Raw genomic sequence first — 72,089 nt, forward strand, 5'->3', positions numbered from 1 at the left:
AATTACCTTTTGCGCATGTTCTATTGGACGACAGCACTTAGCACGAACTTCTCTATAGACACACAACGTTTGGTACCGATCTGACTGCCTGACATCTGGAGTTTTGGGTGTTAGCATACAGATACATACAAACAGCGCACGCCGCTATGTTTGTCGTGTTAAGGTTTGAAACCAACATACAAGTGACACGATGAAAGGCAAAAAGTTCAATTCTTGCCGTTTGGCGCTATGCAAAGTGGAGTCGACAGTAATATGTTTTTCATTTACAGCTGATTTTAACAGTTGTGCAGCTTCTTGTACTATTATAACACATGCGGTAGAAATTCTTGATATTATTGCTGCAGTTACCGATTTTACATTTTATCTATTGAATTAGTAACTGTCTCAAGCATTTATTTACAGTCCTTTCTTTGCACAAGCGACAACTCTTCGGATAATTGCTGTATTTGTTGCACTGAGACTCACAAGAGCAGAAGACAAAATATATGTCCGACAAGAAACATTTACTTTTTTGATAATTTCTCAATTGTACGTGAAAAATTTTTCAGTATGCTTCTATAAATGAATTACAATCGCTTATACCAAGAGCCCGGTTATTGGACAGAATAAGTGTTCATTTTTTGTAAGAGTTGCTTAATCCAGCACTGAAAGCGAAACAATACAGCATAAGAAGGGTAAAATATTACAAAACATTGATCATAGAGATATCTCTTGTAGCATTTAGATAGTAACATCCTGTAGTCTCTAAATCTTCGTCATTCGTTGAGTGCTAAATCTGAGCGTATTTTTACGAGATACGTGTACGATGACCCATAAACATCGCAATGAATACTCGCAAGATGGAAGACCATTCGCATCTGATTGGTAATGATTCACTCCTCAACTTTGGCTTAAAAGACACTGAACTACTCTCCTAAGAGGTGCAGGCAAATTTGTGGCGAGTCTAAAATAGATTTTACCGTGAAATGATGTACTTCTTCCTTTCAGATGTCTTTCGGTGCAACCAAACACCGGAAAAGATTTCACCATTGTAATGAAGAAATATTAAAAGAAAATATTGTAACTAAGATTAACTGAACAGTATTTCAGAAGTGACCTTCAAATGGTTGCCAACTCTAGTCAGCTGACTGAGTTGTTGATTTCAGAATAATGACGTCAGATAGGATCTATCATCTGTGGTCTGTTGTCTGTTGATAGTGATGCGTAGCTGTCTTTGCAACTAGTCTGGTGGGTATGTGTCACGTAACGCAGTAATGGTCGGCTGCGAGGATGTAGTGATACAGCTACAGGTGAAGGACTGGAAGTGTCTTGCGTCTTTCGGAGACTTCTGTATAACAGCAACTTTTCAGGTACCAGAAACCAAATTACCCTATTTGTCGTGTTGTGTAATAAGAGCACTGTAGTTTTCAGTCTGTTACGATTGCAGTGTGGAAAGCTTTGAATCTGTCCATAAAAACTCAGCGTTATACGCACATTGTGGAGGCTTGTAAAATGTAGCGGAGATACAGGTATATAGTATGGCGTTTCATCGTAATTAATAACTGGTGTGTAGCCGAGAAATTTATTTTGTATTACTTATCTGACATCAGTCAACCGGTTCATTATCACTGAAGTGAAAACAGTTCCATGAAAATCATCTTAAAAAGAACGCCACATTGCGAAGATGGTGGCAGAAGTGAAAAGGAGAGTTTATATATGCTATTGCACTTACCTTCCCTTTTGTTTCTATCTGGATTTGGTTTCTTAACTGACGTATGTGTCCTTCAGTTTACCTGAAGACCTCAGCTCATTCAGAGATGTTAACTGAAGAAACCAGTTCTGTGGACAGTATTAACTGATTTAGCTTAGGGATGTATTTTTAACTTCAATCAGGTTTCTCATTTTACCTTCATTCGTGAACAGCCAAATGTTGCATGCTTTAATTTATTTTGTATTAGAAACTGTGTGGATATAACGAGTGCATTGTGATGTGAAAGAAATTACCTACTTCCTTATTTCTCCGAGCCTCTCTCTTGATTGTCGGCTAAGATACATGGGATATAAATTCTTACGGTTGTAGTTTGGGCATTTCGAGCTCCTTAACAAGTGCAATATTTCCCTTCGCTACTCAATAATCAACTCCAAATATCGTTTAATATCGCATTAAAGTATTAAATGTACTAATGACACCACTAAAAAGTTTCTGTATTATATATACTGTGTCAGACAGGTATGCGCCATCAAATATCTGCAGAGAATTGAACTGAAAGTTTATAGAGAGAAGTTGTCAATCAAAATTATATTCTGTTATTGCTATAAAATGTCGTTGACGCAGAATGGTAGTTGTTGATTTTTTTCTGTGTGTGTAACGGAAGTATTCACATTGGTTAATTTAGTGTCCATCCTGCGATTTACTTAAAATCGTATGCTACATTTCAAGACTGCACATAACACGGAAATAAATGTGTGATCAGGGATAAGTTTGCGGTTTAGCTAGAATGACGCATAAATACCAGCAGATGAATTAAGATTTCTATGGTAAGTGAATATTCAAAAGTATTTTACTCAGTGATTTAGAAATAAACATTACGAACTCTGAGCACTATCGTGTCCCCCCAGCAACGTTAAACCATTCACTTCTCAGAAAATCATATAGTGATAATGTTTCAAACAGGCCTTGATTTTCTTGTTTCGTTGCTCCAGAGAGTTTACATTAAAATGTTCTTTGTACGTTTAAACTATGGACTGATCGTTCTAGTGAAATAAGATAAGAAATTATAATCGCTGGAACGCCGCACTTTTTAATGAAAGAAAGAAGTAGCACGGAGATTCATACGCCACGGAAAAGGAAATGTAGACTACATGAAATAAATCTAAAAAAAACACCCTATGTAAACGAATACTTAAAACATGAATTTTGCTTCCCACATCATTGCTGAACGTATGGCTTAGTGGCATATCGTAAAACTACATACATGCTGTTAATTTGAGAGTTAGCTCCGCTTCTCTAAATCCTAGACAACGTGGCAATATTAGCTACCTGTTATTCTGAGAAATTGTAAATGAAAAGAATAGTGAGAACTAAATTCAGATTCTAATTTATACATGGAAACATAAATAAACTTCACCTCTGTTTCTGTCTGGCAGTTTATAGTAAATCGATTGAAATAATTCAGCTACAGTATGGTTTTAAGATAAAACGTTAAATTGGAATGCACATGTTTAACCAACACAGAGGACAAGAACAGAATGAATGTTCTACAAATATGTTCCTGAGGATAACAGAAGTAAAGGGAAAAAAGCGGAAGATCAGAATTTTTTTTTTTCTTTTGAGAGTGTTTAGAGTCTACAAGCAAATGTATCAAACACAAGAAGAAGCGAAGGTGTTTGAAAAGCATTCGATGTGGTCTAGTTACAAAGGCCATTAAGAGCAGCAACACCGAAAAGAATTTGACACTTATGGAATACTTACGACAGACAAAATAATTGAAATAGCTCACTATTTAACATCGTTCGATTACGTTTCTTCTTACATTTGGAATTGGTATCATTCATCACTCTCTTCCTCTCTCTCTCGCTGTCTCTGTCTCCTTCACCATTTCTTTGGCGTCCTACCCCTGTCTGTATCCTACTACGGTTATTAATTCTACGTTTATTAATTCTGGAGTAAGATATCTGGGATGATCGAAGAACATAAAAGATAATCTAACGACGAACACTTGCTTTCTACATCATTTCAGAAAAAATCTAAGAGGAACTCGATTGAAAATGTGTGTATTCTGAGGATTATCAAATCTTAATACCCTACAAAAATCTTACGATATAAGAGGATTTGCTATTCCAACCATCGTCTTCGGCCAGTGACGTAGTGAACATGTGTTAGATGACGTGAACAATATGCCGACTCTAACGTTATATTCCTTGTCGATATTTAGAAACTTATACAAAAATGTTTCGATCAGGTGAATTTATTGAAATTTTTTGCTCTACAGACTATGATGCTATCAAGTCGAGCATCGCTAAATAGCTCTACGGCTTGTAATACATCTCCTCCCTCACTCTTTCTCTCCGACAGAAAGTCATTGCCTCTTTTTTTTCTTAAAATGTCTTCTTGTTGACTAGTTGGAACCACGGATCACATGTCATCTTCAGTTCCTCTTTTTTGTTTGCTGTTTCCAATATTTGCAGTAGTTCTTAATATTCTCTTCATATTGTCTTTTCCTTTCGTCTCTCCATGTTGTTCCGATTTTTTATTTCTTCTGCCCCGAATGTTGTCCTCGAAAAGGTATCCTTCTGTTATTTTCCATTCTTTCATGTCTTTTTTTTCTTTCTATTTCTTTTACTGTTTCTGAAATGCATGTTACTGTCAATTCCTTTTCCCTGAAATGCAGGCATATTTGTTTCATTGGTTTTGGGAACACTACCCGCACTAAAAGACCGTATGCAACCTATACAACTGAATAAAAAGCTATTTATTTTGCACTTCTGCAAGAAAATACAAGACGAATAGTCATTTGATACCGGCATTTTGGAAAGAAACAAGGAGAACAGAACGAAGGTGAGCAGACATAAAGATATCTCTCACTATTCTAACGCAGCGATTGTCTTTCGTTCTGATTTCTGTGTCACTACGGAGACCCAGCTCCCTGCCCTTCCCGCCCCATTTTAGTTAGAGCAGATCTTACAGTATAAAGGCGGGTCTGTTTACCACTCTGCTAGCCCTGAAACGAGATGGCAACTTTTTCCGTGAAACCGGTGCAGCATCCGCTTGCGGCGAAAGCTGCTCAGCTGATGGCACCATTACTGCTTTGCTCATGGGTTCCGGCGAATGCGAAGGGCCAGCTTTGATCCAAATGGCTCTGAGCACTATGGGACTTAACATCTGTGGTCATCAGTCCCCTAGAACGTAGAACTACTTAAACCTAACTAACCTACGGACATCACACACATCCATGCCCGAGGCAGGATTCGAACCTGCGACCGTAGCAGTCGCGAGGTTCCGGACTGAGCGCCTAAAACCGCTAGACCACCGCGGCCGGCCCAGCTTTGATCCCTATCAGTTCCATGGTAACAGACAGAAAGGCTTAGCCTGCTCTACAGAAACAGTTGCGGCTTTACCATTTCGTAGGATCTTCAATGCGTGTTGACCGCTCCTCAAGACTGAATGTGAACCAGTGTTGGGGGTTTCTAAAGTGCCAAAGTCAAAACAACATTCGGTGATATTAAAAGTAAAGGTGGTCACGTTGAGAATGCAATGGGAATTTCGCTATGAAACGCAGAAGAGAGAGTCTCTATGGGTGGTAAGATTTGTCTGTTGGAGTATTAGAAGAAGAAATTGGAATCGATAGAGATGACTTAGTTCATCCAGTATAGAGTTAGAAATTCAAAGGGCTCTAGAGAATTTGCAGTCAGAAAGTCAGAAATCCAAACAGTTCTGAAGATAACAAGAGCAGATACGTGCGAAAGCTACTGCATAATCAGCTTAACAACTCATGCACCTAAGCTGCTGACAAAACCAAAGAAGACGTTTGGGAAGGATTACTGAGGATCAGTTACATGACTGTAAGTTTAGCTTTATGAAGCGTAAAGCCACCAGACTGCCCTCGATCTCGTGATCGAGAATGTTGTTGTGGTACAATGTATCTACGAACAATTTTATGTAACTGTCGTATCACTAACTATGAAAATGTCGTGAAGTCGAAAGGCGTAAGGTTGTTGGAAAAATAAAAATGTGGTCAAGAAAAAAGAAAAGTTATTAAAAGTGCATCCAAATGGCCGCGTCCTCTCATAGCATTTTAAGCTGATCCGGTTGAGACGGTTGGCGATCCGTGACCATAATACTTGGGACATTCTGAATTGGGGAAGATTCGGAGACCATACTACAAACAAAGGGTTTGACAAGCACGAAGACAAGGAGGAGAAACTCTCATTTTGTGCGGACGGGCATTATCTTGCTGAAAGGTAAAACCGGGATTTCTTACAATGAAGGGCAACAAAACGGGGCGCACAACGTCGTTGACGTACCGCTGCTCTGCGTGTTGCAGATGGCAACCAAAGATGTCCTGTTATGAAGAGAAGTGGCACCCCCAGTCCGTCACTCCTGGTGACGGGCCATATGGCGGGCGGCAGTCAGGTTGTTATCTCCAGATGTCCGTGGCTTCGCCAGTCATCGGGGCTCATTCCGAAGTGGAACTCATGACTGATGATAGTTATACTTCAGTCAATGACATTCCAGGCCGGAAAAGTGACTGGAGACGCCCTGGCTGACCACCATTCGACCGGGCTACCACGAGTGATTGTCTGGGGTGCCACTTCTTTTCGTAACGGGTCCCCTTTGGATGCAATCGGCGGCACCCTTACAGCTCAGCAGTACGTCGACGATATCCAACACTCTGGTTTGTTGCCCTTCATTGTGAGCAATCCTGGAGTAACATTTCAGGAAGGTAATGCCGACTAGCTCATGCCGAGAGTCTTTGCTGCCTACCTTCCTGCTTACCAAACCCTATCTTGAACAGCGAGTTTGCTGGATCTCTGCCCAACTGAGAACGTTTGGAGTATTATGGAGAGGGCTCTCTAACCATCGCGGGATATCGACGATTCGATCCATCAGTTGGACAGAATTATACACGACGGCCCTCAGGACGACATCCAACAACTCTGTCAATCCATGCAAAACCAGAGGTGGACCAATGCGTTATTGGATATCTCAATTCGTGTAGCTCCTTCTCTTCAGTAAATCCAACAGTTGTTATGAAGCTGTAATCATTTGTTTGTCTGTGCATGGACAGCACTCAAACCGATTTCTATACCCTTTGGATAATTCCTTCGTAGTTTCCTTTGTTTTCCTTCGTGTTACTGGTATTTGAATTCCAGAATAAAATTTTCAAATGCTCTGATGATGAAGCAGTGCATTATTGCATTGCAGCCAGAATTGCAGATTATTTATTAATACAGATTATGGGAAATTTTTTACTTCGAATTGGGCAATTTCTAACAAAATTGTTTACCACCGTTGATATTCTAGTGCACCGACGATATTTGGTCTTAAACGTCGGAAGCTGGAAGTGAACTGCAGTAGCGCATGCCACAGGCAAGTGCACATGTTGTGCTTTACGAAACATAACACGACCTTGGCGATGTTGCGAGGTATGGCAACGTATGGACACGCTTGGCACAGCAGTACCCGACCAGTGGATGGCGTAAGGCTTTCCACACAGCGGCTGCCAAAGTAATTAGCATACGTGCCACAAGGTATATCAGAGGCCAAAACAGCACAGCTTGGAAGCCCATAAATACCTAGACATACTCCACGGCTCGTGGTCTTGCGGTAGCGTTCTCGCTTTTCGTGCAGGGGGTCCCGGGTTCGATTCCCGGCGGGGTCATGGATTTTCTCTGCCTCGAGATGACTGGATGTTGTGGGTCTTTCATCGTCATTTCATCCTTATTCACTCTCAAGTCGCCGTATTGGCGTCAAAGAACATGTGGAGCGGCGGCCGAACCGCCTCGCGAGGGTTCCTGGCCACCAATTCCATACGCTCATCATTATTACCTAGAAATATATACTGAAGTTTTTTTTTCTAGAATCGCAGCTCCGTCACCATGGGGCTGTGTCACTTTCTCGTCATATGGAATGCTGTTCGTGGTCCGCTGTTCGATTTTGCGTCAAGCCAGTGTGCCCTGAGACCGCATGTCCTGGAGATGCCTCCACAGTGGGCCAGCACCAGGCCTGGGAAGTAGATCACCGGCCATTGACTCAGGGGAAGTGTCTGGAGAGTACGAGGTTTGTCGCAGCTAGCCAAGGTCCCATGGACTTGGAGTCACCACTGACAGGAGCTGTTGCATCACGGTCTGCTGTCCGGCGGCTAACGCTCCACTGCATTGCGTAGCGACGCGCACTAGGCCACTGAATGGAGAAGCCAAGGTACCACTTCCTGTATAGTGAGCTACGCCCTAGTGCCGTAATATGGCATTTGAAATTACAAGCTGTTTAATTGTTGCCTTGCGGTGCCCACTCCCTCTCCCCCCCCCCCCCCCCAACCAATCTCCACCAGCCATATAGTAATATAATACTCAGATGACACTCTCCTACTGATAGACGGTAATGGCAATGACACACTAATGATCCATCAACAACTTAACAGCCTAAACCCTAAAAATGAAGTTCACAATGGACGTAGAACACAATCAAGCACTTCTGACAGCGTCAGCGTGTGAGCGATCTGTAGTATTACGAAAATTGAATAAATCTTCAACTGCCAAGGCCGAGAAAATCATTTATTCATACGGATGACCGCTTTCGGCAATGCTCTCTTGTCATTTAGGACCCTTGTTTACATCATTACATAACCTCTTCCTTCAATGTGGTCAGTGGTGCTATACAATTTATATTCACGTTGGTATCGTGAGCTATACTAAAAGTCCGAGCAATAACATGTGTGTACATAGCGGTTATTTTAAAATTTACATACTGACTTCTAATGAAGATCATGCTACCAGAAGGGACATACATTGCATGGCATCACTTACTGTACTGAAGGAGGACGTCATGCAGTTATGTAAACATAGATTGGAAGGTTGCGACAGAGAATTCCCGAAACTGGTTATCTTACGAATAAATTATTTTACAGTCCTTGGCAGTTGAAAATTTATTCAGTGTTCAGAACATAACAAGTCAATGAACTTTGTAGATTGAACAATAAATAACAGTACCACCGATTTCAAATATATAGTAAACCCACTGCAACAGGCCAAGAAAATGCACTCCTGTCACCCAAATTCGAATAAATGTGCCTTCTTCATATCAATGAATAATAGAATCACAAATCTATTACTTGTCACTGAAGCACTACAAAAGCACATTCGAATATTAGAATACATAGTGCAGAAGAAAGCTTGCAAACCCCACAGTAGTACACACAGCCAAATCACATGGCTACATAGAGAAATAAGGTCCCACAAAAAAGTGTCCTTACAGTATGTCGCAGCACCATATATGGCCAAATTTCAAGAAATCTAAACTACCTTCTTAAAAGACGAAAGTGAAACTAGCATTTGTCAACAATAACAATTTGAAATGAAAATTCTGTCGAAATTCTGTCACCTATTTTCTTAAATTAAGGAATTTGTAAAATCTCCGGCAACGAATGCAGAAAATTCTACATCGAATAAAGATTTAGAAATTTGAGAATAAATTTCAAGAAACACACCTATCACTGTGAGAGTAATCAATCTACATTTTATATGATACAGAGCAGAAAAATCGAAAATGCAGTAAAAATTCCACTTAAGGTACGAAAAGAAATACAACGAGTATCCTGGAGGAGCTGGAAACTTACACCCACACAGATGCACACCGAAATGAAATTTTTAATGCACAAACAAGATTAAAACTTAATATCACCTAGAAATCTTTACTGACATTCTAAAGGAAAAAGAATAAATTCCCAACACTTCACGAGATAGAGAACAAAGAATATTCAACACAAATATCTTTGTACGATAAATAAAAATCATAGTTCTACAACTTTCGTAATGTACTTATTATCGCTGGTTTTCTGTGAATAAAATTCATTGTAAACATGTAGCATCACTGGAGAAGGCTGTCAAACAAAGCAGTTAATAAAACTGATCACAACCAATAATTATCAACAGCACAAAACTGAGAGAAAAGCAAAAATGCGCTCCAGTGTCCAATGCTGTAACATACGTGGTAACGCCTGAGATATAAAGCAAACAACTACTAACCTATATGTAATCCGTATGCTTCTATATTGCATTATATTGAAACATAAACTAGCCAACCATTAACGAAGGCTTTTGCCATATACTTTTGTAGCATAACATATTGTGGCATATATTGTAAAACAAACAAGTTTAAACATATACGTAGACAGTACATTTCTATCGAATCATATCAAAAAAACTTCTAGCATTACTGCTGAATCACTTGAAAATGCCAAAACCGCCAAAAAAATTCCTACCGATTTAAGTATAACAAGTTAATATAGCGTCAGTTGCAGCAAAATATTTTAAGAACAGATGCAATTTGTCATCCACAAGTCTCATTGGATTCTAGTGGCATGCTTTTCTGAAACCAACTACAGTGAACACTGGAAGTATAATTAAAAAACGTCTTCAGTCACAAATTTTCGTTTTTTATTAACTACACGATGCATTTCATGTTTTAATTCATACTCGCAGGGTACTGAATACAGTCACGTTTGCAGCTGCAAAATGAGGATAAAATTAAATACAATGATCACCTTCCCTCTAACTAACGCACTAGTGAATCCCAGTGAAAGAGTATGCGTTGCAACTGGCAGGCGTAGCTTTACATTTTATGCATTACTCGTTGTTCATTGTTCATTGTTATTGTGAGATCACGGCTTGTGGGAAAAAGCATCCGCAATAGATACAGTATGTAACTCATTCAAGGAGAATAAAATCAACTTATTTTGCACACCTACTACAACATAAACTTGAGAACAATCCAGTTGCTACAGACACATGGACGTAAACAAGAAGAACCGAACAAAAACGAACAGATACAAAAACATTCGTCATTATTTTCATTTACTTATTGTCTGTACTCTTCTGATAGGTGTCGTCACAAACGTCTTCTCATTCATTCTGTAGAGGTGTCCAAAGAAAAGTCATCTTAGCCTTGCCGTTACTTCAGACATTTCCGGTATACGTTCGCGGCTCTCCTCATTACTTCTCATTTTCCAAACATCTGTAGTTTGTATTTCATCTATTACTTTTTTCTGATAAGCCGTCAAGCGTCTCTTAATCTGTCCAGCTTATAGTTCATCATTAAACGTCCACATGCTCACAAACATTCTGACCTCATCGCTGTCCTACAGTGTTCCAGTTTTATTTTTTCTAAATATGCACTTAATCTTGTAGATATTTTTTCTCAAATTATTTCTGTTTATTTAATTGCCAGCCATTTTTTTCTATTCGCCCTGCTGCATCATTTCTCGAAGATATTCAAATTTACTAACCCTCTTGGCTAACTTACTTATAATTAACCGATGAGTTTTACATCCAAAAGTGAGTTGCCTAACTCGCCTAGTACTGACGATATAATATATACAGGACGAAGGCAGGGATATTTCAATAAAATATGATGTAAGCCGTAACGGATACCACGAAACAGAGCACGAGAAGATAATTTCGCAAACATATTATGTAGTTTAAGTGTCGACTACGATACGCAGTTAGGAATTCATTAATATGTCAGTAATAAAGCAAAACTTTCATAGTAAGAAGAAATTTCACTACTAATACAAAAAGAAATGAGTCAAGTAAATTACAAAAGACCAGCTCTAGTGGATATTCTTAGTAATGATAAAACACTGAAAAAGAGATGCATTATTACAATACTCCTCGAAACAGAAGAGACAGTGTCTCTTTCCAATACGCATCAGAAATTTAAAAGTATAATTATTTCTAATGGTAACCAGCAAGGCTACAAAGAAAGTGATTCCCAAAACCGCACCAAGACTTGACGTCATAGCAGCTACTACCATTACACCGAGACCGTTTTTAGTGTTCTTCATATTTCACTATTTCTCTCGGTATCATCTGTTTGCTTGTCCTAGTAACAGGCGAAAACAGTGTGAACTTGGAATTATGAATACATTGTTCTTTCGAATATACACTCCTGGAAATAGAAAAAATAACACATTGACACCGGTGTGTCAGACCCACCATACTTGCTCCGGACACTGCGAGAGGGCTGTACAAGCAATGATCACACGCACGGCACAGCGGACACACCAGGAACCGCGGTGTTGGCCGTCGAATGGCGCTCGCTGCGCAGCATTTGTGCACCGCCGCCGCAGTGTCAGCCAGTTTGCCGTGGCATACGGAGCTCCATCGCAGTCTTTAACACTGGTAGCATGCCGTGACAGCGTGGACGTGAACCGTATGTGCAGTTGACGGACTTTGAGCGAGGGCGTATAGTGGGCATGCGGTAGGCCGGGTGGACGTACCGCCGAATTGCTCAACACGTGGGGCGTGAGGTCTCCACAGTACATCGATGTTGTCGCCAGTGGTCGGCGGAAGGTGCACGTGCCCGTCGACCTGGGACCGGACCGCAGCGACGCACGGATGCACGCCAAGACCGTAGGATCCTACGCAGTGCCGTAGGGGACCGCACCGCCACTTCCCAGCAAATTAGGGACACTGTTGCACCTGGGGTATCGGCGAGGACCATTCGCAACCGTCTCCATGAAGCTGGGCTACGGTCCCGCACACCGTTAGGCCGTCTTCCGCTCACGCCCCAACATCGTGCAGCCCGCCTCCAGTGGTGTCGCGACAGGCGTGAATGGAGGGACGAATGGAGACGTGTCGTCTTCAGCGATGAGAGTCGCTTCTGTCTTGGTGCCAATGATGGTCGTATGCGTGTTTGGCGCCGTGCAGGTGAGCGCCACAATCAGGACTGAATACGACCGAGGTACACAGGGCCAACACCCGGCATCATGGTGTGAGGAGCGATCTCCTACACTGGCCGTACACCTCTGGTGATCGTCGAGGGGACACTGAATAGTGCACGGTACATCCAAACCGTCATCGAACCCATCGTTCTACCATTCCTAGACCGGCAAGGGAACTTGCTGTTCCAACAGGACAATGCACGTCCGCATGTATCCCGTGCCACCCAACGTGCTCTAGAAGGTGTAAGTCAACTACTCTGGCTAGCAAGATCTCCGGATCTGTCCCCCATTGAGCATGTTTGGGACTGCATGAAGCGTCGTCTCACGCGGTCTGCACGTCCGGCACGAACGTTGGTCCATCTGAGGCGCCAGGTGGAAATGGTATGGCAATCCGTTCCACAGGGCTACATCCAGCATCTCTACGATCGTCTCCATGGGAGAATAGCAGCCTGCATTGCTGCGAAAGGTGGATATACACTGTACTAGTGCGACATTGTGCATGCTCTGTTGCCTGTGTCTATGTGCCTGTGGTTCTGTCAGTGTGATCATGTGATGTATCTGACCCCAGGAATGTGTCAATAAAGTTTCCCCTTCCTGGGACAATGAATTCACGGTGTTCTTATTTCAGTTTCCAGGAGTGTATTTGTGTATTACAGTGATGTTTAACCATTAATCCTTTGATTTATTTCGATACCTTACTTTGTAGGGTATCGGTTTTTGCAGATTTAGACGCTATCGCTTTATGGCTGTTTTTATGTATATCGGCGTTTAATGTTCGGTTAAATACGTCAAGCGCTTTTTACGGTTCAGCGTTTCATTTGTGTCACTGTTTCTGGCTATGTACAGCCTTTTGGCTTCTTTTTGTTGCTATTGGTTTCTAGTTTATTGCATTTTATAGGCTTTTTCGTTCAGCAACATAGGAATAGTAATATTTTTAGTGCCACATTTTGATAGTTCTCTTTATTTTTGTCTGAGTGTACTGGTAGAGCCTTTTGGCTGTCCGTATTGGTATCGGTTTTTTAGTTTTCTGTATTGCTGTAATTTTTTTCAGTTGGGCTCCACGCGTCAAGAGATAAACCCGATACCGTTTTTAGTGTTCTTGATTTTTCACTATTTCTCTCGGTGTCATCTGTTTGCTTTTTCCACTTGAGTTACACCTCGCTTGCCCATGGCTTCTGCTAACAAATGGCACCCAATAAAAGCCATATCATACCGTGCGGATTTGTAAGCCAAGTAGCAGATGTGAATCAAGCAGTCACTTTGAACATTTAGCGAGCCCAGACATTTGCCTGCAGAGTAACAGCGACCGTTATAAACTAAAATTGCAGAGTCACCACAAGTCTCATGTAACGCTTTGGTTGAGTGAAACGTGCAAAATAAAGAAAAATTTACACGTGCCATGTCGCGGTTATACAGTTTTAATTTACTCTGAACATTGACTGATCGAAGCCAACCATGGAGATGTAGGTGAGACTTAGTTGAATAGGAAGAGTAGTACCACAGTGAGAAGACCCAATATTCAACTTAATACTTTTCGATGTTCTTGCATGCAAGATTTACAAGGCAATACAAAACAAATATTGAACACTGAAACCAGGAAGGAAAGAAAGTGCTCATGTTCAACATGAAACCGACCGGGGTCGGGCGCAGTGGTTAGCACATTGGACCTGCATTCGGAGGAAAACGGTACGAACCCGCACCCGGCCATCCTGATTTAGGTTTTCCGTTATTTCGCGATATCGCTCCAGGAAAATGCCGGGATGGTTCCTTTGAAAGGGCACGGCCAATTTCCTTCCCCATACTTGACACAATCCTAGGTTGTAATGACCTCGATGTCGACGGGACTATAGCTCAGTTTTCCTTCCATCCTCCCTTCAACAACTCGCTTCAAAACAGAAAAATGAATTAATAGACAGTATGACAGAACAGTAACTACATAGGGGCTAGTATAGTACTGTACACAGTATTACTATCATTGGTGTTATTACTACTACTACTATCGTCCAGTTTCTGCTAGATCATAAGTAAGGAGTGCAGCAATCAAGTGATTTCCGAACAGTACGTACAGTACACACATTTTAATTGGGTTTATTATAAATGGGGCTGCACTGTGCAGGTCAAGAAAGTGACGCAGTGGAGAGGAGTAATGCAGGGGAAGCATGTTTTGCAATAAGTGTGTGCCCTCACTGTGCATAGTTATATTTCTTATCTGAGAAAGCGTATGAGTGTAATATTTGCTAAGCAACACGAAATCCTTCGTCATTCAAACTAGCACATAACCACCCCCCCCCCACCCCCCACCCCCAGGCCCACACACCCATACACACCAACTAAATATCATTCATCTTTCACCACTCTAAAAATAAAGTGGTCCAATGAAAGTCTATCATTCTACAGTTTAGTTAAGTGCTAAAGTTATCGATAATGTAAGAGAGGACGGGGAGGGAGGGGGGGGGGGGGGGGAGGCAACAGATGGCAGACCGGTGAGCCACCTAACGTAACATTGCATTCAGGGGTAATAGTCTAAGTAAAATTGGGAACGTCTGCACTAGATTGTAACATCTCTTCGGTTGGGCGGTTGTCCACGAGATACTTCGTGGTGGAGAGGGACGTTAGGGTTGTCTGCTCCAGGACACCGACAAATGGAAGGGTAAGTGGATCCTAGTTAAAAACTCAATCCCAGGAAGAGAACAACAGACCGTCAGGTTAGCACCTGGTTCCTATTCACACCCCATGCGACCGTTCCTACAGAAAACTATGTGCCTTACCGGCGATTTCGGAGGAAACTATCCAGATCTGTTAGGTTGCCACTGCCTGGCTGGTCCTAACCGCCAATTACCTCTCAGCAGTGTATCCCTGCGCTCCTGGAGCCCTCTTTCGATCAGATGAGCATTTCTAGGCGGCCACCGGCATCTTGTCCCATCTACAATATTGCAATATTGTCTGAAAATTAACCAGGCGAATAGTTACTCCTATACAATGGGAATAATCGTAAGTAGTTTCCATTCCAAGCTCTTCTCGGCGACACATGGAAAATCGGGGGCCAGTATTTTGTATTTTAGTTTATATCTTAACTCCTTAATGAAATGAACGCAGTATTACATACTGCGGTTTTCCTTCTTTTTTGTATGTGTCTGTACCGGCGTTTCAAGTTGACCTGTGTAGGTGAAATGATGCTTTCGATAAAACATTTCGGTAGCTTTTGCGATTTTTCTTTGTGTATTGGTATCGCTTTCTTGCTCTTCGTCCTGTCACCTGCATTTGGCTTTCGTGAATTGGGATCGGTCTTTTAACTTGACTTATACGAGTCAAGCGGTGCTTTAGGTACCAGTCATAGTTGGTTCACGCTGATTTATATTTTTTTTTTTTTTTGGAACAAAGTATTGTACCGCGTTTACCCTCTTTGTTTCGTTTTGTATTTAATTTTGCTCTTCTTAAGTTACATTTTATTTTGTCCGTGCATAAAACTCTAAATTTCTGGTAGTTGCCCAGTTAGCTTGAATATTCATTATTAAGATTTTGCACGATTCTGAATTTTATGTTAACACTTAAGCGACGGGGAACGGGCAATTTCATTGGTCTCCATTCTGAAATAACGTTTGTATTGAGCTTTGTGGCTGTTATGATGTCATTCTAGTAAGTATCGAGGCCCATGAGAAAGACAGGAGGCGGCGAGTACGTCACGAAGTTAGGCCGAGTTCGTTCGCTCGCTCAACTCAACACAAAAACCGCGTTTCTACACCTTTTAACTAATAACTGCGTATATAAGTACAAACGAGAATTGCATCTTCTACTGGAAGCCAGTATTATGGAATTTTACTGTTATTTGTCCTACAATGTTAGAAATTGCATGGGCCTAGTAATGATTTGTCACAGCTGAACAGCTGTACAACAAAATTAAAATCATGTCAAAATCGTTATCAGTTTCATAAGGCACAACACCTTGTATGAAATGAGGACACAGAGGAGACTAAATGCTACAAACAAGCCGTTATACCATTTATACGTATAATTTGGACATGTCCGAAAGATCAGACACCATATCCATGTAAGTAGATAGTTCTTGCTATACCGGCCATGACCTTCCTCTTGTGTGCGGATGCACACATAGTACCCGAACTCCTACGGGACTTGGTAAGAATGTCTTCCACAAGTATTGAGCGTGTTGTGTAGGGACACTACGAATGTAGTGTATGGACATATAAGGTGAGATTGTGAGTCTCGCAGGAGGCGTGGGCGAGATAGTCCGTGCAGTCGCACTATCCTCTGTGCCCTCGGTGGCTCAGATGGATAGCCGGCTCGGTGGCTCAGATGGATAGCCGGCACGGTAGCTCAGCGTATTCGGTCAGAGGGTTAGCTGCCCTCTGTAATAAAAAACTGAGTCAACGGGTGAACACTGAACTTGGACGCGTGTAATGGGTCATCCGCATCGAACAAATGCTACGAACAATATTGAACAAAATGAGTTTAAACAAATGGGTAGGGCATCTGCCATGTAAGCAGGAGATCCCGGGCTCGAGTCCCAGTCCGTACACATTTTCACCTATTCCCGTTGATATATATCACCGCCCGTCAGCTACTTAAGGTATTAATATATAACTCTAATTTTTATACCATTTATGTCGAGAAAGGATTTTAAATTTTGTTGTTCAAGTACTAATCAGTAAGACTTTATTATAGCAGATTCCAGCAGAAGACTCAATTCTCGTAAGTACGTACACATCCAGTTGCCAGTTAACAGGTTTAGAAATGCATTTATCCATCTGAGTTAAGCGACCGAGCGAGCTCTGGCCTACCCTGGTGACGTACGCGCATCGTCCTGTCTTTCTCGTGGGCCACGAGTAAGTACAGTATAGTATCGAAGGCTCTGGTATATTCACAACTGCTACGTCAGTAGCTTCAGAGCTACAGGCATTTGATTTCTCTCAGAGAAACTCTTAATCTGACTACTATTTCGGAAGCTGTAGCCCGCTAGAATACTGCTCTCCAGCTCTGCTCATAACTGAGCGAGGTGGCGCAGTGGTTAGCACACTGGACTCGCATTCGCCCGAGTGTGGCCCTCCTAATTTGGGTTTTCCGTGACTTCCCTAAATCGCTTCAGGCAAATGCCGGGATGGTTACTGTGAAGAGGCACGGCCAGCTTCATTCCCTATCCTTCGCTAATCCAATGGGACCGATGATGTCACTGTTTGGTCCTCTCCCCCCAATCAACCAACCAACTCTACTCATAATCATTTTCCTGAAAGGTCGTCGAACTGCCTGCAAAGAGAATTCTTGGGATAACAGTTAAAGCTGCCAGAAGTAAACTCCTCACACAGAAATAATCACCTCGCTTTCCGTGGACGAATTGCTGTTCATTTCTATGTATTAATCCTTAGAAGTCTTCAAAATAAAACCTTTTCTTTCGAATCCACAACGTAGCACACAGCTGCCAACAAAAAGGAATATTGCGTTTGAGCTAAATCACAACACCTATCTCTAGAAATCACATCTTCCGGAAAAACCACTTTCACTTGTGAATTTCAGCACCCCTCGATCAGCCGGTCTACGATTTTAAGGAACTGTTATTGAATCCTCGGTATCTAAGTGTGCAGCAAGTCCACGAAATGATTTAAACCTGAGTCTTTCAGCCAGTCTGGTCTCGTGTGGTAGCGATGCTGCTACCACTTTAATCCTAAAAATAAATATTTACCTTGAAGTCCTGGAAAACTCTTTGATACTTAGACGATTCTTGACTGTCTGGAAGAAGTACTCTTCGACCGATAGAAAGTTTTCTCATCCTTGCTATTCCTTTGTTAGCGAAATAACCCGATCTGCTAATGGTTACTGACTAAGGAATAAACCTTCTGTGCGTAAAACAGATGAATTTTTTTGTAGAAATCCACCGATCGGCTGTCTCAAGTGACTGATAGAAAGGATATCTTCCTACAGTAGCGGTTTTATCTATCATACTTCATGTCACTAAAGCTACTAACCAAACTAATCTACAAGGGCCTGCTGGAAAGTAATGCCTCCGAATGTGTTATGTGAATTTCTTAAAGCTTGGCTTATTTAAAAAGCGAAACTCTATTAATAGTCCACATCTTTATTGTCTGTGTGCACGTATTTATTTCTCAAACATAGGTACTACGCTGCCGACGACCACATTCCTCCCATAGAGAGGCCATTTGTTGATACCGCGACACTTCTACTTGCACCGCTTCATCACTGTCAAAGTGAACTCGTCGAAGGCATTCTTTAATTTTTGGAAACGGACTAAAAGCGGATGGGATCCAGTCGGGGTGGTATGGAGGATAAATGGTAACATTGCACCAAAGGTGCCGGGTTCCTCCATATGTCGGGACGAAATCTTAAAACTCGAAACTGGATTACAGCACGGTGTTTCTCACCCATCGACATACACTCATGTGACAAATGTCATTGGATACCTCCTAATATCGTGTCGGACCTCATTTTGCCCAGCTTAGTGCAGCAACGCGACGTGACATGGACTCAATACATCACTAGAAATCTCCTGCAGAAATGTAAACCAATGCTGCCTCTATATCCGCCCATAATTGCGGAAGTGTTGCCACTGCACGATTTTGTACACGAACTGACCTCTCGATTACGACCCATAAATGTTCGATGCGTTTCATGTTGGACGTTCTGGATCGCGAAACCATTCACTCAAATTCACATAATTGTGGACAGGTGACGTGGCGCGTTGTCATCCCTAAAAATTTAGTGGTTTTATGGGAAGATGAAGTTTATGAATGGCAGAAAATGGTCTCTAAGTAGCCGAACATAACTATTTTCAGTGAATGGACGGTTCAGTTCGACACACACTATTAGGGAGCCAGCAGAAGCTTGCACAGTGCCTCGTTGACAACATGGGCCCATGACTTCGTGAGGTCTGAGCCACATTCGAATCCTAACATCTGCTATTGCCAGCTGAAATCTTGATTGATGAGTCTACGGTTTTTCAATCGCCTAGGGTCCAACCGATATGGTTACGAGCGAAGGAAAGGCGATGCAAGCGATGTCGTGCTGTTGGCACTCACGTCAATAGTCTGCTGCCATAGACGACCGTAGTCGTGATTTCTGCGGTTAGTTCACTCAGTGTTTCTGTTTGTTAGCACTGACAACGCAAACGCCGCTGGTCTCGGTCGTTAAATAAAAGCCGTCGGTGATAAGTTGTTGGGGGGGGGGGGGAGGAGGTAATGCCTGAAATGTGGTATTCTCAACACAGTGTTGATATTCTAATTGTCGGAATACTGTATTCCCTAACGATTTGCGGAATGGAACATTACATGCATCCGGCTACAACTTCCACTCCATGTACAGAACCTATTAATTCCCGTTGTGCGGCCATAATCACGCTGGACACCGTTTTACATGACTCATCTTAGCACAAATGTCAGCTATACCGATGCAATGCCCTTCGATATCTTGTGAACGTGATACTACCTATGTCTTTACTTGTGCATATCGCAATCCCAGACTTCCGTCACCTTTGTGTAATTAGGTTACACACCACCATGTTACATGCTACAATTCTCAGATCTCCCGCGGCAAAAGCCTGTAAATATGTACGCACGAAGTGTAAAGATATAAAACGTTAATCACGTTCGTTTATTTTCAAAAGCTTGGAAAGTTTTCTCATAAGAAATTCTGAGGTAATACTTTTCAGTACGCACTAGTATTTACACTCTGACCATTAAATTGCCACACCATGAAGAAATGCAGATGATACAGGGGTATTCATTGGACAAATATATTATACTAGAACAGACACGTGATTACATTTTTACGCAATTTGGTTGCATAGATCCTGAGAAATAAGTACTCAGAACAACCAACTCTGGCCGTAATAACGGCCTTGATACGCCTGGACATTGAGTCAAACGAATGTCGTGTACAGGTACAACTGCCCATGCAGCTTCAACAGGATACCACAGTTCATAAAGAGTGCTGACTGGCGTGTTGTGACGAGCTAGTTGCTCGGCAACCATTGACCAGACGTTTTCAATTGGTGAGGGATCTGGAGAATGTGCTGGCCAGGGCGGCAGTCGAACATTTTCTGTATCCAGAAAGGCCCGTACAGGACCTGCAACATGCGGTCGTGCATTATCCTGCTGAAATGTAGGGTTTCAAAGGGTCCAATGAAGGTTAGAGCCACGGGTCGTAACACATCTGAAATGTAACGTCCACGCCGGCCGATGTGGCCGAGCTGTTGTAGGCGCTTCAGTCTGGAACCGCGCGGCCACGACGGTCGCAGGTTCGAATCCTGCTTCGGGCATGGGTTTCTGTGATGTCCTTAGGTTAGTTAGATTTAAGTAGTTCTAAGTTCTAGGGTACTGATGACCTCCGACGTTATGTCCCATAGTGCTGAGAGCCATTTGCAACGTCCACTGTTCAAAGAGCCGTCAATGAGAACAAGAAGTGACCGAGACGTGTAACCAATGGCACCCCATACGCCGAGCGATACGCCAGTATGGCGGTAACGAATACACTCTTCAGATGTGCGTTCACCGCGATGTGCCAAACACGGATGCGACCATCATGATGCTGTGAACAGAACCTGGATTCATCCGAAAAAATGACATTTTCCCATTCGTGCACCCAGGTTCGTCGTTGAGTACACCATCGCAGGCGCTCGAGTCTGTGATGCAGCGTGAAGGGTAACCGCAGCCATGGTCTCCGAGCTGACAGTCCATGCTGCTGCAAACGTCGTCGAACTCTTCGTGCAGATGGTTGTTGTCTTGCAAACGTCCCCATCTGTTGACTCAGGGATCGAGACGTGGCTGTACGATCCGTTACAGCCATGCGGATAAGATGCCTGTCTTCTCGACTGCTAGTGATACGAGGCCGTTGGGATCCAGCACGGCATTCTGTATTAGCCTCCTGAACCCACCGATTCCATATTCTGCTAACAGTCATTGGATCTCGACCAATGCGAGCAGCAATTTCGCGATACGATAAACCGCAATCGCGATAGGCTACAATCCGACCTTTATCAAAGTCGGAAACCTGATGGTACGCATTTCTCCTCCTTACACGGGGCATCACCAGCAACGCCGGTCTACTGCTACTTGTCTATGAGAACTCGGTTGGAAACTTTCCTCATGTCAGCACGTTGTAGGTGTCACCGCCGGCGCCATCCTTGTGTGAATGCTCTGAAAAGCTTATCATTTGCATATCACAGCATCTTCTTCCTGTCGGTTAAATTTCGAGTCTGTAGCACGCCATCTTCTTGGTGTGGCAATTTTAATGGCCAGTAGTGTATTTTAGTGAGCGCCATTGATAATTTTAAGTTTGTTGTGATACGCGGGATATGTTGGCCAACAGATGAGGAGAAACAGCGACATTACACATCGAACAGGATGATCCTCAGTGACAGACTGTTACATTTCCACATATTATATAAACGAAAATTTTAGTTGCTGTATGAACAACGAGTAAGAGCAAGCTCTCTCTTTCATTGTTTTATCATAAGGCACGGCGTACATAACAGATTATTCGCTCAGACTGCTTCCAATGTAATCCGTAATGGGTGCAACACTTCCACTCTAGCAGCCTACAACGTCGGTAGAAATGGCATTACATTTTACGGTCTCCGTAGAGCTGCGTAGCAGCAGCGCTAAAATCATTTACGCCTTATGAATCGCGAGAGAGCGAGTGCAGTAAAAAGCCGTGGTCGTTAATTTTAATAACGCCGCTCTGCCGGCGTCACCACAGCTGCCCGAAAAAGAAAGAAGTGGCGTGGAGTTAATTTGATGCCACTGCGCTTGATTAGGGAGCAAGAAGGCATCTGCGGTCACCTGCTTTCATAAAGAGAATCCACCGAGCTGCTCAGTGAGGTCACGGTTAATTAGAAAAATTGTCGCACACCAAACGGCAAAACAGCTTCTGAGGTCTTGGACAGCTATGCGCTCAGAAACTGGAGCCAAAGCAATGTAGGGTGTATTATGGGCGCAGAAAAAGATATGGGGAATATTGTAACGGACAACTTACGGGTAAGTAGAAATTACACTGCTCACTGTTAAAATTGCAACACCACTGTCTGTTAAGTTCAAATGCTTCAAATGGCTCTGAACACTACGTGACTTAACATCTGAAGTCATCAGTCCCCTAGACTTAGAACTACATAAACCTAACTAACCTAAGGACATCACAGACATCCATGACCGAGGCAGGATTCGAACCTGCGACCGTCGTGGTCGCGCGGTTCCAGACTGAAGTGCCTAGAACCGCTCGGCCACAGCGGCCGGCGTCTATTAAGTAAGAACATTTGCCAGACGAATCAGTAAAAACATATACTTCGCAACAAACTAATTCGTACACATACGTCATATATAAAGAAAAGAAAACTACAATTATACATAATAATACGTTCAGTCACAAGCTGTGACGACAATCACTTGGCATCTCCGAAGCATACTTGAAACTACGTTTTCCGCGTATTCACATGGAAGAGACGTCCAAATGTGTCGAATCTGCATTGACAGCTGTTTCGAAGTGAAGAACGTTCTTTTCGCAACTTAGTTTTGATGTAATATCATACATGTTCAATGGTGTTAGTATCAGGCGACTGTGAGTGCCAATCCGGAATCTGCACAGCTTTCCCCGTTTTCCAGTCGCTCCAAATCCTGCTATGGTACTTCGGATCATTTGTAACACAAAAAATACAGATAAAATATTTTCGCACCATGCAAAAATTTTTCCCGTTAATATCCGTTGATATCTTCCACTGTTCAGCTAATTCTGACTCTGTAAGCTTTGTTACTGAAAAAATATTTAATATGTAATGGATGTAATAGTGTATTTACTTCTGACTGTATATAACTGATTGTAATTTTAATGTAAATACTGTGAATTACTGGATAACAGACAAGGGAAATTTACTTTAATTTATCGACAGTAGAAGCTGTTTCGTTGTTTATCTATGGGCGTGGAGAGCCTGTCGAGGGGAAGCAGAGCAGCTTGAACGCTGAAGAAGTGCGAAAGTGTTTGTTATCCAGCGAGTATTGAGAGCAGGGCTTGAGTGGACAGGCGGAGGAATCTGCAATTCTAACTATTGCCTGTCCCATAATTATCCGTGGCTCTGGAGAATACTCGTGGTGCTCAATCAGCAGCAGAAACAGTAGCAGCTCATCACTGTTGTCGGCTACATTCTTCGTCGTCCGGCCAGCGACAACATCGTGAGATCGTTGAGTGACAAAATATAAGTAAAATGGTACAGGCATTCCCCAGTGGTATTCCTTTCACAATTTTCGACTAACTGTCATGAATAATGAGCTGAAATAGTCAAAATTTGAAGGGCATCTGTGTTGTCATTGACCTTTTCATTTTCGACGATTACTTTCAGCGAAACTGATCACGAAAGATACAACACAAAGTAAGAGTGCACAGTTTCATTTATTCTGTATTTATCGCGGCGACTGACATCTGCTGGCTTGGTATGCGTTCTACTGTTCTTATACTAAAAGTAAAATAGCCTGCTCATTTGTTTAGAGAGAATTCAATTCGGCCATTGAATAATCAAAACTAAATTGCTTGCCAGTTTATAAATTTTCCATTATGTGTGATTCATTTATTTTGTAGCGAACTGTTGTGATGTGGAAAAGCGTGACAACCTTATGTTGCCACGCCAGAGTTTATTTGCTTAGCTTTTTTTTACCATTATCTTTCTTAGAATTTTCGATATTCATTGCCCTAGTAACAGGTGACCTTTGGGGTATCCTTGATTTGCTAATCAGTATGTCCTTTGCATTAAATATTGCGTGGTACCTTTGCCGCCTGTGACACACACTATTAGGGAGCCAGCCGATTCAGTATTATTGTCAGTATTTCTATTTGGTTTAGAATACACTCCTGGAAATTGAAATAAGAACACCGTGAATTCATTGTCCCAGGAAGGGGAAACTTTATTGACACATTCCTGGGGTTAGATACATCACATGATCACACTGACAGAACCACAGGCACATAGACACAGGCAACAGAGCATGCACAATGTCGGCACTAGTACAGTGTATACCCACCTTTCGCAGGAATGCAGGCTGCTATTCTCCCACGGAGACGATCGTAGAGACGCTGGATGTAGTCCTGTGGAACGGCTTGCAATGCCATTTTCACCTGGCACCTCAGTTGGACCAGCGTTCGTGCTGGACGTGCAGACCGCGTGAGACGACGCTTCATCTAGTCCCAAACATGCTCAATGGGGGACAGATCCGGAGATCTTGCTGGCCAGGGTAGTTGACTTACACCTTCTACAGTAAGTTGGGTGGCACGGGATACATGCGGACGTCCATTGTCCTGTTGGAACAGCAAGTTCCCTTGCCGGTCTAGGAATGGTAGAACGATGGGTTCGATGACGGTTTGGATGTACCGTGCACTATTCATTGTCCCCTCGACGATCACCAGAGGTTTACGGCCAGTGTAGGAGATCGCTCCCCACACCATGATGCCGGGTGTTGGCCCTGTGTGCCTCGGTCGTATGCAGTCCTGTTTGTGGCGCTCACCTGCACGGCACCAAACACGCATACGACCATCATTGGCACCAAGGCAGAAGCGATTCTCATCGCTGAAGACGACACGTCTCCATTCGTCCCTCCATTCACGCCTGTAGCGACACCACTGGAGGCGGGCTGCACGATGTTGGGGCGTGAGGGAAGACGGCCTAACGGTGTGCGGGACCCTAGCCCAGCTTTATGGAGACGGTTGCGAATGGTCCTCGCCGATACCCCAGGAGCAACAGTGTCCCTAATTTGCTGGGAAGTGGCGGTGCGGTCCCCTACGGCACTGAGTAGTATCATATGGTCTTGGCGTGCATCCGTGCGTCGCTGCGGTCCGGTCCCAGGTGGACGGGCACGTGCACCTTCCGCCGACCACTGGCGACAACATCGATGTACTGTGGAGACCTCACGCCCCACGTGTTGAGCAATTCGGCGGTATGTCCACCCGGTCTCCCGCATGCCCACTATACGCCCTCGCTCAAAGTCCGTCAACTGGACATACGGTTCACGTCCACGCTGTCGCGGCATGCTACCATTCGACGGCTAACACCGCGGTTCCTGGTGTGTCCGCTGTGCCGTGCGTGTGATCATTGCTTGTACAGCCCTCTCGTAGTGTCCGGAGCAAGTATGGTGGGTCCGACACACCGGTGTCAATGTGTTCTTTTTTCCATTTCCAGGAGTGTAGATTCTTCCTTGAGAAAGGTCTGCTGTACCCTTTACTCCTGCTAAGCGCTGTAATTTTCCTTCGGTAACGATGGCCTTACGCACCGTCAAATTTCACTAGGCACACGCAATTGTATCGCAATCCAGTCGGCCGATAACTAATGTGGAGGCTATACACAGTACTCCTGCTGTATCCAGTCTTCATTTTCGTTGATGAACAAATGTTTCACAGGCAGCGTCAAACATCTTTGATAAACGAGTCGCGTAAGCTGGAAATATGTCTCTTTTGTGTATCTAAGTCAAGAAATCAAAGGAAAATTAATTCTTTACGGACACAAGGTTCCATTTGTTGGGCTATGAAAGAAGTAAAGAGATACCTTTTACCGTCTGTGTGTAATGCCGACCACGCAAATAAACGGGTTGTAAACAGCATTTACAAACAACTTATTGGTGTTAAATGTACGACATGCTTGAGTGTGAAAATGAATAGCATTTCAGCACAGCCAAAAAAGTCGTGGTGAAGCTATGCCAGTTGTACGATACACTGAGCATCCAGAACATTATGACCTCCGACATGCTGTGCAGGCGACAGCAGCGTCACCTGGCGACGAATGACTGCTGGTCAAAGCCACGCACGGTAGATGTAGTACGAGTGAGTGTGCTGCCCGTGTGTAGAAAGGGGAAAGCGCGCCATCTATCCGAGTTTGACGGAGGGCAGACACTGAACAACTTTTCGGTGTTCGAGGAGTGCTGTGGTAAGCGTCTTCAACAAAGTGGTGAAACCCAGGTGCAACCAAGTCCAGACATCGCGGAGTTGGGCGGCCACCCTTCACTACAAATGTCGCATGTTGTAGGCTGGGCAGACTGTAAAACAGCACAGGTGGCGAACTGTGGTGGTACTAGAGTCAGATTTTAATTCCGGGCAGAGGACAAGTGTGTCTTAACACACAGTGCACGGAACACTCCTGACGATGGGTCTCCACAGCCGCCGACCCATGCATTTGCCAATGTTAACACAACAACATCGTCAAATACAACTGAAATGGGCATGTAACCATCGGTACTGGACGTTGGAGCAGTGACAGAGCGTTGCATCGTCGGAGGAATGCCTGTACCTTCTTTACCATGCCGATGGGAGAGCGCGAATCCGTCGTCTGCCTGGGGGACAGTTGTTTGACAACTGTACTACAGCGACTCCATTATGCTCTGGGGAACATCCACATGGACATCCATGGATCCAGTGGAGCTTGTGCAAGGCGTCATGATGGCCAAGAAGTATAGTACACGGTTGCAGACCACATACACCCTTTGACGACGATCATGTTTCTCGACGGCAGAGGCAATTTGCAACAAGATAGTGCCCCATGTCATAAGGCCAGGAGTGTAATGGAGTGGTTCCAGTTGATGTGCTGGTCACCCAACTCGCCAAATCTGTCTCCGATCGAACACGTCTTCGATATGATTGAAAGTGGCATCTGAGCTCATTATCCTATCCCCGATATTTACGGGAATTAGTTAAGTTGTGGGTGCAGATGTGGTCCCAACTCCCTGCAGGAAACGACCAAGGCCCCATTGCTTCCACGCCACTACGCATCGCTGCTGTTATCCGTGCCAAAGGTGCACATATTAGCTATTATGTAGGTGGTCGTAATGTTCCGGCTGATCAGTACATACACTTCCAAAAGTTTTCACTCGCAAACGGGTATACACGAACGAACAGTCACTGACCGCAGAAATTCCTGTAGGGTTGCTCATTTACAAGGTGTGGGACTCGTGTCCGACGGCTCTAGCTTACAAATTTTCTAAGACAGCGTTCTTACGTCGTTTAAATTGGCCTGCCAGTGGTAAACAATCCTTTGTATACAGGAAGGACGGTGCTTGTTGATACAACAACAAATGGAACAGTTTCATTCCTGGTGTGACCTTGGGCGTCTCCTTACACGTTAGCCCCGTTCCACGATTTTCAGACATCTGGACGTAGATTCTACCTTACGGCATTGATAACAAACAAGCAACTACCACACACACACACACACACACACACACACACACACACACACACACACACACACACACACACACACACATACACCGCTTCACTACCATGGCTGTTGTCAGTGGTTGAAATGGCTCTGAGCACTATGCGACTTAACTTCTGAGATCATCAGTAGCCTAGAACTTAGAACTAATTAAACCTAACTAACCTAAGGACATCACACACATCCATGCCCGAGGCAGGATTCGAACCTCCGACCGTAGCGGTCGATCGGCTCCAGACTGAAGCGCATAGAACGGCACGGCCACTCCGGCCGGCGATGTCAGTGGTGGTGGAGGGTCACATCACAGTGTGGTACCGGCTTTACGCCTTCAATAGCACTGGAAAGTGATGAGCATGCTCTTTTAAGGGCTTCTGAATATTTTTTTCTTTGAGCTTTTGTTAATTATATTCCTCTAGGAAATTTAAGCACAGGGAGGATGAAATAACACAACATACGAGCGTTGTTCGGAAAGTAAGGAACGATCGGTTGCGAAATGGGACCCACAGTGAAAATCAAAATTGTTTTCTTTGCACATTTAGCTACACCTTCCAGGTACTTCTCTATATAGTTGCCGCTCCAACTAGGATATTTGTTGGAGTTTCCAACACCATCATCATAGGAGGCAGCCGCCTGTGCTTTCCAATAATTTTCTACGCTAGTCTGTAGCCCACATCCTGCTCCCAAGTGTTGTCTTCGTACCCAGCGTTTGATGTGAACAGAGATGATACTCAGGACGAGTCAATTCGGGCTGTGTTGTGGGTGATGGAACACTTCCCATCAAACAGGCTGCATGAGCGTCTTCACTGCCCCTGAAGAGTGCGTCTGAGAATTGCCGTGAAGAAGGAAGTGCATGGCAGTTGTGTTAGGTGGGCTGAATTATTTAAGGTGAAGTCTCTCAGCGGGCCCTCCTAGTTGGTGGGTGACATTTTTGTTCTAGACACGTTTACTCGCTAACAGTGCGCTCACAACATAAAAGAGCGTCTAGATGCGATAGACGGTCATACTAGAGACACTAGCCAACACATGTGTGTAAAGCCTCGTCGCATTTTCACAGTGGTGTCCATTTCGCGCCCGATCCTTCCTCGCTTTCCGAATAGCCCTCGTATTAACTACTAGGTGGAAATGAATTAGAGGCCGCGCACAGAAAGGCGGACATCACAGCGCATGACGTCAGTGCAGCCATAGCTACAAATGGGGCTTGCCACGCGACATGATGCAGAGAATAGACAGTGTTTGTCAATCACCGAGCGGTTACAGTGCACTCGAGACATGCTCTGCCCTATAACATGGCCCGCAGACAAAATGTCGATGTCACACGCGATATAATCTGGAAGCTGGAAGAAGTGTGACGAGTGTACTCCAGGAGTTTGGTATTGCTAACAGCATTTTTCCACTTGTATTGGGTGCATTGCGAACCACACTTACTGCTACCGGAAGGAGAGGAAGTTGTGTACCGCGATCAAGTACAGCAGCTGATAACTGCTACATTGTGCGACAGGCTAGAATTTACGCATGCCAAACAGCGGGTGCAAATGCAGCCACAGATAACAGGGCTGCAGGGCACGCAATTTCACCCTCCACAGTATGCAAGTGGTCTCTCTGCCCAACGACCAGTATGTTGTGTTTGACTGACACGCGCTCAGTGCCGGCACCGTTTCTGACGGTGCCCAGAGCATAAGTACTGTATCAACGGTGATTGGGGTAGCGTGCTCTTCTCGGATGAAAAAATGGTTCAAATGGCTCTGAGCACTACGGGACTTAACTCCTGAGGTCATCAGTCCCCTAGAACTTACAACTACTTAAACCTAACTAACCTAAGGACATCACACACATCCATGCCCGAGGTAGGATTCGAACCTGCGACCGTAGTGGTCGCGCGGTTCCAGACTGTAGCGCCTAGGCCCGGTCGACCACCTCGGCCGGCTTCTCGGATGATAGGAGATTCAGTCCGAGTAGTCATTATGGACATACCCTCATGTGACGAGAGTTGCGAACACGTAATGTACCCACGAACATCACGAACATTGTCGATCATGATCCTTTCGTGGTATAGGTGCTATGGTGAGTGGAAACTTAATGTTCCACGGGCATACTGACCTCCATAACTTCGACCATGGTACACACCACTGCCAAGCGACATTGAGACACTGCAGTCTATCCCTATATGTGTCTTTTCAGGGGTCCATTAGGTCCTGACTTCTTTTTATTGAGGACAATGCTCCACCTCGTCGATCAGCTCAGGCAGGGGAGCTCTTGGAACAGGAGGACATTCAACGAATGGACTGCCCTGGCCGTTCCTCCGGCTTAAATCCTATCGATTACCGGCGGGATGCGTTGGGGAGACGCATTGCAGGGCGACCACATACACCGTCGACCATCCATCAGCTGTCAACCTTACTGGTGGAGGACAGGAACAGCCTACCATAAAACCTCTTCACCAACCTTCAGACCAGCATCGGGGCACGTTTCAGAACATGTATTGCTGTCCACAGTTATCAGATACGCTAATGAGAACCATGTCCCGCCTTTTGTAATCTCCAAGGGGCCATCATAAATCTCGGTGACTTCACTGTAATTATTGTCTCGGAATGTAAGTATCATTGCTGCTCGTCTCACTGCGTCTTTCTTTTAGTTGCCCTCTGCGCTGTAGTGTAGCAGTTCTGTCCATGTACGTAAAGTCTCATCGAGCTGTGTTATTTGGCAGTGGCTCTTCATGTGAAAGTCACTTCCGTCCTTTGTAAGGTGGCTATAATTTCGCACCTTATAACTCATCCGCATACTTTGCCGTGACCTAGAAACACAATTAATTAACATGTGATAGGTTGTACATTGTATATTGAATATATAAAGGAGACTGACTAAGTCACGTACGTCTTGTAAGTAATTGTTAATGCTTATTACAAGATAGGTGACGGAGTGCCTTTGTTATAAAAAAACGGCTTGGAGATGAAACGGCAGGCAGAACTCAAGCTCTGTGTGGAAGTAGCTAGAGAGACGTCGTGGCACCTGAACTCTGGAGCACAATAGGGTGACGGGCGGCCGCTATTGAAGTAGGAACCGGAAGGATAACCGGATAATACTTCCGAACGCTGAAAATCTTGGGCACAGGTGAGAGGAACGAAGAGGCGGCACCTCGGAAACCACGCAGGGTGGGTTATTTCCAACTGTTTTTACACAGTAGCGTACCATAGTATGAGTACAGGTTTTTCCTCGCAAACATTCCGCGCTAGAGGACAAAAGACTACAATATGGTCGGTCTACGTTGGGAAGAATCTGTAGAGAGCAAGAATAGTCCGTGGTTTCGGGAATATGATTCGTTTTCGGAATTACGATGGTGGGGAGTCAAGCCTTGCTTGGAAGCCAGCGCTGGAGAGACGTGGTCTTCTGTTGTGAGCACCCGTGTGTGACGGTCTCTCGATATCAGCTTTTGTTGGTTTAGACGGACTTGCGGTCTTTGCTCTCAGTAGAGCTTATATGTAGACCAGTTAGGAACTATACTGTTGCGAACCTATAGGATTCTAGACTTCACCTCGGGGTTGGATGTTGTCTTGAGTACGCAGCGCTCAGTAATTGAGAGCACATCCTCTGCCTATACTTACGTTGACACGTTATCTGAACTCCGTCCTTGTGGTTAGTTGGCAGTTCGCGTTTCGGGTATTAGAGTATATTAGTGAGAGGACCGCCTTCTGACTTCACAGTGTTTGAAAGAGTTTATTTATAGCTGGAGTTCTTCCATCGTCGCAGACGAGTACGAAAACCATCACTTCGACGTACCGGACGCAGTAAATACGGTGATATCGCAAATTGCTTCGGCTTATTAGGGCTATAAATGCTAAACAGCTGTGATCACCTTAGTTTATTTCAAGTTCCACACCATCGTAGATCACCTTTGAAAGTAGTTTCTTCTAATGTTTGTTACGTAGATGATGTCAGTCATTCCGTGCTATTGTTATTAGACCGCGCAATCATAATTAGGCGCAGAGTTGCGCAACTGATCACTAATTTTACTTAGGAAAAGTAAACTTTGTAGTATTAAGGGATTCTTTTTCATCTACAATAAATATATAAGCAGAAACAACGTTTGTCATTTAGTAGGATTAGTTGCCTTCGTCATTCTTTTAAGTTTAGATTGTAATTTATAAAATAATGAGATCCTAAGATCTACTTTACGGGGTAGTCAGACAGCGCCAAAGCTTCGTTTAAGACTTTATTATTTTCCGTTGCGCAGACTCGTTTTACACTCGCCAGGAGTAGCATCTTGGACCTTAACTGTGTGGTGCACGAATTTCATTGCAGTGGACAGCTTTTAACGATCACCTCTCACTTGGTGCTTCCAATCAGTAATAAGGCTGCAGATTCATGCAGGGCACAATACTTGTGGCGAGTGCCTACTTGCAGAGCGCTGCGTGCACTTTGTAATATTAGTAATTTTCGCCTAACAAACATTAATATACGCTCAATAGTAAACACCTGATTGCCTTAAGTTACCGAGCAATTTGTAAAGTGAAAGAAATGAACCATGGCATAGCAGCGACAGAATCTATTATTCTTTATCTTCGCCGGTCTTGCGCGGCGGCTGTAAAATCTCTATGTACATGTATCGATTAATGATATATATAAAAAGAATTCTGTTGTTACAAGACAAAGAAGGCACTTGGCGCCTCACCTTTTATTGTTTGTATTCCATGAAAGGCAGACGCGGACTTGCTGCGTCCTGCAACGGTATTTTATATTTCATGTAAAAATATTGAGTGAACATGCTAATTGTTATTTTTCCAATCATAAAACATGTAGTTTCTTGTAATTGATTACCAACAGGCAGCATCAAGAGGACATTTTGACTGGTATGTATAAAGTGTTTAATCACAATGGTCGTCTATTGTAATTTAATATGAAAAGGTACGTAGCATTTAAAAAGTGTGTTAAAGGTAAGTGTGCTTATTTTAGTAAATTAACCTTGATGATTTCCATCTCCTCATTTACTTAATCGATAATTATTTTGTGTTAGTGCATCTCCAGAAATTACGATCACGCTGATGGGCTGAACGCAGCGTGAGGTGGAAGGAAAATTGTCGTTTTCCTATTATTTCTGTACAAACTTTTTTTTTAATTTGTGTAGTGTTGCATTTCTTTTAAAGTCTATAAATCTTCTGGTCCCTTAGTGTTGTTCCGGGTATGACTACATCGCGAATATAAAAATGCACAGAAATGATAATGTTTCTCTTATTCAGGTATTTAATGATCAACGTATGTTATTATAATAGTGTAATCAATCCCTGATTCTGTTGCCAAGTGGCCCACCAAAATATTCACTTTCTTGACATTTTTCAAAAAAAAAAAAAAAAAAAAAAAACAATTCTTTCCTTTTTGCCACCAAGAGCAACGCTACAACTTGAAGAGTTGGAACTGATATAAAACGCCACCGAGGCTACCATTAACAGCCTTGCTCTATAGTAGACGCTATGCGTCACAGGGATAGGTTCTGCACACCACTATAATCTTTTGTTTCCTATTTACATCTACATCTACATTTATACTCCGCAAGCCACCCAACGGTGTGTGGCGGAGGGCACTTTACGTGCCACTGTCATTACCTCCCTTTCCTGTTCCAGTCGCGTATGGTTCGCGGGAAGAACGACTGTCTGAAAACCTCCGTGCGCGCTCTAATCTCTCTAATTTTACATTCGTGATCTCCTCGGGAGGTGTAAGTGGGGGGAAGCAATATATTCGATACCTCATCCAGAAACGCACCCTCACGAAACCTGGCGAGCAAGCTACACCGCGATGCCGAGCGCCTCTCTTGCAGAGTCTGCCACTTGAGTTTGCTAAACATCTCCGTAACGCCATCACACTTACCAAATAACCCTGCGACGAACCGCGCCGCTCTTCTTTGGATCTTCTCTATCTCCTCCGTCAACCCTGATCTGGTACTGATCCCACACTGATGAGCAATACTCAAGTACAGGTCGAACGAGTGTTTTGTAAGCCACTTCCTTTGTTGATGGACTACATTTTCTAAGAACTCTCCCAATGAATCTCAACCTGGTACCCGCCATACCAACAATTAATTTTATACGAACATTTCACTTCAAATCGTTCCGCACGCATACTTCCTGATATTTTACAGAAGTAACTGCTACCAGTGTTTGTTCCGCTATCATATAATCACTCAATAAAGGGTCCTTCTTTCTATGTATTCGCAATACATTACATTTGTCTATGTTAAGGGTCAGTTGCCACTCCCTGCACCAAGTGCCTATCCGCTGCAGATCTTCCTGCATTTCTGTGCAATTTTCTAATGCTGCAACTTCTCTGTATACTACAGCATTATCCGCGGAAAGCTGCATGGAACTTCCGACACTATCTACTAGGTCATTTAAATACATGGTGAAAAGCAATGGTCCCATAACACTCCCCTGTGGCACGCCAGATGTTACTTTAACGTCTGTAGACGTCTCTCCATTGATAACAACATGCTGTGTTCTGTTTGCTAAAAATTCTTCAATCCAGCCACACAGCTGGTCTGATATTCCGTAGGCTCTTACTTTGTTTATCAGCCGACAGTGAGGAACTGTATCGAACGCCTTCCGGAAGTCAAGGAAAATGTCATCTACCTGGGAGCCTGTATCTAATATTTTCTGGATCTCATGAACAAATAAAGCGAGTTGGGTCTCACACTATCACTGTTTCCGGAATCCATGTTGATTCCTACAGAGTAGATTCTGGGTTTCCAAAAACGACATGATACTCGAGGAAAAAACATGTTCTAAAATACTACAACAGATCGACGTCAAAGATATAGATCTATAGTTTTGCGCATCTGCTAGACGACCCATCTTGAAGACTGGGACTACCTGTGCTCTTTTCCAATCATTTGGAACCTTCCGTTCCTCTAGAGACTTGCGGTACACGGCTGTTAGAAGGGGGACAGTATTTCGATGTCAACCATTTTTTCGTGTGTGTGAGGATTTAGAGATGGAACTGCAGTGCGGCCTTCCTCTGTGAAACAGTTTTGGAAAAAGGTGTGTAGTATTTCAGCTTTACGCGTGTCATCCTCTGGATATGCTGTTTCGAGCCACTTGCTGATTTTAAGTCAGACCAGAACTTCCTAGGATTTTCGGTCAAGCCTGTACATAGAATTTTACTTCTACTACTTTCTAAGTAATGACGTGTTCCTGGCACAAAAAAATTGAGAAACAGAATCCCTAGAGATGTGTGCGCCACGTCTGCAGGGATCCAGCCAGGAGACGCGCCACTGCAGGGAGGCGCGCCGCGCCGGCCGGCTGCCGCTGCTCTACGTGTGGAAGCAGCGGCGCCAGCGGCTCCCGCGCGTGCGCTCTGCCGACGTCAGGGTGGAGGTGTCCGCAGAGGCGGGGGCGGCGCCCAGGCTGGCCTTCCTGCACCTCAGTCTGCGCGAGGCGCAGGACGTGCTCGCCCACCCGAGCAAGGTGCCCGCCCACGCTGTGCCACTTGGGTCCACTTGGTTTACGTTCATCTCGAACTGAACCGTCTCTCGTTAATAGTCTCGTTAGTGTTTTTCTGCATCTCTATCTGCACTCTGCAGACTGTATTGTCTCCTTTTCAATATCACATTTATTCCAAGTTCAGTGATGGTTTTAAACAAACAGCAGCTAGTCCTCACAAAATTTAATTTTCAAGCTTTTTAATTCCTGATACACAGGTTCCCCGAGCTCACAAGTTGGCTGGCTCTGAGCGCTATGGGACTTAACATCTATGGTCATCAGTCCCCTAGAACATAGAACTACTTAAACCTAACTAACCTAAGGACATCACACAACACCCAGTCACCACGAGACACAGAAAATCCCTGACCCTGCCGGGAATCGAACCCGGGAACCCAGGCTCGGGAAGCGAGAACGCTACCGCACCCTTGAAGATTCAAAAACAGCTTTCTAGAAAGTCACGTGTTTCGCACTCATAGGGAAATGGTAATGGAGTAGTGACACATCAGCTCTTTCGTGGGCCAGAATTCGTCGAATTCTGGACGAATACTAAGAGGCAGGTTCCTGGATGCTCCTCCATGATGAAACCCCAGCCCACAGAGCAAAGATTGTGCATCAGTTTTTGGCCAGCGTATCGGTATCTTAGAAAATAGATTAAGGAGAGGCAAACCTACGTTCCTAGCATTTGTAGAGATGGAGAAAGGTTTCGACAATGTTGACTGGAATACTGTCTTTTAAATTCTAAAGGTGGTAGGGGTAAAATACAGTGGTTGGGAAGGCAATGAGACAGGGATGGGGCATATCCCCGATGTTATTCAATCTGTATATTCAGGAAACAGTAATCGAAACAAAAGAACAATTTGGAGTAGATATTAAAACCCATGGACAAGAAATAAAAACTTTGAAGTTCGCAGATGACATTGTAATTCTGTCAGAGAGAGTAAAGGACTTGGAAGAGCAGTTGAATCGAATGGACAGTGTCTTGAAAGGAGGATATAAGATAAACATCAACAAATGCAAAACGAGGATAATGGAATGTAGTCGAATTAAGTCGGGTGATGCTGAGGTAATTAGATTAGGAAATGGGACACTTAAAGCAGTAAAGGAGTTTTGCTATTTGGGGAGAAAAATAACTGATGATGGTCGTAGTAGAGAGGATATCAAATGTAGACCGGCAATGGCAAGGAAAGCGTTTCTGAAGAAGAGGAATTTGTTAAAATCGAGTATAGATTTATGTGTCACGAGGTCGTTTCGGAAAGAATTTGTCTGGAGTGTAGCCATGTATGGAACTGAAACATGGACGATAAATAATTTGGGCAAGAAGAGAATAGAAGTTTTCGAAATGTGGTGCTACAGAAGAATGATGAAGATTAGATGGGTTCATTACATAATTAATGAGGAGGTATTGAATAGAATTAGTGAGAACAGGATTTTGTGGCACAACTTAACTAGAAGAAGGAATCGGTTGGTAGGACATGTTCTGAGGCATCAGTGGATCACCAACTTAGTATTTGAGGGTAGTGTGGATGGTGAAAATCGTAGAGGGAGACCAAGAGATGAATACGCTAAGCAGATTCAGAAGGATGTAGGTTGCAGTATGTACTGGGAGATGAGGAAGATTGCTCAGGATAGAGTAGCATGGAGAGCTGCATTAAACCAGTCTCTGGACTGAAGATCACACCAATAACAACATGGATCACAGTCCTGTATCACCCGCCATATTTTCCCAACTTGGCTCCAGCCGACTTCTGGTTGTTTCCCAAAAAAGAATTGGTAATGAAAGGACACCGATATTACGCAGGAAAGGATATCTGAGGATACTGAACTGCGGCACTAAGTGCAGCTCCAAGAAAAGGATTACAGAGACTGTTTCAAAACACTTTTAAAAGGATTTCAGTTGTAGTTCAATTCTGGAGACGTCTAGTTTAAATAAGGAGTGATTTTGTGAACATAGTCCGTGACTTTCGTTTTATATAACTACAGCCCTAACGGAACTAGAACACACAGTTTATAGAACATTAACGAAAATGGCAATGCTTCCTAATTACTAAATTTTTTTGGGATTGGATATATGTCCTGATCCATTATGCCCGCTCTTCCTTTCCAACTTCCCCTGTCCACTCTTTCTCTCCATCTCCTCTTTCCCCTCATGCGTGTGTCCATCTCCTCCTTCCCTATCTCTATGTCCATTTCTTATCTCCCGCCCCCACCCCCCTCTTGTCTATCTTATCTTCACCATCTCACTGACCTGAAGCGTTGTTTTCTTGTTACAGCTAACGCAAACTTGGTTCGAAATTGAACTCGTTTAAGATAAATGGGTTAATCGCTTGGAATCATTGGTATACTAGATATGACAGATCCCTGCTCCTGTATCTGTGACGATAATAAGTTCAGTGATATTATTCCTCATGGTTAACTGTGCAAATGCGTAAGATTACAAAATTTCGCATTATACAAATCCCGTCCTAGTATCGTAACTTTAAAGCGACAAACAACTTATATGTTTTCTTTTAAAAACGATACGTACAAGGAGGAACAATATATATGGCAGAAACAAATTTTCTAATGGTTCAAATGGCTTGCCACCGTAGTTGAAACTGACCAAGACAATGAAACCGAAACCACACAATATTTCTGTGCACTGTAGAGCAGCATTTTCTTTTTCACAGTTGGTTTCTGGAAAGTCGTTTGAAAAATATGTAGCCTATGTCCACTTGAATTTTTATTACAATATTGTATATACGTAATAAAAAATATGTGTATGTCCGTCCCAACATTCATTAGAGTATCGTGTAAAAATCTGACGAAAATTCGTGAAGAAGCTTTCGAGATTTGTGGAACTACGACTTTCCTATTCACTGTGACCCTAAATGACGTTTGAAAATTTTCTTTTCTTCAAACACTTTTCAAAGAAACAAAAAATTTAAGAAGTTGGTTATTGAAGAAACAAATAGCATTGTCTGCGCCAGTGTCTGAAGTTCATCTCCTTATGATCTTGATAACACTTCTGAAATTCAGTTAGCAAATCAGTTTGGCTTACTATCGGAAGTAGTGGAGGAAGGGCTTCATTCAGATGTAGTTGAATATAGGTTGAAGCAGAATACTAGCTTAAAGGAAAAAGAGAGGCAGGGATCAAACCAGAATAGGAAAAGAAGAATTCTGTTATAGGTAGCAGTCATGAGATGTGTATGAGCCAGCGGCTTCAAGAGAAATTAGGGACAAAGTATCAGGTCACAAGTTTTGTAAACCAAGTGCTAGCCTTAGCCAGGTGACAGAAAACTTAGGTCAGCTATGCAAGGACTTTGAGAAGGAAGATCGGGTAATTGTATTTGGGGGAGCAGGAAACAGCCTGGCTATGAATCCAAGATATAGTATTAGGAGTGACCTGGAAAAAATAGGAACAGAAACTGGGCACACGAATGTGGGGTTTGTGGAGGTCTTTCAGCGCCAGTATCAGCCCTGTTATACACTACTGAGCTCAGTGGGATGTTCCAGACACCGGTAAAGTCTCACATGAGAGTTGTTACAGTGATGCTGTTGCTAGCTGGGGTTACTCTACAAATGGCCTGCACCTTAATACGAATGGGAAAGATAAGTTAGCTTCTCTATTAGCAGGTACTCTAAGGGGGGACCACAGTCACACAAGGGGTGATCCCTGTGGTTACTGGGACGAGGCAGACTTTTTTTTAGGTTAAAGCCAAATTCCATACGGACAAAAACTAAGGAAAATAGAAGAAAAGAAACTTCATGCACAGCAAATAGGGATAAAGCTATGCGTGGTATCAACGTACTTCACCAAAATATCAGGGGAATAAAAAATAAAGTGGATTATCTGATATGTGTTTAGATGATCTCAAAAATAAGAATGAGATTTACATACTTTGTATGTCTGAGCACAATGCAATTGCGGTGATGGAAAATGTCAGCATAAATGGGTATAATTTACACTAGTAGATCTAGTATGGATAAAGGAGGAGTTGCCATTTTCATAAAACAATGGTATATATACAGAAGTGTTCAAATTTTGTCTTGATCAGCACTGAGATGTGTGCATGTGAAGTTCAGCTAGATCATGTTGTGTTGCTATTAGCAACAGCGTACAGATCTCCACGACGAGATTGGGAGCTATTCATAAGAAAGTTTTACACCCTATTATGCTGTCTGTCAGACAAAAAGAAGAAGTTATTAGTCTGTGGTGATTTCAATGTTAACTTTCTAAGTAATTCTAATAGGAAGAGTGAACCAGAAAAGTTGTTAACAACATATAGCTTATAATCTGTGATCAATTTCCATACACGTATAGCTCAGGACACTGGTACTCTAATAGACAATGTATTTGTACAGCAAGAGGATGTATAATAAACACATGCTTTCCCTGTGGTAAATGGATTATCTGACCATGATGCACAACTGATTAACCTACAAAAGCTAACGGGGTGTACACTTCAGAAACTATTAAGTAAAAGTGTGAGGGTACTCGACCCAGTATCTATAGATCACATCAGAGAAAGTTTAGGAAATGTGAAAAGGGAAAACGAATATAATGAGCCAAATGCTAATGATAAATGTAGCAAATTTCTTGATAAATTTATATCCAGTTTTGAACATTGTTTTCCAAAGAAAATTACTAAATGTAACACCACAAACTTTTCAAAGAAACCTTGGATTACTACAGATATTAAAGTGTCTTAAGAAAGAAAAAGAAGCATGTATCAGACAGCAAGAACTAGCAGAGATCCAGAAGTACTTTTACACTAAAAAATTATTGTAACATACTGAGAAAAGTTGTAAGGAAATCAAGAAATATGTATGTAGAGAACAAATGAACAACTCCAGCAATAAAATCATTTGGAATGTTGTTAGAAGGGAGACAGGAAAGTAACCACTGGGGTAGGTAATGTTAGTGTTAAAAAGAATGAGACCATCTTAACCAACAGAACACTGGTAGCCTATGTGTTTAACAATCACTTCTTAAGTGTAGGAGAAGAAATTGGTGAGAATAATTCAAAAGAAAAAGCCAGGCAGTACATGGAAGAGTGATTTTTCAAAAATTTTAGTCATATTAAGTTTCATCTAACAACCTCTTGTGAAATAAGGAAAATTATTAAATCTTTAAAAGATAAATGTTCTGTTGGGGTAGATGACATCTCTAACAAGTTATTAAAACAATTTGGAGCAAATTACAGCTGATGTTTTGAGTCACATATGTAATACATCACTGGCTCAGGGTATTTTTCTGGGCAGGTTAAAATATGCCATTGTCAGGCCTCTCTACAAAAAGGGGGACACCACAGATTACTGGCCAGCATCCTTGCTTACAGCATTTTCCAAATTCTTTGAGAAAGTAATGTATTGAACAGTTGTTAGCTATCTCAACAATAATGGAATACTTAGTAAATCACATTTCGGATTTATAAAATGCTGTTCCACTGAGACACCACTATACAATTTCAATGTACACATAATAGAGTCTTTAAATAATAAAATGTCACCATTAGGAATATTCTGTGACTTATCCAAAGCATTTGTTTGTGTGAACAATGACATTATGTTGGAGAAATTACAATCCCATGGTATAAATGGAACAGCATATGAGTGGTTTAAGTCATATCTACACAACAGGAAATGTCTCTTTATATGCTTCAAGTGATTCAAAGGAGTTTGCCACTTCATCTAACTGGGGTGAAATTACATTAGGTGCTCCACAAGGTTCGATCATAGTTCCCCTCCTGTTCTTGATATATGTGAACGACCTCCTTTCTTATGTGAAACAAGATGCTGAACTGACACTGTTTGCTGACGATACAAGCATAATTTTTAATTCAATCCAATTTTGTGCTGCAAGAAGTATAATTCCTTCAATAAACATAACACATCAAAAGAGTCAGTAACGAGGGTAGAGCATACGAAGTTTTTGTGTGTACATATAGATGAGAATCTTAATTGGAAAATTCATATTTTGGATATCCTAAAGCGACTAGGATGAGCAATTTTTGCAATCATAATAATTGCCATATTTGAGGATGTAGAAATTAGTAAGCTAACATATTTTGCATACTTCCACTCTCTGATGTCATACAGAATAATATTCTGGGGCAACACAACACTTAACCAAAGGTATTCACTGCTCAAAAGAAAGTAGTTAGAATAATGTGTCGGTTCATAGTCCCTCATCTTGTAGATATCTGTTTAAAAGGTTAGGAACTCTTACAAGTGCTTCACAGTACATTTACTCAGTAATTAAAATTTTTGTCGACAGAATGGACCAGTTTAAAATCAACAGCGCCATTCATGATTACAACACCATAAAAATGAAAGACCTACAGTATCCTTTACTTTACCTATCTTTGGGACAGAAAGGGGTAAAATATGCTGCTATGAATCTTTTTGATAAATTACCAGATGAAATAAAATCTCTGACACACAGCATTAATAAATTCAAAAACAAATTGAAATCATACCTCCTTGACAACTCCTTCAATGCCATAGATGAATTCTTGAATATGTGTAAATAAATATGGAGTTATAATACACTCCTGGAAATTGAAATAAGAACACCGTGAATTCATTGTCCCAAGAAGGGGAAACTTTATTGACACATTCCTGGGGTCAGATACATCACATGATCACACTGACAGAACCACAGGCACATAGACACAGGCAACAGAGCATGCACAATGTCGGCACTAGTACAGTGTATATCCACCTTTCGCAGCAATGCAGGTTGCTATTCTCCCATGGGGACGATCGTAGAGATGCTGGATGTAGTCCTGTGGAACGGCTTGCCATGCCATTTCCACCTGGCGCCTCAGTTGGAGCAGCGTTCGTGCTGGACGTGCAGACCGCGTGAGACGACGCTTCATCCAGTCCCAAACATGCTCAATGGGGGACAGATCCGGAGATCTTGCTGGCCAGGGTAGTTGACTTACACCTTCTAGAGCACGTTGGGTGGCACGGGATACATGAAGACGTGCACTGTCCTGTTGGAACAGCAAATTCCCTTGCCGGTCTAGGAATGGTAGAACGATGGGTTCGATGACGGTTTGGATGTACCGTGCACTATTCAGTGTCCCCTCGACGATCACTAGAGGTGTATGGCCAGTGTAGGAGATCGCTCCCCACACCATGATGCCGGGTGTTGGCCCTGTGTTCCTCGGTCGTATGCAGTCCTGATTGTGGCGCTCACCTGCACGGCGCCAAATACGCATTTCGACAATCATTGGCACCAAGGCAGAAGCGAATCTCATCGCTGAAGACGACACGTCTCCATTCGTCCCTCCATTCACGCCTGTCGCGACACCACTGGAGACGGGCTGCACGATGTTGGGGCATGAGTGGAAGACGGCCTAACGGTGTGCGGGACCGTAGCCCAGCTTCATGGAGACGGTTGCGAATGGTCCTCGCTGATACTCCAGGAGCAACAGTGTACCTAATTTGCTGGGAAGTGGCGGTGCGGTCCCCTACGGCACTGCGTAGGATCCTACGGTCTTGGCGTGCATCCGTGCGTCGCTGCGGTCCGGTCCCAGGTCGACAGGCACGTGCACATTCCGCCGACCACTGGCGACAACATCGATGTACTGTGGAGACCTCACGCCCCACGTGTTGAGCAATTCGGCGGTACGTCCACCCGGCCTCCCGCATGCCCCTATACGCCCTCGCTCAAAGTCCGCCAACTGCACATACGATTCACGTCCACGCTGTCCCGGCATGCTACCAGTGTTAAAGACTGCGATGGAGCTCCGTATGCCACGGCAAACTGTCTGACACTGACGGCGGCGGTGCACAAATGCTGCGCAGCTAGCGCCATTCGACGGCCAACACCGCGGTTCTTTGTGTGTCCGCTGTGCCGTGCGTGTGATCATTGCTTGTACAGCCCTCTCGCAGTGTCCGGAGCAAGTATGGTGGGTCTGACACACCGGTGTCAATGTGTTCTTTTTTCCATTTCCAGGAGTGTATATGCGTTTTGTGCCATTTAACGGAATGGGATAGATAATAGAAATATGTAGGTATAACACTATAATGCAAAGAAAGACTTGTTTTCTGTGCGCATTGCTTGTGCATTTGACACGTCATAACGGTTTTCCGTGCTATTGATCAATGGAACACGTGACTGGTGATTCAGGTTCAACACTGACCAGTTTACGAGGTGTTCTATATTAGCTTCTCTTTCCATACGAAAATAAAAGTAAAAGACAGCACCAGAATTCATCATTATGATAATAATAATCAAATAGATTGAATTTTAAGTACACTGAAATACAAAAGGTATTAATTTTGTGACCATATACTAAGTCGTAAAATGTAACTAGGTATCACCTGCATCGATACGGTCGTTACAGGAGTGAAGTGCGAATGAAATATAGATATACAGTGACAAAACCAATGGACAAACGGCGGAATACCGAGTGAGGTCAGAGAGTACATTTCTCCATGACGTCATCTCAGATAACCCGTTTACATATGTTTCTGAGGCCGCTGTCTAATCACTGTCTTGCATCGGCATCTTATTCACCAATGGGTCGTTCGCTAATAACACTTGTATGAACAGATCAGCAGATTTTAGCAAACCTATTCAACTTCTGCATTTTCTTTCCGCAAACACATAGGTGTCCTTATTCTGCTTGTCATAGTATTACAGGATAGACCCCAGGCATTTGAAAGAAGTACACTGTTAATGTACAACTTATTCCGCTAGTAATTTATAATTCTAATAACTTTCTGCATGTACTCCCATCTTTTATGGCTATCTAAATGATTCTCCCTCTCCCTCTGTCTCTGAAGTTGGTACAATCAACGAAGATTTCGAATCTAGTATCTTACCTTTGTTAACATATCTGACCATGGCACACATTTTACTAAGCTTGTTCTCTGGGTAAACAGTATAACTCTCCCCTTCATTAAGCTGATAGCGTTATCAAATTTCCAACTCCTGTACCGTCTGCTCGCCTTTGTACTAGCTTGAACTCTCTTTTCAGTAGCGACCAATCTATTCTCTTGAATGTTGTAGCGTTGAACCGTACATTCCTCTGATGTTTTTCTCCAACTCCACACATTTATACTGAGGGTACTTTTGGTATACCCTTCATTCACTCCCCCCTCCTCCAATTTTACCTGAAAATACTTAACTGTTCACTATTATAGCTGGCTTCTTCTTTATTCTGAAATGTGGCTTGGTTGTTTGTCTTATTTGTCACCAACAGGTAGCATTCGATATTCGCAAATCGATAAAATATAAAGATGGCTGAACGAAATAAAAAGTACTGAAATCTTCCTCCATCGGCAGACTTCCGGCAGTTTATCTTTGAGTCGAGGTTCAGGTCTAGGTATCGCTTACAGAGGTGACGTCAGAGGTGACGTCATTGAGGCGTCACACTCTTTCGGGCAGCAGAGCACTTGTCTAGCTGGCGCTATGTGAGTTGTATGCAGACCGCCACCTCCCCATCTTGCCACGCCAGACATCTTGCTCTGTTTTGGTACAGTATTAAGACAAGGTACTTTATCTGCAGCCGACCTGGGAGGTTAGCTTTTTGCATTAATGGGCATCTCATGCAGTGATTCTGTCACGGCGAATTCCTAGAACTTAGGTCCAGAGTCAGGTGATCTTAATGAAAGGCTGAACGAAATTACAATGAAACTACCTGAGACTTACATTTAAGCTAAATATCGAAGTAGGCAGTGTGTGCAGATATAGACATATGGCGAAAAATTATTTCGTCAGATAATGCTTATGCCTATGAAGTTCACATGTCGAACCATCTATCGGTCCCATTAGTCGAACGTCAGCTATTTTCAACTTTATAATTGAACAACAAACATTATTAACATCTCACAAGACAGTTTACACATTCCTAAGCTCTTTAATATGCTCTGGTTTCCTCTCTGTTGATCGAACTTAATCGTACGAGACTTAACGACATATTGTCTATCTATAGGGCCTAGTTCTCAGGAACCCCTTCACCAGGAGATCATTCCTACAGTGACAGTGATATATGAATTGGTTATCTAAAGTAACTAAAAAATGACGGTGTAAATACGTCGTAGTAGCACAGTACTGAGAGGATCTCCCACGGTATTTGCAATATATGTGAGGATTATTTTAGTTTTGGTTGTGGTCTTCTGTCTGAAGAGTTGTTTGATTCAGCTTTAAGTTCTACTCGAGCTTTTCCAAACCTTTTCATCTCGAATAGCTACTGAATCGTGCATCATTCTGAATCTGCTTAAAGTATTCATCCCTCCATCCAATACTAAACTGCTTACATCTTGATGTCTCAAAATGTGTCCTATCAACCGATCCCTTCTTATTCTGAGGTTGTGCCATTAATTTATTTTTCAAATGGTTCAAATGGCTCTGAGCACAATGGGACTTAACGTCTATGGTCATCAGTCCCCTAGAACTTAGAACTACTTAAACATAACTAACCTAAGAACATCACACAACACCCAGTCATCACGAAGCAGAAAATTTATTTTCTCCCGAGTTGTATTTGGTACCTCCTCATTAGTTACACGGAGTATCCATATAACCTTCAGTGTTCTTCTGTAACACCACATTTCAAAAGCCTCTAGTCTCTTCTTGTCCTAGGTTTTAGCGTCCATGTTTCACTTCCATAAACGGATACACTCCACAAAAATACCTTCATAAAGGATTTCCTAACACTAAAATCTATATTAGATGTTAACAAATTTCTATACTTCTGGAAAGCTTTTCTTGCAACTGACAGTTTACATTTTATATCCTCACTACTTCGACCATCACCGGTTACTCTGCTGCCCAAATAGCAAAAACCATCTACTAATTTAAGTGTCTTGTTTCCTAATCTAATACCCTCAGCATCGCCTGATTTACTTGTCCTTGTTTTGTTTTTATTGATTTTCATGTTATACTCTCCTTTGAAGACGCTGTCCTTTCCTTTCAATTGATTTGCAAGTCCTTTGCTGTCTCCGACAGAAGGAAAATGTCATCAGCAAAGCTCAAACCTTTTATTTCTTCTCCCTGAACTCTAATTCCTACTGGATATTTTATTTTTTATTTTTGGTAATCCACAGATTGAATAACATCAGGGACAGGCTACAAACCTGTCTCCCTCCCTTCTCAACCACTGGTTCCTTTTCATGCCCCTCGAATTTTTAACTGCCGTTTGGTTTCTGCGTACATCCAAGCACTTCCTGTATTTTACTCCTGTTAAGTTTAGAATTTCCAGTAGAGTATTGCAGTCAAAGTTGTCAAAAGATTACTCTGTGTTGCCAAGTGCTATAATCATAGAATTACGATTCGTTGATCAGTTTTTCAAGATACCTCTTAAAGTCAGTATTGCTTCACGCTATCCTACATTTCTCCAGCATCCAAACTGATCTTCCTCGACGTCGGCTTCAAACGGTTTCTCCATTCCTCTGTAAATAACTCGTGTTTGTATTTGGTCGTTGATTGGTTAATTTGGGGCAGGAGACCAACATCAAGGTCATTGGTCCCATTGGATTAGGGCAGGAAGGGGAAGGAAATCAGATGTGCTCTTTCAAAGGAACCATCCCAGCATCTGCCTGAAGAGATTTAGGAAAATCCTGGAAAACCTAAACCAGGATGGGCGGACGCGGGTTTGAACCGTCGTCCTCGCGACTGCGATTCCAGTGTGTTATTCCCTGCGACACCTCGCTCGGTACTATTTAGTAAGCATTAATTATTATACTAATGGTTAGGTAATACTTGCATCTATTTTCTTCAGATTGGAATTATATATTCTTCTTGATGGCTGAGGGTAGTACACCTGTCTCATACATCTCGCACAGGAAATGGAAGAATTTTGTCACGGTTGGATCTCATAACGTTATCAGTAGTTCTGCAGGAATGTTTTCCCCAAGGATCTTTTTTCGACTTTGGTCTATCAGTGCTCTGTGAACTTCTTCCCAGAGTATCATGTCTTCCACGTTGTCTTGGTCCACTTCCTCTTCCATTACTGTAATATTGCCTTCAAGTTTTTCTCCCTCGTTAAGAGACTCCTTCCAACTTTCAGATTTCTCTTCTTTGCTTAGGACTGCTCTTCCGTCTTAGCACTTGATATTCATACTGCTTCTTCTCTTTTTCCCAAACGCCTCTTTGACTTTCCTGTGGGCGGCATGTGTCTTACCCCTAGTGATATACGCTTCTACATCCTTAGATTTGTCCTCTGGCCATTCCTGCTTAGTCATTTTGCGCTTCTTGACAGCCTCATTTTTCAACGTTTGTATTCCCTTACACTTGGTGCATTAGCTGCATTTTTATATTTTCTCCTTTCATCTATTAAATTCAATACTTCCGACGTTATCCCAGAATTTCTGTTTGGCCTTATTTGCTTACCTATTTGATCCTCTGCTACATTCACTGTATCATTTCACAAAGCTGCCCATTCGCCTTCTGCTTTATCCCTTATCTCTATCCCACTCAGTCGCTTCCTAATGCAGACTCCATGGTTCATGTCGGTAAGAGGTAAGTTGATGATGATAATGAAGTCCCATACTCCGAGGCGCACAGGTGACGATGCGGGAGACCCGCACCGCCGACTAGGCAAGGTCCTAGACGAGTTGGTTTGTCATTGCCTTCCTCCGACCGTAATGGGGGTGAATGAAGACGACCCAACATCACCCACTCATATCGAGGCAGGGAAAATCACTGACCCTGCTGGGAATCCAGCCCCTGACCCCGTGCGAGGAAAGCGAGAACTCTATCGCAATACCAGGAGCTGCGGACATGGAAGTAAGTTGGTTACCATTAAGTAAGCAAGAAGCTTGACTTGAATATAAGTAAATTATCCTCTCTAGCTTCGACTAGAGAAGTCTATCAAAATAGAAGTAGCTTCTGCTGCAACAGCGTCCCAAGAGCCATTAAAATTGCTACACCACGAAGATGACGTGCTACAGACGCGAAATTTAACCGACAGGAAGACAATGCTGTGATATGCAAATAATTAGCTTTTCAGAACATTCACACAAGGATGGCGCCGGTGGCGACACCTACAACGTGCTGACATTTGGAAACTTTCCAACCGATTTCTCATACATAGACAGCAGTTGACCGGCGTTGTCTGGTGAAACGTTCTTGTGAAGCCTCGTGTAAGGAGGAGAAATGTGTACCATCAGGTTTCTGAATTTGATTAAGGTCGGATTGTAGCCCATCGCGATTGCCGTTTATCGTATCGCGACATTGCTGCTCAAGACGCTCGAGTTCCAATGACTGTTAGCAGAATATGGAATCGGTGGCTACAGGAGGGTCATACGGAACGCGGTGTTGGATGCCAACGGCCTCGTATCATTAGCAGTCGAGTTGACCGATATCTTATGCGCATGGTTGTAACGGATATTACAGCCACGTCTGGATCCCTGAGTCAACAGATGGGGACGTTTGCAAGACAACAACCATCTGCACGAACAGTTCGATGACGTTTGCAGCAGCATGGACTATCAGCTCGGGGACCATGGCTGCGGTTACCCTTGACGCTGCATCACAGACAGGAGGACCTGCGATGGTGTACTCATCGACGAACCTGGGTGCACGAATGGAAAAACGTCATTTTTTCGGATGAATCCATGTTCTTTTCACGGCATCATGATGGTCGCATCCGTGTTTGGCAACACCGCGGTGATCGCACACTGTAAGCGTGTATTCGTCATCGCCATACTGGCGTATCACTCGGCGTGATGGTATGGGGTGCCACTGGTTACACGTCTCGGTCACCTCTTCTTCGCATTGACGGCACTTTGAACAGTGGACGTTACATTTCAGATGTGTTACGACCCGTGGCTCTACCCTTCATTCGATCCCTGCGAACCCCTACAATTCAGCAGGATAATGCACGACCGCATGTTGCAGGTCCTGTACGGGCCTTTGTGGATACAGAAAATGTTCGACTGCTGCCCTGGCGAAAACATTCTCCAGACCTCTCACCAATTGAAAACGTCTGTCAATGGTGGCCGAGCAACTGGCTAGTCACAATACGCCAGTCACCACTCTTGATGAAATATGGTATCGTGATGAAGGTGCACGGGCAGCTGTACCTGTACACGCCATCCAAGCTCTGTTTGAGTCAATGCCCAGGCGTATCAAGGCCGTTATTGTGGCCAGAGGTGGTTGTTCTGGGTACTGATTTCTCAGGATATATGCACCTAAATTGCGCGAAAATGTAATCACATGTCAGTTCTAGTGAAATATATTTGTCCAATGAATACACGTTTATCATTTGCATTACTTCTTGGTGTAGTAATTTTAATGGGCAGTAGTGTACATTTGTCTCCATTGCCTCATCCAACCTTGTGACGTCGTAGTCAGGTGTTACAGAATCTCCTAACTCAGGTGTAATCGGAAAGTAAATGGCTCTAAGAAAGAGGAAATGCTGTTGTAAGCTGTCCTGTAAGCGGCTTTATAGATCTTGATGAAGGTCGTAGGGGTGCTGTGGCGTACCAGCTCCCCTAGGACAGTGCCCAGTTATTGAAAGCTTCCCGCGCCTTCACCCTGGTGGTGACGCTGACCTCGGTTCGTGCAGTGAGCAGAGCTCTTCCAGCCAGCACGGCGGCCAGACAGCGAGCGGTTGTCTGCAGCCGGATCGGCACTCGTGGCGCAGCCTGGTGGGCGGTCCCCGCGGCGCCCAGCTGCTGGTGGGGGCGTTCTTCAGGCCAGCCGCCGCCGCCGCCGCAGCCGCCGCCTGCGACCTCCTCCCCCTCACTTCCTCGCCTCACTCGCCTGCGGGTGTCGAGAAGACACCCGTCCACAGCAGGCCGCAGTCCGCTAAACCCGCAGTAGCCTTCGTTTGGGACGCCGTCAAGCAGTTCTTCCGCATGGAGCCGCCCACCTCGAGGGATGAGCTCTATCGCTTTTCGGTATGTACTTCATGTTACTTACCAACTCTGAAGCATTCCCTAGGGCATAAATTAAAGCTCTCTTACTTGCATGCTGCCGGCCGGTGTGGCCGAGCTGTTCTAGGCGCTTCAGTCTGGATCCACGCGACCGCTACGGCCGCAGGTTCGAATTCTACCTCGGGCATGGATGTGTGGGATGTCGTTAGGTTCGTTAGGTTTAAGTAGTTCTAAGTTCTAGATGACTGATGACCTCAGGTGTTAAGTCCCATAGTGCTCAGAGCCAGCCAACTTGTATGCTTCCGTATACCAACACCTGTACCTAGGAGTAACACTGCAGCACAGCCCCTGTGAAATCTTCACCACACTAAAATACAGTGAATAAATCTACTTTGGTCCTCCAACTATTATAGTGAAGTGCTGTTGTGACTTTATTGTCAAATACTGACACATTTCCTCTGTGGGTGGTCACGGCGGAGGTTCGAGTCCTCCCTCGAGCATGGATGTGTGTGTTTGTCCTTAGGAGAATTTAGGTTAATTAGTGTGTAACCTTAGGGACTGATGACCTTAGCAGCTAAGTCGCATAAGATTTCACACACATTTAAACATTTTTTGAACTGATATACTTCTGCTACCATTCTGTGGATTATTTTATTTAGAGTGTACTGGGCACATTTGCTATGAGGAAAGGTTTTCTCACTGGAAAGGTTTTCTCCTTTAGTGGTCTCAGGTTTCTCTTTGTCGGCAAGAGGCAGTCAGCGAATCTCGTTAGGAAGGTTGAATGTCCGATGGGAGCTACAGAAAGCTTCATGCTTCTGTTGGCAAAGATGGCGCTTCTCCGAATACTGAACGGATGGCATTGAGCCACACAAGACAATAACTCAGCAGGTCGTTTGTGCCTATTTTGTTTTGACACCATAGGACGAGACCCCTAGATGCCACCCAACTAGCATGGGGAGGTTTGTTGCATTTGCCCCAAAATTTGGTATACGTTGTCGAATAGAGTCGTCCTACCATTATGTTGGGCCCTACAACCCAAACAGCCTTGGGACATTGGTCCGTACCAGCATGAAACAATTATTAAGGTGTGTTTCCTGCGGCAACTGTGGCAGTTTCAGCAGCGTTGCCCATTTTTTCATGACATAAACGATATTCTAGTCCGTCACAATGGCAACAGCACTGTTTTGACCCCTCCATATAGCTCGTAACTTCAACTAACTACCACGGAATTACAGTTATCAGTAACTTAAATTCGAACGACCACAAATATAATGTTCTGAGGAAAGCAAGCCAAAGACTGATTTACTGTGAGAACACTTAGAAAGTGCAACAGGGCAAATACAGAGACCGCTTACACTTCTCTTGTCCGCCCTCTTCTGGAGTACAGTTGTGTAGTGTGGGGTCCGCATTATAGGCCATTGACGGAGGTAATCGAAATTTACAGAGAAGGGCAACTCGTTTCATATTATCGTGAAATAGGGAAGATGGTGCGACAGAACTGGGGTAGCAATCTTTAAAACAAAGGCGTTTTTCGTTGCGGCAGGACCTTGTCATGAAATTTATGAAATTGAAATCATCTACTTTTTCCTCACAGGCTGAAAATATTTTGTTAGTGCCCACCTACATAGCGAGCGATGATCATCACAATAAAATTACAGAAATCGAAGCTCCCTAAGTCTTCATTTCTTCCTCCCACGCACTTAATTGTGAATTGCACAGTAATCGCATAGGTGTAGATGTAGTCAAAGTGCAGGTTTTGGTGCTGATGGTGGATGAGTTTTTGATTTTGGGGAAATGTAAGTGTCGCAACTGCGGTACTGGAATTCATATTCTGAGAGGCTTGTTAACTGATTACTTCACCACGCCACATGTGTTCCTTAATTTGGCTATAATTTGTTGTATCTGGTTGTATCTTTTACTTTGATTTCATGAGGTACCCAGATGCACAGATCTTGTTGTGCATAAAGTCTTTCATACTTCTTTTTTAACCACCCCACACTGTTACCGTCGTTTTCTAATGTGATTTGAGTTTTAGAGAACTGAGGACTCTATTAATTTTTATCATTATTTTTGTCACTTACTAGACCAAAGATATGTCTGCTAATGTCAGTCTTAACTTCGTTTCCAAGGCAGTTTACAAGTTCCTAGAACTCTTCCATGTTTAGGCGACCAAGGAGTAGTAAATAAAACCTGATGCACATCTAAGCTTGGCGTTCTCACTGTGGCGGCATTAATATTATACACGGAAGGCAAACTCAATGAGCAGTTACATTAAGAATTCACAGACAAGAACGGGCATGGCAGTCCCTCGTATTGAATGATCAGAGATTTGTTTAATAATAACCGTTGCACTTACGCTCCTCGGCTCTGATCCACAACTGCGACACGACTTTCATTATGTAGTGCAGTGTTGTATAGCATGATGCACTCTAGAAATAGAAATTACAAGATTTTGCAATACAACATGTTACAGTCGATCAGTAGAATGTGCTTTCTGTGTTTTGTATGTACACTCTTTGACATTAAACTTGGTCGGGAAGCAGCCCCCGCTGAGTCTTAAGTCCACGCCGATAGCAACATGCGACATATACCATGGCCACACCGATAATGAGTTACTGCTATCTACACAAACTGTTGGCTGTGGCAGTTTTCTTTACTGTCACTCTTTGATTCCTGGCGGTAGAAACAACTTACCTGTATTTTATAATGATATGTCCTGCTGTCTGTTTCTAGCCTTCCCTTGTACGGGCTCTAGGAAGCGCATCTCCACTCAGGTCTGCAGGAGCAGGCTGAGAATAGCAGTGAAGACATTGTGAGCTTCCATTAAATTCTTCGTACTACTTCTGCAGTCGAGACTTGGCAGTACCGTTAATGATCACTCATTTTCAGCACTGGCGCTGAGTGATCCTACTAAATGCTCGTAATATTCTCTTCACATACTGATAAACTAATGTGAATAGGCATCACGTTTATGTGACATAGAGAACGTAAATTTAAATTCGAAAGTGGTCACTCCACGCTTAAATTCAAATGGCTCTTAAGCACTATGGGACATTACATGTGAGGTCGTCAGTCCCGTAGGCTCAGACCTACTTAAACCTAACTAACCTAAGGACATCACACACATCTATGCCGGAGGCAGGATTCGAACCTGCGACGGTAACAGCAGAGCGGTTCCGGACTAAAGCGCCTAGAACCGCTCGGTCACAGCGGCCGGTTACTCCACGCCTTAATTACAACTGCTTTTGCATTTCATGTTGTCAAATGTCTGCATTAACTACCACCAGAGCGATGGCAGGAAGCTAAACGAAACAGTGTCATGTTTGTTCCGTGACATCGTGATCGTCTCGTGGTCCAAGGCAAGGCTAGTTGCTGGTTCAGATCTCGTTGGACTACCAATGTGTGTCGCTTCAGTTTTCTTTGCTTTTACTCGGCAAATGACCAGAACGGTATACAGTAACAAAATGATAAGATCTTTGCATTGGGTGAACTGATCAGCCTATTCTTTTTTTTTTTTTTTATCGTTAGCATTCTTCTGTAATGCAAGAGATATCATTAGTTATTAGTCTGTTATTGATACTGTTATTTTTGTTATTCGTTCATTCGCAAGAGCTTTTCAGTTGCTATTTGGCACCAATGCATTTCACCAGTAGTTCTGGAAGAGTGGAATGTTACATGTTTCTCCACGCAGATTACTTCCATTTACTTCGGATTCTCGTTTTCAGGCCATAGCTCAAGCTCAATATGATAAGACGACAACAGGAGGTCGGGGACGCAGGCAGAACCACTGGAGAAATCTGTTGATTTAACAACGTGATGACAGATCAACTCGCATTGCGGTATATTACTGAACAGTCGAATATGCAGTAATGTCTCTGCCAATGCTACAGATTGCTCTGAATTTCAGGCTGTGACCATGTTTTACGGTTGCCTCATCTGCTGGTTATAGTGTTAGAAATGTAAATTGAACACTATTATCACTTTGCAAGCCGTTGTGGCCCGGTAGTTCTAGGCGCTTCAGTCTGGAACCGCGCGACCACTACGGTCGCAGGTTCGAATCCTGCCTTGGGCATGGATGTGTGTGATGCCCTTAGTTTAGTTAGGTTCAAATGACTCAAATGGCTCTGAGCACTATGGGACGTAACTTATGAGGTCATCAGTCCCCTAGAACTTAGAACTACTTAAACCTAACTAACGTACGGACATCACACACATCCCTGCCCAAGACAGGATTCGAACCTGCGACCGTAGCAGTCGCGCGGTTCCACACTGTAGCGCCTAGAACCGCTCTGCCAGTTAGTTAGGTTTAAATAGTTCTAAGTTCTAGGGGACTGATGACGTCTGATGTTAAGTCCCATAGTGCTCAGAGCCATTTGAAAAGCTCAGTGATAGGGTTTTTCTCATCAGAACTAACAGCTAACCAACAACTATAGCAATGGTTCAGGTATTCATACAGACATCGCAAGCTGAAGAGGAAGAGATAGAGAAAGTAGATGAAGACATTGAACGGGTAATTCAGTAAGTAAAGGGAGACGAAAATCTAATAGTTATGATGGACTGGAATGCAGCTGTAGGGTAAGGAGTAGAAGAAAATGTTACAGGATAATATGGGCTTGGGACAAGAAATCAGAGAGGAGAGAGAATAACTGAGCTCTGTAATAAATTTCAGCTAATAATATCCTAACATATTGTTCAAGAATCACAAGAGGAAGATGTATACTTGTAAAAGGTCGGCTGACATGGAAAGATTTTTGTCAGATTACATCATCGTCAGAGATTCCGAAATCAGATACTGGATTGTAAGGCACACCCAAGAAGAGATATAAGCTCACATCACAATGTAATAGTGATGAAGAGTAGGCTGGAGTTTAAGAGTTTAATCAGGAAGGCTCATTACGCAAAGAAGTGGGATACGGAAGTACTGCGGGATGAAGAGACAAGCCTGAAGGTATCTAAGGCTGTATATACTGCAATAAGGAATAGATCAGTAGGCAGCATTGTTGAAGATGAAAGGACATCCCTAAACAGGGCAATCACAGAAGCTGGAAAGAAAAACCTAGGTGAAAAGAGGGTAACAGCAAAGAATTCATGGGTGACAGATGAGATACTTCAGTTGATCAATTAAAGAAGGAAGTAAAAAAATATTCAGGGAAATTAAGGAATACAGAAATGAAACTCGTTGTGGAATGAAATAAACAGGAAGTTCAGGGAAGCTGAGATGAAATGGCTGCATGAAAAACGTGAAGAAATCTAAAAAGAAATGATTGTCGGAATGACTGACTCAGCATATAGGACAGTCAAAACAACCGTCGGTGAAATTAAAAGCAATCATAGTAACATTAAGACTTCAATGGGAATTCCACTATTAAATGAAAAGGTAAGAGCGGATAGGTGGAAAGTGTAAATTGAGGGACTCTATAAGGGGGAAGATTTGACTAATGTAATAGAAGAAGTACCAGGAGTCGGTTTAGAAGAGATAGGGGATCCAGTACTAGAATAAGAATTTAAGACAGCTTAGGAGGACTTATGATCAAATAACGCAGAAGGGGTAGATAACATTCCATCAGAATTTCTAAGATAATTAGGGGAAGTGGACACGAAACGACTATTGACACTGGTGTGTAGAAAGTATGAGTCTGGAGACATACCGTCCGACTTCCGGAAAAATATCACCTACAAATTCCAAAGACTGAAAGAGCTGAGAAGTTCGCGAATTATATCACAATCAGCTCAACAACTCATGCATCCAGGTTGCTGACAAGAACAGTATACAAAAGAATGGAAAACAAAATCGAGGATATGTTAGATGACCATCAGTTTGGCTCTAGGAAAGGTAAAGGCAGCAGAGAGGCTATTCTGATGTTGCGGTTGATAATGGAAGCAAGACAAAAGAAAAATAAGACATATTCAAAGGATTTACCGACCTCGAAAAAGCGTTCGATGATGTCAAATGCCACTAGATGTTAGATAATAACGAAAATAGGGGTTAAGTTTAGGAAGATACGGGTTAAATACAATAGCTACAAGAGCCAAAAGGGAATGGCCGGCCGCTGTCGCCGAGCGGTTCTAGGCACTTCAGTCCAGAACCACGCGGCTGCTACGGTCGCAGCTTCGAATCCTGCCTAGGGCATGGATGTGTGTGATGTCCTTAGGTTAGTTAGATTTTTGTAGTTCTAAGTCTCGGGGACTGATGACCTCAGATGCTAAGTCCCATAGTGCTTAGAGCCATTTGAACCAAAAGGGAATAATAAGAGAGTAAGGCCAAGAACGAAGGGTGTAAAACAGGAGTATAGTCTTCGAGCCCTACCGTTCAATCTATTCATCGAAGAAACAATGACGTAAATAAAAGGTAGGTTCAGGAGCGAAATTAAAATTCAAGGTGAAAGGATATCAGTGAGACGATTTTCTGATGACATTGCTATCCTGAGTGAAAGTGAAGAAGAATTACATGAGGTGCCTAATGACATGGAAAGTCTAATGAGTACAGAATATGGACTAAGAGTAAAAGGAGAACAGCGAGAAACTTAACATCAAGACTGATGGTCATGAAGTAGATCAAGTAAAGGAATTCTACTGGCTAGGTCAGTGAGGGATGGAGCTAGGAGGATATCAAAAGCAGACTAACATAGGAAATAGTACATTCCAGGGCAATAAAAGTCTACTAGTATCAAACAAACGCCTTAGTTTCAGGAAGAAATTTCTGAGGACGTACGTCTGGAGTACAGCATATTTATGGTAGTGAAACGAGGACTGTGGAGAAGCTGGAACATAAGAAAATCGAAGTATTTGAGATGTGGTGTTACAGACGAATTTTGAAAACTAGGTGGACTGATAAGCTAAGGAATAAATAGTTTCTCTGTAGAATTGGAGAGGAGAGGAATATGTGGAAAAACTGATAAGGAGAAAGGCCATGATGATGGGACATCTGTTAACATATCAGGAAATGACTTTGAAGGTACTAGAGGGAGCTGTGGAGGCTAAAAGCTGTAGAGGAAGGCAGAGATTGGAATAGAACCATCAGATATTAGAGGAAGTAAGTTGCAAGTGCTACTCTGAGATGGAGAGGTTTGCACAGAAGACGAATTCGTGACGGTCTGCATGAAACCGGTCAGAAAACTGATGACTCAAAAAAAAGAAAGAAGTATCCTTTTTAAGCAGATGTTCGATATAAAATTTTTTGTTGGTTGAACCCCTTAATGCTGAGTGTGCACCACATTAAGACCCATAATGCATGATAAGTGTAATGCAGGTGGAGCAATCCACATAGATCTGTACCTCGCATTGTAGATCGTTTCGGACACAGTAAACAGAGTACCTAGTATAAATCTCCGAGTCGAGCAGCTGCAGCTCCGATGCATGTTGCAGACGCGAGTGAGCGGGGCAAGAGACCTGGACCTGCTCGTGCTGGGGCACAGGGGTCGCGGAGGGGGCGGCGGCCTGCGCCTCGAGTGCGCGCTGCCGGGATTCCCCGCGCTGACCGCCGGCTCTCTGGCCAACATACTGGCAGAACCCTCCGCAGACGACCGCAGCGCGCTCTGCTTCCGAGGCAGCGTCACCGGCTTCCGGCAGGTGGCCTGCGGCTCGCCGGTCTCACTTCGACTGGTCGACAGCCGCGGGAACTGCATCGGGTGAGAACGCGAGAGAGGCTGCATGGGAACCTCCTGATCACCACCTTCATACGACCTCAACGTGCATTACACTACGGTGACACAAGTCGTTATGTTCCATTAATGTTCGATGGGACTCAGGACGGGCGATCTGGCAGCTGAAATCATTCGCTCGAACTATCTTGAATGTTTCTCAGACCATCTGCGAATAGTTGCGGCCTGGGGACATGACGCATTGTGATTCATAGAAATTCCATTCTTATCTGGGAATATTAAGTAAGTGGATGGCTGCGGATGGTCTCCAAGAAGTCAAACAAAACCTTTTCCTATCAATGATCGGTTCATTTAGACCAGAGGAGCGAGTCATTCCCGTGTACAACAGCCCACCCAATTATGGAGCCACCAACAGCTTCCACAGTGGTTTCTCTCTCTCTCTCTCTCTCTCTCTCTCTCTCTCTCTCTCTCTCTCTCTCTCTCTTTTTTTTTTTTTTTTTTTTTTTTTTTTTTTTTTTTTTGGCAACTTGGTTCCATCACTTTGTCGGGTCTGCGCCTCACTCGAACCCTACCATCAGCTCTTACCGACTGCAACTGGGTCTCATCTGACCAGCCCACAGTTTTTCAGTCGTCTAGGCTGATATGGTCTCGAGTGAAGGAGAGGCGCTGCAGGCGATGTCGTGCTGTTAGCAAAAGGCACTCGCGCCGGTCATCTGCTGTCACAGCCCATCAAAGCCAAATTTCGTCTAATTGTCCCAATGGATACGTCCGTCGTAAGTCCTACAATGATATCGGCTGTTATTTCATAAAGCTTTGCTTGTCAGTCAGCACTGACAATTCTACTCAAACGCCGCTGCTCTCGGTCGTTAAGTGAACGCCGTCGTCCACTGTGTTGTCCGTGGTGTGGGGGTAGCGCCTGAAATTTGGTATTCGTGGCACACTCTTGACACTGTGGATCTCCAAATACTAAATTCCATAACGATTTCCGAAATGGAATATCGCATGTGCCTAGCTCCAATTACCATTCCGCGTTTAAAGTGTAATAATTCCCGTCGTGAGGTCATAACGACGTCGTAAACCATGAATCTAGCACAAATGAGTGTTCTCCTAATGCACTCCTCTTTTATACCTTACGTATGCGATACTAATGCCATCTGTATATGTGCATATCACTGCTCTATGACTTTTTCACGTCATTGCATTTTTACAATTATTGAAGATCTAACTTGTTGGTTCAAACACTTTACACAAGCAGACAAAATACTACCGTGCAGTGGTGCATCAATTCTTTGACCCAGTGATCATTCTCAAACATTGTGTATATACTTGGCTTTCTGGTCTCACCTATCAAGCTCTAGTCGAACTGTTCATCAGTTTATAAAATTCACACTCTTCTCCCTAATATCACATACCCACAGATTTCTTGCTATACTCCAGTCATCCTAGTAGCCAAACTTACCTGCTCTGCGGTTTTTATACAGCTCTATTCCCCCAACTTTCCCGCTCCACAATCTTCTCATCATTTCCAAACGAAGTTCATATCGTCACCTACCTGACCACGACTGTCGTCCTCTTATTTTTCCTCATAATCCTCTTCAGTGCCGTCTATCACGATCACTCAAATTACCCATTCGTCCGCGCAGTATCCTAGCGGATGATGTATGTTGTTTCCCCGCTTTCCCTGTATGCTCTATATATATTTGATACAGTGCCTCTTGACATACAAGACACTTCGGCTTCTTTGGTTATGGAAGCACGCACCATCCGAACACCAACAATTTGCTCACATTCGAATTAATTTACTGCTTCCTTTAAACGTATTACCTCTCAATATATAATAAGTTGTGTTTTAATATAGTCATTTGAAGTTGTTACTTTTTTACTGGATCCAAAATGATGTGTCAGCATATAAATAGGAATAATAACAATACCAATAATTATTTGATAATATTCATAACAGAAAACAGTGAGTAATACTTCAAAAAAGAGCAAATATATATTTATATACCCACTAGCTTAGCATCCACTGCATTTGTACACGTCCGTACTATTTCATGATTTACACTAGACACAGACAGCTGGGGTGCACTGCTTCCATCCTGGGGGGTGGGGGATGGTGACAAGAAGGGCATCCGGCTATCCTGAGACACTAACATTGCCAAATCCGTAGCAACAGAGCCGACCCAGCGCTGGAGTGGGACAGAGGCCCAAGGAATTGATGATGATAGCTTACCGTCCACTGCTTCGCTCAAGTAGATTGTATGGGCTACTGAGATTTTGTTTTTATTTCCTCGAATTTCTTCGTTGTTCACAAACTGCAACACCTAAGCTTTTCGCCATATTTAAGGCCATATAAGCATGATCTTTTCCGAATGTACTTCAGACCAAAACAGATTATGGTAAATGGAGACCAAAGTTTTTGTGAATAAGGCCTTTTACGTTGTTGTGGAGACCCTAACAAATATTTCTATATTTGTCTCAGAACTGAAATACCAGTTTTCATAAATTTAGCATTAAACATTTTTTTAATGCAGCGAAATAGTTTCTTTAAAATTTTCATCCCAAACTGCGCTACTTTATGGGTTGATTTTCCAGAAACAGTGAAACAATATTTTTTTTTATTTCTGACCGAGAAGCCAAAGACCTGTTGTCATAGATGCTGCCTCAAAAATCCTTCAGTAGTTCTTTATTATTTATTTATTTTCAAAAAACTTTCGCCCACTATTTCATCTCCTTAGTATTTTAATTTCCAAAAATGTTGAAATCTCATCCCCTACTTGACCCTCTTACGGGGTCAGTTTCCGAAAACACTGAAACACGTATTCTTTTATTTGTAACTGAGAAACCAAATTCATATTTTTATAGATTTAACTTTAAAAACTGTTTCATAATAAAACATTCCATCCCATTTCATCCTCATAGGGGCTGAATTTCCCAAAACAGTGAAATAAGTATCTTTTTATTTCTAACTGAGAAGCCACATTTAATTTTTCATAGACTTAATTTTAGAAATAGCCTTCATAATGAAATATTTTCATAAAAATTTCTTACCCCTGTCTCACTGGTTCAATTTCCAAAAATTTTAAACATGTATTCTTTTATAAATTTGTATTTCAGACATCAAATACCAATGTTCATAGGTGTAGCTTTAAAAATACTTCATCGCTTTTTTAGTAATGATATATTGTCAACAAAAATATCTTTAGCCCAATATTTACTCGCCATAGGGTTAAATTTTCAAAAATGCTGAAACAGGTATTTCTTGATTTCTGACTGCGAAACCAAATACCAATTTTCGTAGGTCTAACTGCAAAATTTCCTGAATAGTGACATTAAAAAAAAGTAACCTTCATCCCCTATTTCACCCTCTTAGAATTGAAATTTCGAAAAATCCCTTCTTAAAGGACGTATACACTATAAAATCCATACCCTCTCTAAAATTCAAATTTCTGTCCTTACCTGTTTGGGCTGGGTGTTGATGAGTCAGCCAGTTAGGACATCGCTTTTTACATACAGAGAAGATGAATTTCTTATGTTTCATTACAAATATTACACAACTACACGAAACACTATACTGACCACACTTGAAATGTATTAAGGGCATTGCACAGGTGCCGTTCGTGCTCATGTACAACATCGCTACCTGCATGTTTGGCCGTCTGCATTCATATTCAGGCGTAATTTTTCGCCGTGTTTGTGCATTTTCGTGCAGACCCTCAGAGGTTGGAGGAAGAAAAGGATGTACCACCCCCAGCTCGGCCTTACTTGCTAACACACTGCGATACTCATCCAAACTTCCTTTTGACGACAAACTAACTTTGAGACAGAGGAACGGTATCACTGTATCTATGGTTTTGGCTGAAAGGCGTCGTCTCATTCCTTCAATGACAGGAGATTCCACACGGAAAGGCAATGAATCAGGTTTAGTTCCATGTGCAACACACAGCTATTAGGTGCCATGGTCAAAATACTTTTGATTAGCCTGTCACACTTTTGTCCAAGCCACAGTTCGGGTTTCTTAAGGTTTCTGATATAGAGAAAGCTATTTACTCTTACAATGACAATGTACTTAATTCATTAGAAAATAAATTAGATCCTACTGTCATTCTCTGTGACCTGTCGAAAGCCTTTGACTGTGTGAACCACAGCATTCTCTTAAGTAAATTAGAATATTATGGTGTCACCGGCAGTGGTCCGAAACGGTTTGAGTCTTATCTAACTAACAGGAAACAAAAGGTGTCACTACAAAATACCTGTGTAGTAAGCAGTCAGTCTTCATCTGACTGGGAATCATTTCCATGTAGTGTTACCCAATGTTCCATTTTGGGTCCTTTGCTTTTTTTGTGTACATTAATAGCCTCTCGGCTGTTACACTGACAAATGATAAGATTGTGTTATTTGCTGATTATACAAACATACCCATAAAAAGCAAGTCAAGTATAGATTTAGAAATATCTGCCATACAAATTTTCGCTGACATAAATAAATGGTTGAAAGCTAATTCACTGTCATTAATTTGTGAAAAGACCCACTATATGCAGTTCAGAACCTGTAAGAGATTTTCTCCCAGCATGTGTATAACATATGAAGTCATCCAGATCAAAGAGGTTGACAGTGTTAAATTTCTGGGATTACAACTCGATAATAAATTCAGTTGGGAAGGACATACCATAGAATTCCTTAAGCGCCTACACAAGCTAGTATTTGCAGTGAGAGTTATGTCAGATGTAGGAGGTATAAATATTAAAAAAACTTGCATACTATACTTACTTTCATTCTGTTATGTCATACGAGATCATATTCTGAGGTAAGTCATCAAACCAAGCAAAAGTTTTTAGCGTGCAAAAGCATGTAATAAGAATCATTTGTGGTGTAAAGTCAAGAACATCACGTAGAAACCTGTTCAAGGAACTTTTTATTCTAGCCACTGCTTCTCATTATATTTATTCATTGATGAAATTTGTAGGAAGTAATATATCTCTATTTCCAACCTATGGCTCAACACATGGTATCAATACTAGGTATAAGAACAACCTACACAAGGACCTAAAATCACTTACCTTGGTCCAAAAAAGGAAAACACATTTTCAATAAATTGCCAGCAACCATAAAGCACGTTTTAAACAGAGTTTGAAAGAGTTTTTGATAGGCTGCTCCTTCTACTCTGTAGATGAATATCTCAACAGAGACTGTTAAACCGGCTTAAGTAAAAATGTCTGTTAGATTTCAGTTTTGACAGCACTTGGTAGCAACAGTCAAGATAAATTTAGTAATTGTACATAATAAAGTTTCATTCAGACAGCATATTAATACTGTAAATATTTGCTGTTCCAGTTTTCATCTATTCTGACAATCTTATTACAAATTATCAGGATAGTAAGTATTATATTCAAATGTTATATTTTTTAGGCACGCCAACTTCCAACTCAGCACTCTGCTGAGTGGACCGCTGTTCAAAGATTTCTCTGCTGGCGGCGATGCGTGCAATATATTCGAGGCCGAACACGTCCTGACGATGGCGTGCGACGAACAGGGCTCCATACCTAAGGGCGCCGACGGGTCGGTGCCGACCGTCACCGTGGTGGCGTCTCTGAGACGGATCTCCCTCTCCGAATGGGAGCACCGCGGTCAGTTCGCCACCAACTGCACCGCTGCCCAGCACTACGAAGGCGCCAGCCACAGGTCTTCCAGCTCTGCGTCTCCAGCTCACTACTCCCCAGCCTCCTCCAGCCGTTCTCAAGGGTTAACACTGGGGTGCGATGAAGAGTCAACAGGCGAAACCGTTGACAAATCTAGAGACCCTGCGGTGTCCTCGGGGATAAAGCAAACCAAAAACTCAAGATCGTGCCAAAGCCTTCCAGATGAGAAATTTAGTGGATTTGCAGATCAGTCCACCATACACAGTCGTAGCTATCCAGTAACGCCAACCCAATACCGCTCAGATGATGGAAGACCTGTAGTGCACTCCTCTCCATCATCTCTCACTCAAGACAAACCTCGAGGCTTTCCAGACATTATTCCAGATGAATCTGTACCGTCTGTCAGTGCCTCATTAGCTGCAAGTGACACAATTAGACAATCCATCACATGCTTAACGGGTCACATGGGTACTCCTTCTCCTTCAGACAGTGAAACAAGATTCATTTTGGAACACGCCCCATATCATAGGACAGACAGTATCGATGAACGGAGTGAAGGAGCCTCAGACGGCACAGACAGTATTGCCAGTGGAAGCTCTTCATCGGTAGATTTGTCTCCAGTCTCATCCTCTGGCGAAATTCCGAAAAGTGTACGGGAACTTCCTGTAAACCAAAGTCTGAGAGATAGTGTTTCTAGGGCAGCCATTGACGATTCTTCTGCCGTCGTAGGCACTGTCCCGCCAGTAATAAACTCACCTGCAGTTGCTGAAGAGTTTTCTTCATCCGAGTCGTATCTTGTTTGGGACACGGATTTGAAAGTCAATGACAATAAGGCTGTGAAGAAGAAGAAGAAGAAGAAACATAGCAAAAAGGAGGGAGATTCCATTCGAACCACTTACAACAAAGTAAAATCGTTTTCCTTGGATAATCAATTGGCGTCGCCCCTTTTGAATGATACAGAAACTGTCACATCAATAGAAATGGACCTACCTTCCTCCTCGAACAAAGACATATTTCGTTGTCATTCATCTCTTGCTTTAGACAAGAGTTTGACTGGCAGTCACTGCTGGTCAGTAAAACAAAACAAACGTGATGGAAAGACGCAATCACCCACTCGTGTTGGAATATGTGCTGTAAAATCACATCCTCAGTCACAAATCGCTCCAAACACGTATCTTACCAGCAAAATAGATTTCAATGATGCTGCTACAACTGCGATTGAAAAGTCTTCGCACCATGAGACGCCACCGAAGAAATGGAGTTACACAGAGAAATTAACAACACAGTACCATGAATGTAATAGCTCACATTTGATGTACCGTGCAAGGTATTCAGTTACGAAGATAATAGTATTTGACGATTCCCTGTGCGGGATACTGTTCATTGGTTTTCAGCATCCACAACTGGAAGAACAAAGCGTTTTAACGAAAGTCGTTATTAAGAGTGCGAATGAAAACGTTACGCCATCTGGGCTGGTGGGTACGGTGAAAGTCTGCACTCGCCGAGGCGACGTTTTGGAGCAAGTGGCTGCACTGCCACCGATGATGAACGTCAGCCATCACAAGGTCCGCTGCGATCCTCATTTGGTTCAAGCCGAGTTGAGCTTTGTGGTGGAGGAGCCGGGCAAATTTGCGTTATACCGAGTGGCCACAGGCGAAGTGGTCGGAACCATTCACGCTGACCTCCGCATTTTGGGTCCGTACCGCTGTCCTGCTGTCATTTGTGATCAGCTGGGGAATACCTGTCTTCCTGGCATCAACGAGGAACTTACTGAAGATGAAAGTCAGTCAGTTTCCGCAGAAGACGAACTTCGCAAAGTCAGGAGGAGTCACGACTGTGACCATATGCCGGATTCGGTAAGAGACAGCAAAAGTGGGAAAACAGCGTGGCGGGAAAGGGAAGTACTGAAGAACATCGACGATATGTACGCGGATGTCTGTCGAATGACTGAAGAGACCCAAATCTTGAAGCAGCGTGAGGAGTGGCTAGACCCAGATGTTAGGCGCGTATGGATGTGGCGGCTGGAAATTCTGGAGGAACGGTACAAACGAGCCTGTCAGCAATATAGGGAACATTACGGTATAAGTAATTGAGTCCCTCAATTACGTATGGTAACACCTGCGGTGTTTTATATTGGTCATGTTTACATGTATCCTTCAGGTTTAGATTGTTCTAGTACGCACATTGCATTCTTTTTTATCATCATCATTTTTATCAATATCCAACACTCATCTTCATTTTGATCGTTTTTGTATATATCATGTCCATTCCATCTTTTCACATTTTCAAACATTTTATTTGAAATGTTCCTTTAACATCATTTTCTTGAGATGATTCTTTCAAATTTTCAGCGTACCGAAACGAAGCATCTCCCACGTGGTTATCGGTTCCTTTCACACACTACTTTTCATAAATTATTAGATGAATATTGTCCATCACACCAATTTCCCACGTGAAAGTTAACACTCTTTTAAGACAGTTAGTGCTTTAGAGTCTTTATGTATAGTCACTTTATTCCCCCAAAAATAATATCTGAATTGCTTGAAACATCAAAATATAGCTAAGGGGTTTTTCATCAAGTTGGGGTAAGTTACGATTTTTGGCCAATATACTACTCGAAAATGCAGTTGCTTAGTTTACATTTGTCTTCTGAATCATGTAATTCTTCGAGAATCTCCATACCTACGGTACAAATCTACTATCAGCACTCACGTGTAAAGGTAGAGATGTATCAGAATGGGACAGTTCGTGATTTTCTATTACTTCCTTCTTCAGCGACCCGAAAGCTGACTGGCATTCATCTTTCCAAATAGAAGCAATGATTCTCCTGAATAAATTATTCGAGTTACGATTACTGAAAGAATGCTCCTTTGCAGATTCCCTTCTAAAACACACACAGCCTGAGAAAAACTTTGCATTCTTTGTTAATCTTAGGTGATGGACGATAGTAAATTTTTCAAGATCCTTATCACTCCAAATCATAGTTATTGCGTGTCCTCAAAATTAAATTTCCTTTTTCACAAATTCACATTTTTCCGCTTTACTGTCATCCCACGTACTTGAAGAGTTTTAAAAACTTTATTCAGTAGTTCATAGTCCTCAGACTAAGTTTTCCTAGTAATTAGTGAGCCACCTACATAAGTACTCAGCCACGAGATCAACTCAATCCCAACGACGAAATCTAAAGTACATATGAACACAGAAAGAGACGTAAATCAAAACGATGGGCTCGATAGCGTTAACTGCAACCTGGAAAACTTTGTATTTAAGAGATTGCAGCACTGACGGTATTTTTGCAGTGTCCTGCTGATAACTCCTGGCTAGTCATGTTATATATGTTATTAAATTTCTGTATTATATGTTCGAGAGAGTCATTCTTTTATTTAGTTTTCATGTATCTATCAGGAATCTCCCTCCTCCATCACTCTTGATTACTAAAATAAGTGGGTTTTTCTATGGACTGTTACTTATTTCAATCACACCCAATTACAATGTTTTATCGATTTCTCTCTACATTGCTTCCTTCTCTGACAATGTAATCGCGCGTGATGATGCGTTCCCTAAGTATGAAGTAGTGTGGATGTGTTCAGACTGCGGCGATCGTTCTTCTCGAATTACGAATTGCTGCTTTTGAAATACTATTCAAACAAACCGTGTAGACATTCTGAAAATTGACTTCTTCATCGCTACTGCTGTTCTTTTGCTGGTAATGGAAAACTATGTATTCTCGAAAACAAAATTGAAGCAATTGTGACGGGTCGATCTGGAAAAAGCTTTCAGCTGTGGAAAATGGGGCAACATGAAACTTCCAGGCAGATTAAAACTGTGTGCTGGGCCTTTCGCGGGCAAGTGCTCTAGGCAAGTGCTCTACCAACTGAGCTACCCAAGCACAACTCAGAACCCGACCTCACAGCTTTACTTCTGCCAGTACCTCATCTCCTACCTTCCAAATCAGGAGAGCTGGTGTAAAGTTTGGAAAGTAGGAACGAGGTACTGGCAGAAGTAAAGCTGTGAGGACGGGGCGTGAGTCGTGCTTGGGTTGCTCAGTTGGTAGAGCACTTGCCCACGAAAGGCAAGGGTCCCGAGTTCGAGTCATGGACAGGCACACAGTTTTAATGTGCCAGGAAGTTTCATATCAGCGCACATTCCGCTGCAGAGTGAAGATCTCATTATGGTGCAACATGTTTCAAAGTCTAAGAAAACAGGTGTAACTTGTAGGAAAAGACAGATAATATACAAAATTTTGTAAGAACGAAGAGGGAACAACAAGAATGAAACACTTAAAACGAGGTGCTGTAATTAAAAATGGCGTAAGACAGCCTTTCGTCTCTTCTGTTCAGTCTATACATCGAAGAAGTAATAACGAAAATAAATGAAAGGTTTAAGAGTGGGATTGAAATTCAAGGTGAAAGGGTAACAATGATACGATTCGCTAATGACATTGCTATTATCAGGGAAAGTGAAGATGAATTTCAGGATCTCCTGAACTGGATGGACTGTCTAATGAGTACAGAATATGCACCGAGCGAAAATCGAAAAAAGCCTAATGAGAATTAAGAACAGCGGGAAACTTAACATCTGGTCTGATTGTGACGAAGTAGATGCAATTACATAATTATGCTATCTAGGCAGCAAAATAACTCATAATGAACGCATCAAGAAGGACATTTAAAGCAGACTTATACTATCAATAAAGTCATTCCTGCCCAAGAGAAGTTGACTAGTATCAAACGTAAGCCTTAGTTTGAGGAAGAAATTTCTAAGAATGTACCTTTGGAGCGCAGTATTATATGTAAGTGAACATGAACTCAGGGGAAACTGGAACAAAAGAGAATCGAAGAACATGACATGTGATGCTACAGCAGAATGTTGAAAATTAGGTTGACCGATAAAGTAAGGAATGAGAAGATCTCTGCAGAATCGACGAGGAAACGAATATAAGCAAAAACACGTAGAGGAAGGAGGAATAGGATGATCGGACATATGTTAAGACGTCAGGAAGTAGCTTCGATGATACTGGACGAAGCTCTAGAGGGTAGAGACTGTAAAGGAAGAATAAAAACTGTAGAGGGAGGCAGAGACTGAAATACATCCAGAAAAATGGTCGAAGACCTATTCTGAAATTGCTACTCTAAGATAGAAAGGTTGGCACAGTAGACAAATTCATGGGGGGCTACATTAAACCAATCAGGAGACTCATTATTTTCCTGACCTTTCCAGTAAATGATAAACAGTATTTAGGCAGAATATACGGGCAAGTATATAAGGGAACATCACATCTACAAAGAATATTCATACATTTCTTGTGGTATGGCATAAACTGAGTCTGACCAAACTGATGACAATTCTGTACAGATCTCACAGTTCGAATGACATCATCATAAGTGAGCTATTGCGTCAGTGTCTTTGTCAGAGAGTTTTTATATTCGTTGATGCGCTCAACGTCTCCGAGCTGGGCCATCGTAGCTCTATGTAACTGCAAAACCAGCAGGTACTGCAACGCGTAGCATCGTTATCCCGTCTTGGAGATGAGCTGCGTCCAAGAACCTCAATGCAATGCACGTTCAATAAGAAAGCTTCCTAATAGTTCATGATTGTAAGGTAATTACCTAATAGTAAATCCTTTCACTATACAGATCATGTTGTTCGGCTTTGTAGACGTTCGGTAACATATCGCTTTACGAAATTTACTACGAGTCCAACGCAAACTACATTTATCGCTCAGCTCTTCAAATCTTGTCTTAAAATTTAAGGGCTGTTCGATATTTAATTACTTTGTTGTTACAATAGATACCCATTGCTGTTTTATTAAAAAAATGATCTCAAGAATAATATTGTCACGAAGTTCTGGTACAACTAGAAATTCATATTCAGACGTGTTTTCTTCTATTGTGAAAACTATGTCTGCATTTCCTTAAATGGCTTCATTTAATTTCATTGTCACACCAAGAGGTTGGCTCAGCGATAGCCCATGGTTGTCTTCGAGGTGTCGAAAAAATGCTTGTAAAAGTGTATTTATCTGAAAACCTGTACCCAGTTGTACTTGTAGTTTTACATCGCATATTTGAATCGATGTGAGTGCCTGCTTCATGTTTTCGGTCCCTCCGTTTTCCAGAACTTCACATAAAAAATTGTCATTGTTCATTAAATCATTTCAGAAAACGTTGAAGTCCTTCAGTGTTGCACTTTCTGGAGACATAGTCGATTTTTCAATTGCTACTTCGTTAACAACTTCCATCAGGTGCTGCAAATGTACTGCCCTTCAGTTTCAGTCTCTTGGTTTCGCAAAGAGAGGCACTCTGGGGGCTCTTATATGTTATCTCCTGTTATTATTTCTATCTCTTTATGTGTGTTTTCAGCACAGTCAGCTATTAAGTCTTCAACTTCAACTTAATACTTTGGAAGTTTCTCATTTACTTCTATTTTCCCTACACAGTAGTCTTAAATAAAGTTTTCGTGGCTTTCTCCCTTTATTTATTTCCAACTAGCATTACCGAATACAAATGCTTCACTTGCTATGCTATGATAAAATCATCTCCTCCCGTAGATACCTACTGCGACGTTCCTCACGTTATTGCAAACAATTTCACTTTTATTAGCTACTCCCGTACTTCGCTCTGCGTTCCCTGCCCATTAAACTTAACTCCTTCGTTTAACAGCTGCTCGTGTTTTCTTGGCAGCGCTTCCGACTCTCCTGTATATATACATACACAGACACACACACACACACACACACACACACACACACACACACACACACACAGTTTCTCTCGGAATAGGTGGCCTTATTTTGTGAGCGCATTCGCTTTTTTCTCATTTCTATGTATCTTCTTCATTACTTACTTCTTTCTACACTCCTGGAAATTGAAATAAGAACACCGTGAATTCATTGTCCCAGGAAGGGGGAACTTCATTGACACATTCCTGGGGGTCAGATACATCACATGATCACACTGACAGAACCACAGGCACATAGACACAGGCAACAGAGCATGCACAATGTCGGCACTAGTACAGTGTATATCCACCTTTCGCAGCAATGCAGGCTGCTATTCTCCCATGGAGACGATCGTAGAGATGCTGGATGTAGTCCAGTTGAACGGCTTGCCATGCCATTTCCACCTGGCGCCTCAGTTGGACCAGCGTTCGTGCTGGAAGTGCAGACCGCGTGAGACGACGCTTCATCCAGTCCCACACATGCTCAATGTGGGACAGATCCGGAGATCTTGCTGGCCAGGGTAGTTGACTTACACCTTCTAGAGCACTTTGGGTGGCACGGGATACATGCGGACGTGCATTGTCCTGTTGGAACAGCAGGTTCCCTTGCCGGTCTAGGAATGGTAGAACGATGGGTTCGTTGACGGTTTGGATGTACCGTGCACTATTCAGTGCCGCCTCGACGATCACCAGAGGTGTACGGCCAGTGTAGGAGATCGCTCCCCACACCATGATGCCGGGTGTTGGCCCTGTGTTCCTCGATCGTATGCAGTCCTGATTGTGGCGCTCACCTGCACGGCGCCAAACACGCACAAGACCATCATTGGCACCAAGGCAGAAGCGACTCTCATCGCTGAAGACGACACGTCTCCATTCGTCCCTCCGTTCACGCCTGTCACGATACCACTGGAGGCGGGCTGCACGATGTTGGGGCGTGAGCGGAAGACGGCCTAACGGTGTGCGGGACCGTAGCCCAGCTTCATGGAGACGATTGCAAATGGTCCCCGCCGATACCCCAGGAACAACAGTGACCCTAATTTGCTGGGATGTGGCGGTGCGGTCCCCTACGGCACTGCATAGGATCCTACGGTCTTGGCGTGCATCCGTGCGTCGCTGCGGTCCGGTCCCAGGTCGACGGGCACGTGCACCTTCCGCCGACCACTGGCGACAACATCGATGTACTGTGGAGACCTCACGCCCCACGTGTTGAGCAATTCGGCGGTACGTCCACCCGGCCTCCCGCATCCCCACTATACGCCCCCGTCAGCTGCACATACGGTTCACGTCCACGCTGTCGCGGCATGCTACCAGTGTTAAAGACTGCGATGGAGCTCCGTATGCCACGGCAAACTGGCTGACAGTGACGGCGGCGGTGCACAAATGCTGCGCAGCGAGCGCCATTCGACGGCCAACACCGCGGTTCCTGGTGTGTCCGCTGTGCCGTGCGTGTGATCATTGCTTATACAGCCCTCTCGCAGTGTCCGGAGCAAGTATGGTGGGTCTGACACACCGGTGTCAATGTGTACTTTTTTCCATTTCCAGGAGTGTATATTCCCACTCGCATTGCTTTAAAAGTTGATTCAAGCTGCCGAGCTGTTTCATCCAATGATGCATTTTTGTCGATCCATCCTAAACATTGTTTACTGCTTTTAGTAGTAGCAGAGCACTGTCATCGCCCTCCATTCCTTTGCTTACTTCTTGCACTCAGTCGTGACTGTTACTTAATTAAGATTCTGAGAAGCGAGTTCAGTGCTCGCGCCAGTGACGACATTCCTCTGTATGGCTACCAATGCGGACTCATTCCTCTCATTCCTATGCTTAGGTTTCTTATGTGTTCTGTCCTCACACTTACACTCCAGTTGGGCTGGCGCTCTCCTTGTTGCTGTGATGTCACACCTCTCTCTAATGTGTTTCTGACCTGTTTCACGTGCGGCTGCTTCCTATAGAGTTCAGTAGGATAGCTCTGGCATCGATGAGAATTGTTTTGTTTACTCTTGGGCCAAAAACCTCTTCGGGTGAGTCTTTGATCCGTAATATACATTTGTGAACAGCGTCAGTTAACAGACTGCATGTCCCCTATCGGTAGGTAGCACTTCGATACAACTTCCGGAATATATTACCCAAGAGGATTCCATCATCACATAACCACGCAGTAGATTTGCATGCCCTCGGGAAAAATTACGGCTGTAGTTTCCCCTTGCTTTCAGTCGTTCGCAGTGCCAGCACTG

This window comes from Schistocerca gregaria, chromosome 1, assembly GCF_023897955.1.
Source record: "Schistocerca gregaria isolate iqSchGreg1 chromosome 1, iqSchGreg1.2, whole genome shotgun sequence".
Lineage (NCBI taxonomy): Eukaryota > Metazoa > Arthropoda > Insecta > Orthoptera > Acrididae > Schistocerca > Schistocerca gregaria.